Source organism: Lithobates pipiens, unplaced genomic scaffold (assembly GCF_037356315.1).
Source record: "Lithobates pipiens isolate NorthernLeopardFrog02 unplaced genomic scaffold, aLitPip1_a1.2 Scaffold_16, whole genome shotgun sequence".
Classification (NCBI taxonomy): Eukaryota; Metazoa; Chordata; class Amphibia; order Anura; family Ranidae; genus Lithobates; species Lithobates pipiens.
The window spans coordinates 348,804,888-348,876,976 of record NW_027507748.1 but is presented as its reverse complement, the minus strand read 5'-3'; positions in this window follow the sequence as shown (position 1 = coordinate 348,876,976).

Sequence of the window (72,089 nt, the reverse complement as noted above, 5' to 3'; positions counted from 1 at the left end):
AACTATCCTCTATTTTGTAAACGCTATAACTTTTGCGCAAACCAATCAATAAACGCTTATTGCGATTTTTTTTTTACCAAAAATATGTAGAAGAATACTTATTGGCCTAAATTGAGGAAAAATTTTTTTTTTGATATTTTTGGGGGATATTTATTATAGCAAAATGTAAAAAATAATGCTATTTTTTCAAAATTGTCCCTCTCTTTTTTTTATAGCGCAAAAAAGAAAAACCGCCGGGGTGCTCAAATACCATCAAAAGAAAGCTCTAGTTGTAGGGAAAAAAGGACATCAAGTTTGTTTGGGAGCCACGTCACATGTCCGTGCAATTGTCAGTTAACCACTTGCTTACTGGGCACTTAAACACCCTTCCTGCCCAGACCAATTTTCAGCTTTTGGTGCTCTCACACTTTGAATGATAATTACTCAGTCATGCAACACTGTACCCAAATGAATTTTTTGTCCTTTTTTTCCCACAAATAGAGCTTTCTTTTGGTGGTATTTGATCACTTCTGGGGTTTTTATTTTTTGCGCTATAAATGAAAAAAGACCGAAAATTTTGAAAAAAAACGCATATTGCTTTGTTTCTGTGACAGAATTATGCAAATTATTAATTTTTCTTCATAAATTTTGGCCACAATTTATACTGCTACATATCTTTGGTAAAAATAACCCAAATTAGTGGATATTATTTGGTCATTGTGAAAGTTAGAGAGTCCACAAGCTGTGGTGCGAATCGCACAAAATTGATCACATCTGATGTACTGGTGGCCTATCTCGCTTCTTGTTACCCGAACAAGTCAGGAAACTACAAATACCCCCCAAATGACCCCTTTTTGGAAAGTAGACATTCCAAGGTATTTAGTAAGAGGCATAGTGAGCTTTTTGATGTTGTCATTTTTTTCCCACAATTCTTTGCAAAATTAAGATTTTTCATTTTTTTTATTTTTCTCCACAAAATTGTCATTGTAATAGGTTATTTCTCTCACATGGCATGTGTATACCACAAATGACACCCCCAAAAAAATTCTGCTACTCCTCCTGAGTATTACAATACCACATGTGTGGGACTTTTTCACAGCCTGGCCACATAGAGAGGCCCAACATGCAGGGAGCGCCATCATGTGTTCTAGGAGCATAAATGACACATCTAACTTGTTGACTACCTATTACACTTTTGAAGGCCCGGGAGCACCAGGACAATGACATGTGACACGGATGACAGATGGCACTGATACGTGGCAATGATGACACGTGGCACTGATGACAGATGGCACTAATATGTGGCACTGATGACAGATGGCACTTATACGTGGCACTGATGACACGTGGCACTTATACGTGGCACTGATGACATGTGGCACTAATACGTGGCACTGAAGACACGTGGCACTAATACGTGGTACTGATGGCAGATGGCACTATTACGTGGCACTAATACGTGCCACTGATGACAGATGGCACTAATACATGGCACCGATGACGCGTGACACTGACAGGTGGCACTGATGACAAATGGCACTGATGACAGATGGCACTAATACATGGCACTAATGACAGATGGCACTATGTGGCACTGATGACAGATGGCACTGATGACAGATGGCACTTATACCTGGCACTGATGACAGATGGCACTGGGGACAAATGGCACTAACAACAGGTGGCACTGGGGGCAGGTGGCACTGGGGGCAGGTAGCACTGGGGTGAATGGCACTGGGGTGGATGGCACTGGGGCAGATGGCACTGGGGCAGATGGCACTTTTTTTAACTTTTTTTTAACTTTTTTTTTTTAAATCAAATCAAAGCAGAACGGCTGCCGCTGCAGCCGTTCATCTCTCCCCTCTCACACTCTGTCTGTGTGAGGAGGGAGAGCGGCGCTGAGAGATGATCTCATATGCTTACATATGAGATCATCTCCCATTGGACACGCCGATCGCGCTGTAAACGGCCGCTGTGATCGTGGGGAGGGGACACGGCAAACACAGAACTTCCCCGATGCGCGCCCGTGGTGGCGCGCATTGCGGAAGTAAACATTAGGACGTCCAGGGATGGCCACCCGGACGAAAGCGCCTGCTCTACGGCCATCATTCGGCTATAGGGCGGGCGCGAGGTGGTTAAATCAATGCAGTGCTGAATCGCAAAAAGTGCTCTGTTCAGGAAGGGGGAAAAATTCTTCCGGGGCTGAAGTGGTTAACCTGGCCGAATACAAGCTAAACCATGTAGTACTGAGCTGCTACATCCTGCACAATTATGTATGTAGGAATGCAAGCAGCTACCTTGCCTCACTTACAAGTGAGGTTGACTTTTCTGTGTCAGGCCCAGCTGATCCTGCTGTGATGACGGCTCTGGCCGTGCTGAGTTTCCCTTCCAAACTGCCCGAGATATCCAGCAACAACTGCCCGAGATATCCGCCAACAGTATATGGACTATTTTGTGGGTAGAGGGGCAATGGCTTTGCAGCAAAATATTGCTGATCCTAAATACATTTTTGATTTGATACTAAACTTCTATTTCATTTGAATTACTGTTTGTGTTTCTTATCTGTCTCCTAGGTTTTCCAATGGCCTTAATTTTGGCCAGTTTCTACAATAGTGCAAATGTAACTTATTTGCCCCAGGAGGTGACAATCTAATCTATAATGTTGTGCTGTGGGTCTGCTACACACACACAATGTTATTGTTGTTAATGTATGTAATGCATTAATGATAAAAATATTCAGCCTTTTCAACTATAATTAACTACTTTGAGGCCCAAAAATTGCCTGAGTTTGACACATTTTAGAGCACATTGTCACTGTAACTACATCAACTTAGCAAATACGCTAGTATTGAGCACTGACATAAGAAAACATTTTACTCCAAGCACATTAAAAGCATTTTAAAAGGTTTTTGAACAAACCGACATCTTGGTGTATAACATGTATGTTTGCCATTATTTTGCCTTTTTTTTGGGGCTAAACAGGCATGTTTAAAAACATAAGATACACATCCCCAACTCAGGAACTTACAAAGTTCTACTTTGCAAAAGTGAAGGCCATATGAGACATTAGTATCCCAAAACTGTGTTGATGTTGCCTTCCTTAGATGGTGTACTCTCACCCCTCTAAAAGCCAAAATTTGAAGCCACATACACATAGAGGCGTAACTGTTAATTGTCCCTTATGATCCCCTGCCTAAAATGTGTGTAGATACAAACAGTATTTCCTCAAGCCCCAAAACACACAGTGTGTCAACATGTGCTATCTCCCATCACGGGATATCAATGTACACATTTTGGGGGTGCAAACCCTTCCTCAAGTGCATTGCACTTGTGCATAGTGGATTGACCTTTTTCGGAAATAACCCCCAGTGTGTCAACATGTGCTAGCTCCCATCATGAGGGATCAATGGATGTGTTTCAGGGGTGTAACCCCTTCCTCTCACCTACTTTAGTTTTGAGGAAGGGGGTGTACCCCAAAACGCGTACTTTGATCTCCCGTGGTGGGAGATAGCACTGTGTGTTTTGGTGCTTTAGCAAACTAGATGTAGGAAAAGACACACATTTTAGGCATGGGATCATGAGGGAATTCCAAATGTTGTGTCCTAATTTGTGTGCGTCTTCAATTTTTGGCTTTGCGGTTCTTAAAAACATATAAAGATTACAATTAAAACATTTCTTAGGGCAGTGTTTCACAACTCTCCTTCTCCAGATGCATTTCTAGGTCATGTTTTCTATAATTTTTTGTTTTTGGCACAGGTGATGATGTCATTTTCGAGGTTAGTAATTCACACAGTCATTTTTAGCCTGCGGAAAATAAAGAAAACAGGACCTGGTGGTGCACCTAGAGAAGTGGAGTGGCTAAACACTGACCTCAGACGCTATAAAGCCTATGTTCACAATGGAATGTTTTGTCATGTGATTTGATCGATAAAATTACATAACAAGTCGCAGTCTATTTGAAGCAATGGCACTTTTCCAATCTGTGCAACACTGATTTAGCGGCACCACAACAATTTGCAAAAGTAGTTCCAGAACTACTTTTTCCAATTTCAGGTGCGACTTCAATAGACATCTGGGTATGAAGCCACACAAATGTCTCAAGTTCACAAATGAATCAAGTTGCACCTGAAATTGCACTGACCTTGCTACTTCCAAATAGTGCTACTTCAAGTGAAGTAGTGCGATTTCAAAGTAGCATCAATATGGGCTTTAAAGTAATAAAACCATGTGAAATCTTAAAAGTGCAAACAGGAGCCAACAAGTGGAGGAAAATTTCAGGCCAGATGAAGTTAAAATTTGGCAAGCATGTCAACATAATCACGTATTCTTCTCTGTAAAGCAGTGGCAGCCTCCTTTATTTTCTCTAGATCAATCAAAGCCTGTATCATATCTGCACTCATACGGCCAGTTGTGCATCTTGGAAGTGTCCTTGTAAAAAGAGAAAAAAGTATTAAAGGAACGATGGTCTAGTGGCTGAGGCCCTACATAGTGAATTATGGTCCTGCGTTGGGTCCCACAACAATGACAGGGCCCAGGGCAGCTGCCTCATACTTGCCAACTATCCCAGTTTAAACTCCCTTGTTCCTTGAGGTTTTAGTCCCGTGCTATGTCTTGATATCTCAGTGTGAAGTTCTGTTAGTAATGCTGCCCAGCTCTGCCCTATTGTTGTGTACAGATGACTCACCTGCAGACCCTGTGTTTATATGTAAATACTGACATTGATATGTAAATATTGACAGCATTCATATGTAAATAGAGGCAGACTGACAGGATTCATATGTAAATAGAGGCAGTATTCATATGTATATTATGCCCCCCTGGAGGTCATATCCACCATCACCTATACTGAATGCTGCCCATTGGGGAGGTAAAGGGGCATGCTTAAAAGTCCTGCCTACAACTGTGGTCATTAAGCCTATCATCAGCCTTTTCTGCAAAGGTAAGCAAATTAGTGGGGGGAGTGTAGTGTGGGGTGTGCAGAGGTAGGTAGCGAATGAATTACAGTTTGAGGTGCACAGATGAGCAAGGAGGGGGTGTACAGAGGTAGGTAAGGTGGGTGCAAAGATGAGCAGAGAAGGCAGGTAGAGTTAAAGGGGAGGAGGAATGGAGAGGATGGGGGAGGTTTGGGGTGCATGGGTTTAAGGAAGCAAAGGTGTACTGACAGGGTGGATAAAGATGTAGGTCATGTCTAGGGCAGCCCATTAATTTCAATGGGCTGCTCTATGCGCTACAAATGTGTAATAAACTCACAAACCCTTTTCCAAAATCAGTGAGCAGTATTGATGTACAGTAATCTCTAGCAACCAATCAACAAGCAGAAAGTATGTGCTGTAACCTCTAGAAACCAGTCAGTGAGTGGTAATGATACACTGTAACTCTGGTAACCAATCGCAATTGCTGTCTGATCTGATTCAGTAAACTGATTTTGAGTCTAGCTGCTTTTTATTGTATGTCTCAAAGCAGGTGGAGATGGGGGGGGGGGGGGGGCAAAAAAATGTTTGCCCAGGGTCCAATCAATATTAGAGACGGCCCTGAATTGGGGAAATACTTAGCTACCCAGTCTATTGTTGCTTGCAACCTTCTTGCTCTTCACACACCTACACTACTAGGAATGTACACAATGCAACTACTCTGTAATCTTGGCCCTGGTGCCTGGGTCTACAAAACTGGGGTACCTAGCAACACTGCCAGCTCCTTCCACCTCTTCCTTCTCCATGCTAATGTTTTATTTATTTTTTGTTTAAATTCTCCATGCTAATGTTAAGACCTGCATACTTTGCTAATGTGTGAAGTGAAGTGGGTGTTTGTTTTGAACATCTAAACATTTGACATGTATACACATTTGAAGACAGATTCAAAACATTCTTACATTTGCGCAAACAAGAAGCTCACAAATATTTTCTTCCAATTCTGGGTCTCTTTGGCCCTCTGTTTGACTTGCGTCACAATAGGAAGGTCTGTGCCCAGGTGTCATATCCCACGCCTCCAAACCAACATCTTGGTTCATCTGAACGTCCTCACTTTCCTCTAAAAATAAATAAGACAACATTCATTAATCCTCCCCAAGTCGCATATGTTTCTAGCATCCATTTTTCTGCATTAGTTGACTAGGGACAATGTTTGCGCTTGACTAGTGGACTACACCATGCTGCACTGTGTTTTTTCTCCTTAAAAATGCCTCAAAAAGGGAAGATGAAGTCAAGTTACAGAAGGGAAACACTGGGCAAGTGCCAACATTGAAAAACTCATGCAGTCACCCCCTCCCCGCTTTTCTCCTATGGGATAGGGGATATATGAGGCTCATTCCAGCATGTAAAACTCTGTGTGACTGTGATCCCCGGGCCTCTCCTCTACCCATGTCTATCCTGGCAAGGCTGCATTAATGGGCACTTATGAGCACTTATGAGCCAGGCAGCAACCATAAAGTGTTCTTTACCAGTTAAGTTCCGCCTTTGGCCCACCTAGAAACACATCTGTCAGTGGCTAAATGAGTGTGTTTGAAGTTGTCACCTATGATTTTGTGGGGAAGATGGCCTTGAAGTCTCCCCTGTTGGTGCCGGGCGAGGGAAGCCTCCCTTTGTGCCCTCTGGTGGCTTGTCTGCAGCCTCCTTTTTTTGTGCTTCCATATTAAAAGAAGATTAAAAAAATATTTTTAAAGCAAAAAAAGAAAATATTTACATTTTCATATCTGTTTTATGGATTTGGTCCCTCGTTCGTTTTACCAAAAATTAGACCTCCAAAATGGTGAGGACCCAAAATGAGGTCCTTTCGGCTGTTGGCCTTTAATAGTTGTGCAGCTTGCCATCGTAGTCTTGCTTCTCAAGGATACATACCATCTCCACCATCTCAGCCTTGCTCATAGGGGTGGCTTTGTGCCTCCTATAAGATCCACCACCGCGGGGATGCCTGAAATCCTCCAGAATCTTCCACCGCGTGTGTCGCATGCAGAAGAGAGATGGTCACACCCCAGGTTTATGACGCATGTGCAGTGTAAATAAAGCCATAACGCACGGTCGATGTAGCAACCATGCAAATGATCTGGGAGTGGAGGACAAAAGATCAACATCACAAATTTATTCCTCAGTTTATGCCAATATGCATTCTTCTACATATTTTGGTAAAAACTAACAAAAAAAATCGCAATAAGCGTATATTGATTGGTGCAAAATTTATAGCGTCTACAAAATAGCGAATAGATTTATGGTAATTTTATTATTTTTTTACTAGTAATGGTGACGATCTGCGATTTTTAGCAGGACTGTGACATTGCAGAGGACAGATCGGACACTTTTGACACTTTTTTGGGACCATTGACATTTATGCAGTGATCAGTGCTATAAAAATGCACTAATTACTGTGTAAATGTCACTGGCAGGGAAGGGATTAACACTAGGGGGTGAGCAAGGGGTTCAATGTGTTCCCTTATGTGTGTGTGTTTATAATTGTGGGGGGATGGGACTGACTAGAGGAGGAGACATATCACCGTTCCTAATTACTCTCCTCTTTGTGTGTTTACATAAAAAACTGTGAAAAAACGTAGATATAAATTTGCTGCTGCTATCACCTATGTGTTCCCACAAAAAAAGAGAATCAAGTAATAAAATGTGATAGCACTGTTAGTAAATCAAATAGATAAACTAAATCGACACATAAATAACAATAAAGTTCATGAAGTGCACAAAGTTCAATTGGAGTCCATTTGTGACATATATGTGAAAAATCTTCCTATAAGCCCAGGTTCACACTGAGCTGCGGGAATGAAGCTGTGTGAGTTCAGCTGAACCCGCACGATTTCCCTCCCGCATGTCAGTCCTGACTTCAGTGGCAATTTCACTGAAACCTGTGCGGGTTTCTGCACAGATGTCAATGGAAATCACACCCGAAAAAGTAGTATAGAAATTACTTTTTGAAATCGGTGAGGCGCTGCAAATGCTCTACTTTTTTACTCTGGAACTGTAACGGACTGGAACTGCAGGCACTGGTGTGACCTATGCCATTGAAAACCATATAACCTACTTTCCATGCGTTTTTGATGCAGAAAATAAAATGCACTGGGCTGCATTTGGTGTGAACTGGCCCTAAATCTCATTTGGCACATGAGAAGCAAAATGATACCCCAGCTCCACTGCCAATATGAGGATCTATCAACTGTGGACCGGTGCTCTAGGCAGGACGTTCAGGCCCCAAAAATGCAGTGCTTGAATCAGAAAAGGGCTGAGCACTGCAGCCCGAGCCCTCCCACTTGTGTGACAATAGCAAATTAATATTCGCTATTGTCTTCCTGATTCTCCTCCCAGCCAATCAGGAAGCAGGTCCTGAGATCCATCACACGATGGACCAAAAGGAGAGGCAATCCTATTGACCGGCGTCCCTGCTTCTTGGTCAGCCCAGCACTGCTTCCACCTCGCCAAGCAACACGGCCATCACCAATACTGAGGTAGCCACACTGTCAGAGAGCCCTCAGCGATCATCTCTAGCCTCCAGCATCTGAGCAGTCTGAAAGCTCCATCCGCAGCCACCCACACTCCCCGATCAACCCAATTCTCCACTCGGAGCCGCTATAACATTTATTCTGCCGCTACTATTATCCATCACAAGCCCACTCATCTTCTCTGCACCTGATGTCCCGAGCAGCTCAACACTCCATCTACAGCCGCTGACATCCACCCAAACAGTCGGACATCCAACTACTTTGACCTGTACAGCCAGACTTCCCATCTGCAGACACCATACCATCGCATCACAGGCATCTTCATCTCACTCATACCAGCCGCGCTCCGCAGAGCCGGAGCTGGACCCACAGCTTCCCAGACAATCCACACCCCCTTCCCAAAAGTGAGTTTTACTCATTATTTTATTCACCATGTATTCATAGTTTTGTTGTCTTACCATCGTATTTAACATCTTTTTTACTGTAACAAAGGAGCAAGTAAACAACTCCAGACCATTCAGAAGATAAGCATAGTTTTCGCCACCCTTTCCACATGCTCCTGTAACCAGTTTTTCATTCAGGTACATATACTATGGTGTCAACAGACCTAAATTTGTAAAATAAGCGTTTATGGGGTACTGTCCCAAATGCTTTGGTGAAACCCAGATACACCATGTCCACAGACCTTTCTCTATCCAGATTACAGCTCACTTTCACACAGAATGCTAACAGGTTAGTCTGGCAAGAACAAGCTTTCATAAATCCGTGTTAGTTACAACTAATGATACTAAGGGTCTGGTATGGCTTTTGGGAGGGACCCCACACAATTTTATTTTTTTATTTTGGCATGGAGTTTCTCACACCGGATCTGAAGGGCATGGTATTGATTGGGGAGGGGGGCCCACGCTGTTTTTTTTAAACTAGCATTTGTTTTGTTTACATTCTATTGTCAGGGAGGAATCCCGCTGTCAGCAAATGAGTCTTGGTTGTTAAGGACACCAACCGCCGCCCACTCCTTAACAACCAGTTATTTTGATTTCTGAATATACAAAAGGAATGCCGAAGATACAAAACAAATTTCGAAAATCTGGAAACAAATTGTTCCAATATTCAATATTGTGCCAAAAGACAAATTAATTTCTATTTTTAGCATTGTTTATTCAGAATAGTATTACATAAAAAAAAAAAAAAAAAAAACTGTGTGCCCCCCCCCAATCCTTAACAGTCCTTTCAGATCTGTTATGGATTTTAAGGGAAACCTCATGCCCATATTTAAAAAAAAATGGTGTGGGGTCCTCCCAAAATCCATTCCAGACCCTTATCTTGGCAGACAGCCTGGAGGGCCAGGAAAAGGGGTAGGGATGAGCGCGCACCCCCCCTGAACCATTCCAGGCCACATGCATATGGGGGGGTTGCTTTCGGGCAGGGGGGCTCCCAGATCCCTGCCCCCCATGTGAATGAGTATGGGGCCCATCCCCCTTGTGCCCGTCTTCCCAGAAAACGCCACCGCTGAAGAAATGCACAGCGACATGGCCATTCATGGCGTCCGTTCGCACTAGTCATTGTACTACAAGTGCTGTGTTTTGGAACTATCAGCCTGCTAATCTATCCTGCTGTGTATACAAGCTATGGACTTCATGATGGAGATATGTCTTTCTTTCTTGGTATTACCCTGATATTGATTGTGGAGTGACGACCATCCCCCCCCCCCCCGGTGATCATCCAGCCTTTGATGACATTGCATGTGGTTTTTGCCCATTATAACATTTGGCCCATCTGCTCTGGTAAGAGGCGTGGGGATTATTACTAACAGGTGGTGTATTTCTTTGTACTGGAGTCACAATGGACTTTATATTTGTTCTTTAATTTAATGTATGATGCATTGTCTATGTAGCGGCCGAACCAATGCAAATATCTGGCAGGTTCTGATGTGTAGAAAGAAAATGTTCCTCCCACCATCCCATAAATAAACTTGCAATGGAATGTGAAAATTTTGCTCCCATCGATGCTCCGCATGTTTTTATATAATAGTAGCCATCCAACATAAAAAAAAAAATGTCTGTTAAAAGATACTTAATACATTGGAGCAAATACTCCTGCAGCTCTGCAGTAGGACCTATACTGTTTTTGATAATATTTAACTGCTTGTAAAGCCGGATGGTAAGGAATACATAAAAATAGTGCCCTCACATCTAATGCAACCCATACAAAACTGGGAGTCCAATTAACTTTTTGAACCTGCCAGAGCACTGTGCCTTTATGTGTCCTGGTAGTCCAATGGTTGGAGGTGTATATACACCCATTCACTCAGTCTTTCCAGAAAAGGGCCAATGCCAGCCAGAATAGGGTGGCCCCGCATTGGCTTACCTGCTTTATACACTTTGGGCAGAAAATGAAAACTAGGCATAACAGTATCCTGGACCATAAGGTATTCTGCAATTTTAGAACAAATTAGTCCCATATTTTTACCCCTATCAATCAAGTCCTGTAGATTTGTACTAATAGACTTAGTAGGATCTGATTTGAGGGGCCGACATGTAGAGCGATTATTGAGCTGTCTAAGAGCTTCAGTAGAATATCGCTCCTTTGTTGATATCACCACGGCTCCACCTTCATTAGCTCCCCGAATAACCAGGTCCCTGGATTTTGTAAGACACTCTAATGCCTGTACTTCCTGTACAGAGATCTCTAAATCAATAAATTCTGCGCTATCCAAATGTGATTATAAGGCTGTCACATAAATTCCAAAATCTAGTACTGTAAAATGTTGCAATCCTATGTAGTAATACCATGCATGTATTACAATCTCATGCAGTTAACCTCTTGACATCTGCGCTATAGCCGAATGACAGCCGCAGCGTGGACCTGAATTCCCAGGAGGTCGTCATATGACGGCCTCCCCTGTGCACGCTCCCTACAGGGCATGCACGGAGTGCGCTGTGATCACCGAGTCAATGAGCCCCTTACCATGTGATCAGCTGTCAGCCAATGACAGGTGATCACATGATCAAAACAAAAGCTTCGTGATCGTTTTTTTTTCTCTTCATGCTGACAGCAGAGGAAAAAAAGCAGATCACCAGCTCCTCTGAAAGGGACATCGGTCCCGAAGAGGAAGAGGCAATTATGCCTCATCTTTGCCACCTGAGAGTGCCCACAGTGCCACCTATCAATGCCCACAAGTGGTGCCAATCAGTGCCACCTAGAAGTGCTGCCTATCAGTGTAACCAATCAGTGCCCATCACTGCCACCCATCAGTGCCGCCTCATCAGCATACGTCAATGACGAACAAAAATTACCTGTTTTAAAATTTTATAACAAAAATAAAATGTTTTTTTTTTAACTTCGGTCTTTTTAAAAAATTTTAACAAAAAATAAAAAATCGCAGAGGTGATTAAATACCACAAGAAGAAAGCTCTATTTGTGGGAAAAAAATGATAAAAGTTTCATTTGGGTACAGTGTAGCATGACCGCGCAATTGTCATTCAAAGTGCATCAGCGCTGAAAGTTGAAAATTGGTCTGGATAGGAGGGGGGTTTAAGTGCCCAGTAAGCAAGTGGTTAAACATTGCAATCTAATGCTATAATAACAATGATAATCCTATGTGATTAAAAATTGAAATCATATGCGATACTGCTGCAATCCCACGCAGTCAACACCATGCATGTATTGCGATCCTTTATAGTTGGAATTTACAATCTTATGCTGTATACCCGTGATAATCCGTGCGATTAACAATTGCGATCATTTGTAATCATAATAACCATATGTAATAATTCCAGTGAGGTCACATGCTTTAAGGTGAGAGCGCATACACCAAAGAGGAGCACAAGAGTGGACACGAGAACTTGTCATTTATCACTTTTATGAGAAGCAGAAAAAAGAATTAATCGCGAGTGGACTTTTATGTTGCGTTTTTAAATGGCACATCAAATGCATGATTCGTTTTGCATAAGAGCACTTTAAGCATGATACATGTGTCTTTTAGTAGTAATTAAATGTGGATGAACTTTATATTTAGAGCTGTATATAGGCACTTCAATTGTCACTGGAATTATTGCATATGGTTATTATGATCACAAATGATCGCAAATGATTGCAATTGTTAATCGCAACAGTTTTATCACGGATATACAGCATAAGATTGAAAATGCCAACTAAATTGGATTGTAATACATGCATAGGGGCTGATTTATAAGATGAATGTGCTGCGCCGGTTCATACCTTAATTTGTGCGCCAGATGAATTATTAAGTGAACGTATGAATGAGCGCACGCATAAGTGCAGCAGATGATAATATGCCGACACACACGATAATAATATGCCATTGATAATAGCACACGCCATATAACAGTCCATTCACACAGGGGCAACACTACTTGCAGCGCGACTTTGGGAGGCAACTTGGACACGACTTGAGTGTGAATCACAGTGCAACTTGGGGCGACTTACAACACGACTTTAAGTCGCCCCCAGGCCAGGCGACTTTAATTTAAAAATAAAAACAGCATGAGTTCCCTTTCAGGTCTGGTATGGATATTAAGGAGAACCCTGCGCCCAAAAAAAATGGCGTGGGGGTCCCCCTCAAAATCCATACCAGACCTTTCAGGTCTAGCATGGATTTTAAGGGGAACCCTGCGCCAAAAAAAAATATGGCGTGGGGGTCCCCCAATAAAATCCATACCAGATCCTTATCTGAGCACGCAACCTGGCAGGCTGCAGGAAAAGAGGGGGGGTACGCTAACATGACCTGTGTGCAAATAGCCTTAAAAAAAACATAGAAGTGAACCAGTGCAAAAAAAAATCAAGTTGAGAGGTGCGCCTCTTCAACTTATGCAAATGAATCTATGTGGCATGAGATTTACTAAGATTTTGCTGGCACAGTGAACCAAAGCACTTGAACATGCGCAAATGCTGCTTGTGCATACGCAGTGCAGAAATTGACCTTGCGAAGTTCCAATTGTATTTGCAGGCGCATCAAGCTTGCTCAGAGAAAGTTACTTTTCCGTTTGTTTTGGGCATATTTTTTACTTGGACTTGGAACTATACTTCCTCACATCACCCACATCACCCCCATAATATTGGCACTTCCAGCTTCTTTTAATTCTGAGTTGAATAATGTGTGCGCCATGTCTATAGTGGCACACCGAACGCCGTCTCCCGGGGGCGCCGGCAACATGATAGTAAATGGGGAATTGCGCTGTGTTACAGGCGCAAATGCTTTGTGAATACGAAAACGTCCGTTGTGCATCAGCGTGCGCCGCAACTCATGGTGCAAACCGTTTGTAAATCAGCCCCATAGTGTTGACTACATAGGACTGCAGCAGTATCGCATATGATTGCAATTTTTAATCGAATAGGATTATCATTGTTATTATAGCATTAGATTGCAATTTTTAACCGCATAGGATTGTAATACTTGCATGGTATTACTACATAGGATTGCATCATTTTACAGTACTAGATTTTTGAATTTATGTGACAGCCTTATTATCGCATTTGGATAGCGCAGCATTTATTGATTTAGAGATTAGGTTGGCACAAACATTTGGGATGTGATCAATGCTAGCAGCTGTCTTTTAATTAGTCAAATTGGATCTTTGCATGGTAGCTCGCAAGAATTTACTTTTTTTTTCCCGTATAGAGATGTTGGACAGGTTGGAATTGACTTTGTTCTCACTGTTGCAACATGTGCTTGGGCTTTAAGAGCAAAGGAACCATTCTAATAGGAGTGACTTGAATCGCTCTGACTTAGAAAAAGGTTCCTGCACTACTTTTGGTCCCACTTCAGAACGACTTGCATTGACTTCTTTTAAAGAAGTTGTATGCATGTTGTGCCAAAGTCGTGATTAGATGTTGTGTTCCAAGTCACAGCAGTGTGAACTGGGCCTTAAGCAGTGGTAATTCATTTTTCATTATTGACTGGAATACTTCTACTGTCGTACTTCTGGCATGGATGTGGTATGCAAGCTTATCTCTTGAAGGAAGATTACTACTATCCACCCCATATAAACTACAAGTAGATTCAAGCTGTAACTGCTCCAGATTTAATTTGTAGTGCACCCCCTAAGGATCTACAAGTAACTGGGATCCCCCACCCTGTACAGCCAGGCACACTGAATCTTCACATGCACGCTTGAGTCAGAGAACAGTCCGTGACTTTTTTTTTTGTTTTATTGAGGGTAATAACTTGGATAGGGATGGGAGGTTATGGGATGCCCATTTGACTTCAAAACAAACTTCAGAGACAACTCTTCCTATACACAGTCTCTATATATAGCTCTATGTACAGCTCCACTTCTTCTTCCAGCACTCACTTGCTTGCAGAACCCAGCTGGAACACTATGAATACCTGACAGTCACTCAGTCAGATTGAAGCAATAACCCATTACAGACAGGTTCAGGTTCCAGCAACCCGCCTTAATTGTGTAGCAGAAAGTCAGTGTCCAGCTTGCATCACTCCTGTGGCTACTGATCCCAGTGCCACATCTTCAGGTACTGCCAACTGACCTGGCTACAGCTGCCCCATTCACTAGCCCTCCAGGCTAAAACCTCCCTGCAGTCCTCCAGCCTGACACTCACTGGCTCACCCGGCTGACTCGCAGGAGATCTCCCAGATGTGCTGACCTGCTTTTGCTGTCCTCTCTCCTTCCTCCTGTGCCTCCAGGAAGAGCTTCCTCTGTGTGTTTTTGGCAGGATTCTTCCAGCACCCAAGCCCTGGCCCGAGGTTGTGCCCCCCAGACTGGAGGACACTCTCAAGGGCCACCGACAGCCTCCTCGGCACTCAAATCTTCATATTCCACCCAACTGCCACTGCTGGCATGGCTCATGTCTATTTATGAGATGAACCTGCCCCTTTCCAGACCCTTTTTGCTGGGGATTGGTTGGGACCCTCATAAATGTTCCAGGCAACCCCTTACTCTCCTTACTCCCACGTTCCATCTCTGTTTCTACAAACTTCCAGACCAGGGTGGAGTGCCAGAGAGAGCAGCCTGATGAGCCCTGACCTAAAGTAACCCTGACCCAGATTACACAGCTCAGGCTTAGCCCTGAGCTAACTATGTTTTGCTTACTCTAACAGCAAACCTATTTACTCCTAGCACACATACTAGAGGGTACTAGTAATATCCCACATAAATCAGAGAAAAAATGGAAATCTCACCTGAATACACGTCATGTCATCAAGCTCATGTGAGCTCTTCCCCTCCTCACCCAACCCATTTCCAAAATGCTTCCTAAGTAGGAGTTTTCTAACAAACCTATTAACATCAATCAACGTTGAAAGCAATCAAAGTGGTATGTGGGGGAGAAGGCAAGACCGGGGGACAACAATAGCAATTCATGACTAATGCCGCGTACACATGACCGGACATTCTGGCAGAATAGGTCAGACGGAATCATTCCTTTGGATAGTCTGATCGTGTGTGGGATAGTCCAATCGTTTTTCTTTTAAAAATTCAGACGGACCTAGAAATAGAACATGTTTCAAATCTGTCCGACGGACTCAATTCCTATCGGGAAAACCGTTTGTATGCTGGTCCGACGGACCAAATACGACGCAAGGGTAGCTATTGACTACTGGCTATTGAACTTCCTTTCCTAGTCTCGTCATACGTCATCACATTCAAAACTAACGGACTTTCAAAAAGACTTTGGTTGGGCCGCAGCTGCAGCATTGGAAATATGTTCATTGTTCAATGTTCCACCCTAAAAAAAAGGTGGAATACCTTAATCGCCCCCTAGTGTTAACTCCTTTCCTGCCAGTGACATTTATACAGTAATCAGTGGCTATTTTTAGCTCTGATCCCTGTATAAATGTCACGGGTCCCAAAAAAGCGTCAAAAGTGTCCACTGTGTCTGTCGCAATGTTGCAGTCCCGATAAAAATCAAAACAAATAACTGCTATTACTAGTAGTAATAAAAATGCCATAAATATATCCCTATTTTGTAGACGCTATAACTTTTGCGCAAACCAATCAATATACGCTTATTGCAATTTTTTTTTACCAAAAATATGTAGAAGAATACATATCGGCCTAAACTGATGACAATTTTTTATTTATTTATGTTTTTGGATATTTATTATAGCAAAAAGTACAAAATATTGTGTTTTTTTCCCAAAATTGTTGTTTTTGTTTATAGCACAAAAAATAAAAAGCACAGAAGTGATCAAATACCACCAAAAGAAGGCTCTATTTGTGGGGAAAAAAGGACATACATTTTGTTTGGGTACAACATCGTACCCAGAAACACTGGGTTTCTGGAGACTGAAAACCATCCCTTGATGACTGCTGCTGAGTGTTATCCTCTACATCAGGGATATGCAATTAGCGGACCTCCAGCTGTTGCAAAACTACAAGTCCCATCATGCCTCTGCCTCTGGGAGTCATGTTTGTATCTGTCAGAGTCTATGCCTCATGGGACTTGTAGTTCTACAACAGCTGGAGGTCCGCTAATTGCATATCCCTGCTCTACATCCATGCTGACATAATCCTCCTCCTCCTCTTCTTCCTGTGTTTTTGGTGGGCCCGCAGGAATGGTATCTGCATAAAGGGGGCCTTCAGAGGTAAGCAAGTCCTCCTCTTCCTCCTGCTGTTCTACCTGAAGTGCCCTGTCCATGATTCCACAAAGCGTGTGATCCAACAGGAAGACTAGAAGGACAGTGTCACTGATGCATGCATTGTTGCTGCTCACCATCCTTGTGGCCTCCTCAAATGTTGACAGGACAGTGCATGCATCCTTGATCAGTAGCCACTGGCGTGGCAAAAAGAAGACAAGCTCCCCTGACCCTGTTCTGGTGCCATACTCACACAGGTACTCATTGATGGCCCTCTGCTGCATATGGAGCTGCTGCAGCATTGCCAACGTTAAATTCCACCTGGTGGGCATGTCACAAATGAGGAGGTTGGTGGGCAGATTGCATTTCCTTTGAATGTCAGCCAGCCGAGCACTGGCATTGTATGACCGGTGGAAATGACCACAAACTTTTCTGGCCTGCCTCAGGAGATCCTGTAAGCCTGGGTACCTGCTCAAGAACTGCTGCACCAGCAAATTTGGGACATGTGCCAAACATGGAACATGGGTCAAGTGTCCCTGATGGAGGGAGATAGAAGGTTGGTGCCATTATCACATACAACCATTCCTGGCTGAAGCTGGCATGGCATCAACCACCTCTGAGCCTGCCCCTACGGAGCTGACAGAATCTATGCCTCAGTGTGGCTTCTGTCCCCTAGGCAGACCAACTCAAGCGCCGCATGGCATCTTTTTGGCCTGACTGCTTGCATAGCCCCTTGAACACTTACGGAGTACCGCTGGTTCAGAGGACAAATTTGCAGAATAGGCCATAGAGGAAAAAGAAGAGGAGGGGGTGGCGGAAAGAGCTGTTGCAGAATCACCACTAGCATTTTGGAGGCATGGTGGCAGAACAAGCTTCAACAACATTGAATCCTGTCCTGTATCCTTACCAGCTGCCAGCAGAGTTAACCAGTGCGCTGTGAAAGAAAGGTAACATCCCTGCCCATGCCTGCTGGACCATGAGTCAGCGGTAATATGAACCTTACTGCTGACCACCCTGTCCAACAAGGCCAAAACATTGCCTTCCACATGCCGGTAGAGAGCCAGAATGGCCTTCCGCAAAAAGAAATGGCATTTTGGAATTTTCCACTGAGGTACAGCACATTCCACAAATTCACGAAAGGGGGCAGAGTCTACCAGCTGAAAAGGAAGCAGTTGCAGTGCTAGCAATTTGGCCAAGCAAGCATTTAGACGCTGAGCATGTGGATGGCTGGGACCAAATTTCTTTTTACGGTTCAGCAACTGGGGTAGAGAAATTTGCCTGCTAAAATCAGATGGTGGTGTAGTGCTAGCAGATTGGCTGCAAGTACTTGGGACACCTATTGCTATACCTTCATTCCTCTCAGTGCAGGTTTCTAAGAGGACTGGAGGTAAAGTAGGGTTGGAGATCCCAGTTGCAAGGAGAAGTCCGCCTTTTTCTTTGATGTGGGTCTTTCAAGTGCTGTTGTCAATGAACTGCATGGCAGGTCGTCATATGTCTGTACCAAGCATGTGGTGCCCAAGCAGCTGCTGTTCTGCTTGGTTCGCTTTGGACATAGGTTGTAAACAGCAACGGTACGATTTTCTGCACATGTGTCGAAAAAGGTCCACACCAAGGAACTTTTAAAAGTCAGCAGGGAGTCAGCAGCACCCTGTACCTGCGGAGCTCTGCGGTGTGATGCAATAGGGTGGCTGCCCTTAATGTACCCCCTAGGGAACATCCTTCCTCGTTGGAGTTGTGCCTCCTCCTTCTCCTCTTTTCTTTCAGGCCCCCAAGTACAGTCAGTGACCTCATCATCCCCTCCATCCTTGTCACTGGAGCAAACTTAGTATGCAGTATGCTGCAGCTGGGGGAACATGACAGCCAGTTTCTTGTCCTTCTTGGGCACCCCCCCCCTCTCTAGGCTCACGTTACTCCCTTCCTCAACCTGGGAACCAACATCGGAGCCTTCAAATCGCTGCGCATCCTCCAGCAGCATGTAGCCACTGAATATTTCTGGGGACTCCTGCGTGCATGATGGTGGGGCTACAGAAGGAGTGACTGGACAAGGAGACGGAGAAATAGACTGCTTTGGCAGCTGCGTTGGAGGCAAACTACTCTGAGCCTGGGTGACAGAGGATGAGGATGATGAGGAGGATGAGGATGGCTTTGTTATCCACTTCACCAACTCTTCTGCATGTTCTGGCTCAGTAACACAGCCAGCAGCAGAAAAAAAGGACAAGCGTGCCCCACGGCCACCTGCAGAGGATCCACCATGTCCACGACCAGCACTGTTGACTGTAGACACAGAAGTTCCCTTTCCTCTTTTAGTGGCCTGTGAGCATCTGGCTCTCCTTGGTGGCCTTCCAGGCATGATGTATTTTTTGTACTGTAGACACTGTACTCACTGTATTAGATACTGTATACACTGCCCGAAGTGTATTAGAAAAAGTAGTTGATATAGGCTTTGCGGGATGCAGAGTATATATATATATATATATATATATATATATATACATACACACACAGCATCTCACAAAAGTGATTACACCCATCACATTTTTGCAAATATTTTATTACATCTTTTCATGTGACAACGCTGAACAAGCAAAAAAGAAGCTGCACTGATAGTGAATAAAATAGGCAAATAAATGTGATCTAGTGAGCAAGTAAACCCGTGGTTTGGTTGACAAATAAAATGAAAACCCTGCAATGTTGAAATAATGAAGAGTGTTTAAAAATACAGGAGCGATTAAATGCAATAAAACAAGTGAGTCCTGAGAAGTGACAAAAAAGAGTAACCTGTTGAGTGAAATAAAGGCAACCTATTCAGCGAGTAACTAAATGTCATAAATAGGGATGAGCTTCGAGTTCGAGTCAAACTCATGTTCGACTCGAACATTGCCTGTTCACCTGGTCGCCGAACAGCGAACAATTTGGGGTTTTATATCCTGTAATAGTCTATGGGAGAAATCTAAAGTGCTAATTTTAAATTATTATTATTATTTTTTAAATTATTATTATTATTATTATTATTATTATTATTATTAAAGGCTTATCTGCAAGTTATTGTCATAAAAAGTGTTTGGGGACTGGGTCCTGCCCCCCGGGCATGTATCAATGCAAAAAAAAAAGTTTTAAAAATGGCAGTTTTTTCGGGAGCACTGATTTTAATAATGCTTAAAGTGAAACAATAAAAGTGTAATATTCTTTTAAATGTCGTACCTGGGGATGTGTATTAGGGCCGATTTTCATAGTCGATTAATCGACCACTTACATAATGGGGTTCGAAAAAAACGAAAAGTAGCTCTTTATAGTACAAAAAGAGCAAATCGCTACTGTAAATATTACTTTCACTGTCCCATAGTAAAAAAATGAACCCCTTACAGTAGCTATTATTTGCTCTTTTTGCAGTAATTTTAGTTTTTTTTAACCCCATTATGTTACTAAACATCTCAGGCCTGGGTCATACCTCTTTGTTTGTTTTTTGGTGCTTTTTGCAGAAACGCACTACAGTTCATTTACATGGTTTCCTATGGGACAAGTTCACATCCATGATTTTTTCAGCTGCTGCGTATTTGGAAAAGACAAGGACTTTTTTTTAATGCAAAACGGTGCTATTTTGTTTTTTTGGTTCAATATACTTCAATGGAGAAGCTGCAGAAAAGCATGCAATAATGCGTTTTTGCAGCAATTTGTGTTTTTTTAATCTGCCCCACAAATTAATATGTAAAAATGCAGCAAAATTACCTTCTTTTTTTTTTTCTTCTTTTTTTAAGGTTATTAACCGATTAATCGAAACAATAATCGGCCAACTAATCGATTATGAAAATAATCGTTAGTTGCAGCCCTAGTGTGTATAATATGCCTGTAAAGGGACGCATGTTTCCAGTGCTTAGAACTGTGCCTGCACAAAGTGTAATTTCTGCAGGAAAAAAGTAATTTAAAAGCACTCGTGGCTATAATCAATTGTCGGCTCCCCGTAATACAGAGAACAGCCATTGGAAAAAAGAAAGGCAGAGTAGAAATGGTGCTGCCCTCTAGTAAGAAATGAAGAGTGTGCTGACCAAATTCCTCTATCTAGGTATACCGTCCTTAAATTGAAAAGAAAATATTGTCTGACATATTGTATGTGTGTGTGTGTTTGTGTATTCTCATCAAAATACATATTTGTTTATATTTGTAGCACTAAACCCCGAAGGAGCTGCTGCTTATTTTTGGGCTTACCGTTACCTTCTGCTTCTTCTTATGGCACGTCTAGGGGGGTGTCCAATGGTAGGTGACCCAGTAACTTGAGACTGACAATAGATCCAGTTGAATGGATTTTATTTGCAAACTTCAACCATTGAACAGTCTTTTAACTTGGGATCAGAGGGTTGGAAAGGAAAGTTCAGGTACTCTCAATCCCAATGTCAAAATCAAAAACGTTAAGGAACTTGCTTACTTTGACTGCATCCAGAGAATAGCCATTCACAGCTAGATGAACACTCAGGTTGGACAGTCCCTTTCTCACAAGGCCTAGCAGCCAACAAGGTGCTTACTCAGGAACAAAATCTTTATCACCGAAGTTTTTGCAGAACACATAGGAAACTAAGCTGTAGAACACTTGTAGGATACCTGGATCTTTCAACCAGCTTGGTGATATCCACAAGTCCGGATTCTCTCGGTTACTTCAGCCCTTCCAGGCTCTTGTTAAGAAAACCAAACTCACTCGTGGTAATCTTCTAAAGAGTCCTCCCCTGGAATGCTTGAAGTTCAATGGGTCTCTCCCAAATCGGAGACGGCACCCAACCACCTCAGAATCCTTCTTTAGTTTCCCTGCCTTGAGTTAGCCAGCCCCGAGGCATTAAAGTCAGGTGGATCCACACCCCAGGCCATAGCCTTCCTGGGGGCTGGTCAGGAGGACCAGGACCGAGTACTCAACACTTCATACTGGACCGGAACCCCGAACCACGTAACATCTGTCTCTTAAATACCCTCTCCCAGAGGGCACAGCCGGAGGGCCACTCCCACTGACCTGGCTCTGAAAGAAAGTAACCAAATGCCTGACTAGACCATAGTTCCACTCCTGCCTCCAGAGAGCAGCGCCCCCCTGTGGCCAGGCTGAACATTTCACAGCCCAGTCAGACTGACACAAAAGTCTAATTTAGACAATTAGGCCCAAACCAAACTGTAGTCAGGGTAAAGTTTTAACTTTGAAAAACATAGCGGATGCTCTTCAGGAGCCCGCTGCTACATATTGATATATAAATATCTTTTATAACTCTCAATTAAACTTTTTAAATTACATTCAGTATATCCCAAAATTACTTATGCCTTCTATTGCAGGATCTTTCCACGTGACCCCAGTGAGTGCCTCTGGCCACTCCCCTTCTATGGGGCTCAGAGAGGGCAGGGAATTTGCTCTTCGGGATAGATATACTATGCAGTTGTAAGACTCCTTTTGACAGTTGAGATATTGAAGCAGAAAGTCAGCAAGCACAGCCTTTTTTTATGGTTTCTTTGACATTCCATCATAACAATCTACCACATCACCACGTGTGTGTGTGTTTGTGTGTGTGTGTGTGTGTGTATATATATGTAGCGGCCATAACCCTTGGCAGGGCAGCCTTAACTTTTGGGCTTACCGGTTACCTCAGCTTGGCTTGTTCTTCCACATCTAGGGGTTCCCAGGGTTTGTACCCAACAACTTTGGACGCTGACACCAATAAAGTCCTTTTGAAAAGTTTTTAGTTGCAGGGGTAACATCCAACAAACACAGTCTTGTATGGGAACAGAGGGCAAGGGTGAGGAACTCAGGCACCTTGGACTGCGAATATAACAAAGTCTCTAATACCACCCAGAAAAAAAAACACTCGCAGCTGGGTGCTTCCAGGCTGAGCAAATCTCTAGCCAGAGATTATGGCAATCAGCACTTTGATTCAGAACTTGTGAAATCTCTGACCTTGAACAAGTTGTAACTGAAAGTGAACAGGAACCTTTTTCCTCAGTACCTGGAAAGTTCTCTGTCTCCTTGACAGTACTGGAAAAAAGCGTGGATTCGTCAATGTCCTTCACAACTCAGCAACCAGGCACTTCTCAGGATGCCAACTTGTTGGCCCTCCTCCGAAGAGTCCTCCCCGGTCACTTGCATGAGCTGCGGTGCCACTCCAAGCCGAGAGCACACCCGGACGCCTTGAATCCTCCCTCAGTTACTGCGCCTCGGACCAGCCGCTTCCGAGACTCAGGAACAGACGGATCCCTACCCCAGACCAGGTGGGTCCAGAATCAGGAACAGACCGCTAGGGCCTCACGAACAAACCTAGAACACATGACTTCAACATCTTAAGTACCCTTCCCTAGACTCCTCAGCGGGGCCCGGCACACCCACTGATTGGCTCCGGGGAAGCTGATACCCAAAACGTCCAACCAGGCCTGGTTCTGGCCTGTCATGTGCACCTCACATGGCCAGGCAGAACTCTAACACAGCCCAGCCAATCCGATGTCAAAGTTAACCTACACAATTAACCCTCAGAACCCCATTACTGTTCTGAGGCAAAAAAACTAAATTTGCACATGACAAACACTTTGTCCAAAGTGACTCATCGCTACACATATATATATATAGGGGGAGGTGGAGAGCACAGGGGGGCATTGAAGAGCATGTGGGGAGGTGGAGAGCACAGGGAGGGCATTGAAGAGCATGTGGGGAGGTGGAGAGCACAGGGAGGGCAGCGGAGAGCACAGGGGGGGTGGTGGAGAGCACGGGAGTGGCGGAGAGCACAGGGGGGGGTGGCGGAGAGCACGGGGGTGGTGGAGAGCACAGGGAGGGTGGCGGAGAGCACAGGGAGGGTGGCGGAGAGCATGGGGGAGGTGGCGCAGAGTATGGGGGAGGTGGCGGAGAGTATGGGGGAGGTGGGGGAGAGCATGGCGGTGGCAGAGAGCATTGGGGCAGCAGAGAGCATGGGGGGAGGTGGAGAGTATGGGGGGATGGCAGAGAGCATGGGGGAATGGAAGAGAGCATGAGGGGGTGGCAGAGAGCATGGGGGGATGGCAGAGAGCATGGGGGGAGGTTGAGAGCATGGGGGGGATGGCGGAGAGCATGGGGGGATGTCAGAGAGCATGGGGGGGTGGCGGAGAGCATGGGGGGATGTCAGAGAGCATGGGGGGGAGGTGGAGAGTATGGGGGGGTGGTGGAGAGCATGGGGAGAGGTGGAGAGCATGGGGGGAGGTGGAGAGCATTGGAAGAGGTGGAGAGTATGGGGGGAGGTGGAGAGCATGGGGGAGGTGGAGAGTATGTAGGATGGCAGAGAGCATGGGGGGAGGTGGAGAGCATGGGGGGAGGTGGAGAGCATTGGGGGAGGTGGAGAGTATGGGGGGAGGTGGAGAGCATGGGGGAGGTGGAGAGTATGTGGGATGGCAGAGAGCATGGGGGGAGGTGGAGAGTATGGGGGGAGGTGGAGAGTATGGGGGGATGGCGGAGAGCATGGGGGGAGGTGGAGAACATGGGGGGAGGTAGAGACTATGGGGGGATGGCAGAGAGCATTGGGGGGAGGTGAAGAGTATGTGGGCATGGCAGAGAGCATGAGGGGAGGTGGAGAGCATGGGGGAGGTGAAGAGTATGGGGGGAAGGCAGAGAGCATGGGGGGGGGTGGAGAGCATGGGGAGGAGGTGGAGAGTATGGGGGGATGGCAGAGAGCATGGGGTGAGGTGGAGAGCATGCGGGGAGGTGGAGAGTATGGGGGGAGGTGGAGAGTATGGGGGGATGGCAGAGAGCATGGGGGGGAGGTGGAGAGCATGGGGGGAGGTGGAGAGTATGGGGGGATGGCAGAGAGCATGGGGGGGTGGAGAGTATGGGGGGATGGCGGAGAGCATGGGGGGGATGTGGAGAGCATGGGGGAGGTGGAGAGTATGGGGGGATGGCAGAGAGCATGGGGGGGAGGTGGAGAGTATGGGGGGGTGGCAGAGAGCATGGGGGGAAGGTGGAGAGCATGGGGGGAGGTGGAGAGCATGGGGGGGTGGAGAGTATGGGGGGAGGCGGAGAGCATGGGGGGGAGGTGGAGAGTATGGGGGATGGCAGAGAGCATGGGGGGAAGGTGGAGAGCATGGGGGGAGGTGGAGAGCATGGGGGGGAGGTGGAGAGCATGGGGGGGAGGTGGAGAGCATGGGGGGATGGCAGAGAGCATGGGGGGAGATGGAGAGCATGGGGGGAGGTGGAGAGAATGGGGGGATGGCAGAGAGCATGGGGGGGAGGTGGAGAGCATGGGGGGAGGTGGAGAGTATGGGGGGATGGCAGAGAGCATGGGGGGAGATGGAGAGCATGGGGGGAGGTGGAGAGAATGAGGGGATGGCAGAGAGCATGGGGGGGAGGTGGAGAGCATGGGGGAGGTGGAGAGTATGGGGGGATGCAGAGAACATGGCCTATGGCCAATCCGAGCCTGTCTGTACTCCAAAATGTGTTTGGTGCAAGAGGATCATATCTGTTATGCTAGTAGATAGTGACAATTAGGGATGAGCTTCGTGTTCGACTCGAACATACGTTCGACTCGAACATCGGCTGTTCGCCCGTTTGGCAAATTCCGAACGTTATGGGCCGTTCGCGCCTAATTCGTGTGGCGCTCACGGCCCACAATGCACTGCGTCATCGCAGTGCATTGCTGGCTCATGATTGGCCAAGCATGCACTGTGACCACGCATGCTTGGCCAATCACAGCGCCAGCAGCGAGGAGAGCCATGATTGGCCACAGGCAGGAAGCCTGTGGCCAATCATAGCTCAGGCTGTGTAGTACACGCCCCACACTATATAAGGCCGCCAGCGCGGCGGCCTAGTGTAGTGTGTTGGCGTCTGAAGCAGTTAGTGGGTGTTCTGTGTACCTTCAACACAGTACACACCGATCGTTTTCGGCCGATTTTCGATCTTGCTGTTGTGTAGTGGTTGTTGTCTGTGTGCCCTGACCGCAGTATACACCGCTATATTCACCTCACCTATATAGCTAGTGATCTATCTTTTATAATAGAGCTTGCAGTCAGTAGTATTAGGAGCTTGTGCGTGCTGTCTGCGTGCTCTGTACCCAGTACACACCGCTATATCCACCTACATAGCTCTTTTCTATTTGAGCCCACTTGCCATCTGCAGGAGTTATTGGAAGTTGTGTGTGCCTCCAGCACAGCACAGTATACATCTGTATATACCCCTTTATCTCTGGTGTTCTATAATAAAGGCATCTGCAGGAGTTAGTGTGTTTTTTGGGCCTCCAGCACAGTATACACCTGTATCTACCCTTTATTGCTGTTCTCTAATAGAGGCATCTGCAGGGCTTAGTGGGTGTTGTGTGACTCAATTACAGTATACCCCTTTATCTCTGGTGTTCTATAATAAAGGCATCTGCAGGAGTTAGTGGGTGTTGTGTGACTCCAGCACAATATACACCTGTATCTACCGTTTATTGCTGTTCTCTAATAGAGCCATCTGCAGGGCTTAGTGGGTGTTGTGTGACTCCATTACACTGCTGTTTTACCCAACTCCCTTCAGGCCATTACCATGTCTGGAAGGCCAGCAAGGAGAGGCAGACAGGCGCGAGCCGATAAAAGAGGGCAAGCAGGCTCTGTGTCTAGAGACAACAGTGCTGGTCGTGGACGTGGTGCATTTTCATCAGCACGTGGCCATGGGACACGCTTGTCCTTCTTTTCGGCAGATGGACATGTTGAACCGCAACATGCCAACGACTTGGTAGAGTGGATGACCAAGCCCTCTTCATCCTCCTCATCCTCTCTCACCCAGTCTCAGGGTAGTAGCAAAGCAGCTGCCAACGCATCGTCTTCCCTCCTCTCAATGTCATCATCAGTGACTCCTTCCCTAGACCCACCACGTCCTCCTGAGGAGTCTCCTTAACTCTTTGAGCACAGTGTTGGGTACATGCTCCAGGAGGATGCCCAGTGTTTTGTGGGCTCTGATGATGAGACTCAGCTAGAGGAAGGCAGTAGCGTGAGCGCAGAGAGAGGGGATGCTCAAGAAGGACAGCAATCTGGCAGTCATGTTCCACAAGCAGCAGCATACTGCCAGGTTTGCTACAGCGATGAAGAGGGAGGGGATGATGAGGGCACTGACTCCACGTGGGTGCCTGGTAGGAGAGAGGAGGAGGAGGAGGCACATGTCCAACGAGGCAGGATGCCCTCCGGGGGCCAGCTTAGGGGCAGCACACCGACTGAATCACACCGCAGAGCTCCGCCTGTGCAGGGCGCTGCCTCTGCGCGTTATTCTAAAAGTTCTTTGGTGTGGGCCTTTTTTGAGACGAGTGCATCAGATCGCACCGCTGCTATTTGCAACATATGTCTCAAGCGTATCTCGCGTGGCCAAAACATCAGCCGCTTGGGCACCACATGCTTGACCAGACATATGTTGACCTGCCATGCAGCTCATTGGCAAGCGTACCTCAAAGACCCACACCAAAAAACAAAGCGGACCTCTCCTTGCTCCTCATCAGCTGGCATCTCCAACCCCACTAGACCTTCAGTCCTCTCTGAAACCTGCTCTGAGAGGAATGAAGGTGTAGAATTAGGTGTGTCACAGCCAAGTGCTTCCGGGAACTCTGCTAGCGGTACACCCACGTCCGATTATAGCAGGCAAATGTCCCTGCCCCAGCTGCTGGACCGGCGAAAGAAGTTCACTCCCAGCCATCCACATGCCCAGCGGTTGAATGCTAGCTTGGCTAAATTGCTAGCACTTCAACTGCTGCCTTTTCAGTTGGTAGACTCGGCCCCCTTTCCGTGAGTTTGTACAATGTGCGGTTCCTCAGTGGCAGGTCCCCAAACGCCACTTTTTCTCACGGAAGGTGATTCCGGCTCTCTACCGGCATGTGGAAGGCAATGTCCTTGCCTCGCTGGACAGGGCGGTCAGCGGTAAGGTGCATATTACCGCTGACTCATGGTCCAGCAGGCATGGACAGGGACGTTAGCTGTCTTTCACGGCCCATTGGGTCACTCTTCTGGCAGCTGGGAAGGATGCAGGACAAGGTGCAGTAGTGTTGGAAGTTGTTCCGCCACCACGCCTCCAAAATGCTACTATTGGTTGTGACACACCTCTCTCCTCCACCCCCTCCTCTTCTTCTTCCTCCATGGCCTCTTCCAGTGCTCTGTCCTCAGAACCAGCGGTGCTCCGTAGGCGTTCCAGGGGCTACGCAAGTACGCAGGCAAAACGATGCCATGCCATGCTTGCGCTGGTTTGTTTGGGGGACAGGAGCCACACTGGGGCGGATGTTTTGTCAGCTCTGCAGGGGCAGGCCGAGAGGTGGTTGACGCCACGCCAGCTTAAGCCAGGAATGGTGGTTTGTGACAATGGCACCAACCTCCTCTCCGCCCTCCGACAGGGACAACTGACCCATGTGCCCTGTGTAGCTCACGTCCTTAACCTGGTGGTGCATCGGTTCTTGGGCAGGTACCCCGGCTTACAGGATGTACTGAAGCAGGCCAGGAAAGTCTGTGTGCATTTCCGCCGATCATTTAATGCCTGTGCTCGGCTGGCTGAGCTCCAAAAGGAGTTGAACCTGCCCAAGAACCGCCTTATATGTGACATGCCCACCAGGTGGAACTCAACGTTGGCCATGCTGCAGCGGCTGCATACGCAGCAGAGGGCCATCAATGAGTACCTGTGCGACTACGGCACCAGGACAGGGTCAGGGAGCTCGGTTTTTTCTCACCACGCCAGTGGGGCATGATTAGGGATGCATGCACTGTCCTGTCACCGTTTGAGGAGGCCACAAGGATGGTGAGCAGTGACAGTGCATGCATCAGTGACACTGCACCTCTTGTCCACCTCTTGGAGCATACGCTGCGTGGAATAATGGACAGGGCACTTGAGGCAGAACAGAGGCAGGAAGAGGAGGACTTCCTTGCCTCTCAAGGCCCCCTTTATCCAGACAGTGTTCCTGCTGTGCCACCCATCACACAAGAAGAGGATGAGGAGGAGGAAGAGGAGGAGGAGGATGATTGTGTCAGCATGGAGGTGGAGGCTGGCACTCAGCAGCAGCAGCAGTCTTGTAGGGATGATTTACAGTCCCAAGAAACACGTGGACTTGTACGTGGCTGGGAGGAGGTAGCTGCGGATCATGTTGCCCTTAGTGACCCAGAGGACTCCGGACCGAATGCCTCAGCTAACCTACGCTGCATGGCCTCCCTGATCCTGCAAAGCCTGCGGAAGGATCCTCGTATTCTTCGGATCAAGGAGAGGGACCATTACTGGCTGGCCACTCTCCTTGATCCACGGTACAAGGGTAAGGTTGCCGACCTTATCTTGCCATCGCAGAGGGAGCAGAGGATGAGACATCTCCGGGAGGCCTTGCAGAAAGGTCTGTGCAACGCGTTCCCAGAGACTGGGAGGTTACAAACTCCTGGTCCTGGACAACGTGTTGCTGAGGCATCGGTCAGAAGGAGCGGTGGAGAAGGTGGCCTCTGACTGATGCTTTCAGACAATTTTTTATTCCGCAGCCCCAAGGTATGATCGGTTCCAGCAACCATCGCCAGCGTCTGATTTACATGGTGCAGGAATACCTAGGGGCAAGGTCAGACTTGGACACCTTTCCCACTGAAAATCCTCTGGCTTACTGGGTCTTGAGGATGGATCACTGGCCAGAGCTTGCACAGTATGCAATTGAGCTACTGGCCTGTCCTGCATCCAGCGTTCTTTTGGAACGCACCTTCAGTGCTGCTGGTGGCTTTGTTACCAATCACAGGGTGCGCCTGTCCACCGAATCAGTTGATCGACTGACCTTCATCAAGATGAATCAGTCTTGGATCACCCACAGCTACCAAGCACCTGAAGCTGATGTAACCGAATAATTTTTTTTGAAATATCACATCCCTTTAAGACTGCCTATGCTGATGCTGAGTGACTGTCCTGTTATGTTGATTGTCTATCCTCTTCCTCCTCCGCTGATATGTTGGAAGAACATTTCTGGTTCTGGGTGATGCCATTAGCCCAATTTTTCTGCCCCTGTTTAACAGGGGCGTTTAAGTACAATTTTTGATGCAATGCTTTGCAGCAGGGCTAATTCCTGCAATAAAACTAGAGTATATGGGAGAGGTTGTAGTGTCGTGGCACCAGCACCAGTGCCTAAGGCCCAATTTTTCTGCCCCTGTTTAACAGGGACATGTAATTACAATTCTTGATATAATATTTCACAGGAGGGCCCGTTCCTGTGCCCACCCAGAGTAACTGTGAGGACTTATAGTGTTGTGGCACCAGCACCACAACCACCAAAGGTCAATTTTTCTACCACTGTTCAACAATGGCATGTAATTACAATTCTTGATATAATCGTTCACAGCAGGGCGCTCCAGCGCCCAGCAAGAGTCACTTTGAGGGCTTACAATGTTGTGGCAAAACCAACACCTTGTTCCGCCATTTCTGCAGAGCATATAGGGCAGTCCCCTACTTTCAAACATCCAACTTACAAACATCTCCTACTTGCAAACGGAAGGAGACAACAGCAAGTGAGATGAAAAAAGATGGACGACAAAACCAATTTTACAGGGGTGATAACCCTTCCCTATGTTTTCCAAAAAGCTTAAAAATAGTTTTTTTGACTGGAGCTACACTTTAAAAATGTACCAGTTGAAAATTACAAACAGATTCAACTTAACACAACAAACCTACACAGTCCCTGTCTTGTATACTGCTGTTCTGAGTATATAGGGCCTGGGGGCCACACGCATTTCCTTTTTTTAATATGGGTACAGGGTTCCCCTTGATATGCGTACAAGACCCAAAGGGGCTGGTAATGGGCAGGGAGGGCTACCCATGCCATTTTTCTCAATGGTTTTCAACCATATTGCAGGAACCAGATATAACATTAAAACCGCAAGCAGTTTTCAATGATGTTATTTCTGTTTAATGTCATTTTGTGCAGGGACTGTTCTAAACACGGGAAACACGTGGCACTTCACAGGCATACTACAGACACCCCCCAGGCACCATATTTAAAGGAATATTTCACTTTTTTTTTCACTTTAATCATCATTAAAATCAGTGCCCATCCAAAAACGGCCATTTTTAAAAACATTGTCCCCATGTCCCCTGGGGCAGGAGCCAGGTCCCCAAACCCTTTTTAGGACAGTATCTTGCATATTAGCCGTTAAAATTAGCACTTTTAATTTCGAACGTTCGAGTCCCATAGACGTCAATGGGGTTCTAAAGTTTGTTCGAATTTGGGGTTCGTTCAAAAGTTCTGGTGCGAACCGAACCGGGGGGTGTTCGGCTCATCCCTAGTGACAATGTCATAGAGGTACAATACATTCCTTTTTTTTATGTATGTTTTACGTAATGTGTTTAACAAGTAATAAAAACCTTTTACTGAAATACTCTTAGATACCTCTACTTTAATTAGGTGTGCTTTTGAAAGTCCATCCTAGGGTTTTTTTTTTCGCTTTAAGTAAATATTTATGATCTTTACAGGGAGAGCTTCATTTGCATGTTCACATTGTAAAAAAAAAGGCCATGTCATCTTAACAAGTAACCGCACCTGTCATATATAACATTTGTACATGAATTTCCTCATGTATTATACATGCTCCAAACAGTTACATTGAGGACTGATTGAAACAATGCAATTATGAGCAGTGATCCAGACTGTACATTGTTTAATTAGCATTTTCAGGTTAGCAGTGGCCCCTTTAAAGTGGTAGTAAACCATGTTAATAAAATGAATGTAATTGTCCCCATCCATCCCCCCCCCCCCCCAGGTGACATGCCCTAATGTGCTAGTATGCTCTGCATACTAGCAAATTATGAAAAACTTGCCTTAAATGTGGAACCCTGCAGTAGCACCCTGGCTCTTTTAATGATGGGAGTCATGGCTGCAGCACAGCTTTCTATGGATGAAATGTGTTGCTGATGTCAGCTGCTACACATGTAATCATCTCCTAAATGGTTCACTATTAGATATTTATTACAGTGGTGTGAAAAAGTGTTTGCCCCCTTCCTCATTTCCTGTTCCTTTGCCTGTTTGTCACACTTAAGTGTTTCGGAACATCAAACCAATTTAAACAATAGTCAAGGACAACACAAGTAAACACAAAATGCAATTTGTAAATGAAGGTGTTTATTATTAAAGGTGAAAAAAAATCAAAACCATTATGGCCCTGTGTGAAAAAGTGATTGCCCCCCTTGTTAAAACATACTATAACTGTGGTAGCCACACCTGAGTTAAATTTTTCTAGCCACACCCAGGCCTGATTATTGCCACACCTGTTCACAATCAAGGCATCACTTAAATAGGAGCTGCTTGACACAGTAAGGTCCACCAGAAGATCCTTAAAAGCTACACATCATGCCGAGACCCAAAGAAATTCAGGAACAATTGAGAAAGAAAGTAATTGAGATCTATCAGTCTGGAAAGGGTTATAAAGCCATTTCCAAAGCTTTGGGAATCCAGCGAACCACAGTGAGAGCCATTATCCACAAATGGCGAAGACATGGAACAGTGGTGAACCTTCCCAGGAGTGGCCGGCCGCCCAAAATTACCCCAAGAGCGCAGCGACGACTCATCCAAGAGGTCACAAAAGACCCCACAACAACGTCCAAGGAACTGCAGGCCTCACTTGCCTCAGTTAAGGTCAGCGTTCATGCCTCCACCATCAGGAAAAGACTGGGCAAAAATGGCCTGCATGGCAGAGTTCCAAGGAGAAAACCACTGCTGAGCAAAAAGAACATCAAAGCTCGTCTCAATTTCTCCACAACACATCTTGATGATCCCCAAGACTTTTGGGACAACATTCTGTGGACCGATGAGACAAAAGTGGAACTCTTTGGAAGGTGTGTGTCCAAGTATATCTGGCATAGAAGGAACACTGCATTTCATAAAAAGAACATTATACCAACAGTAAAATATGGTGGTGGTAGTGTGATGGTCTGGGGCTGTTTTGCTGCTTCAGGACCTGGAAGACTTGCCGTGATAAAAGGAACTATGAATTCTGCTGTCTACCAAGAGATCCTGAAGGAGAATGTCCGACCATCTGTTCGTGTACTCAAGCTGAAACGAACTTGGGTTCTGCAGCAGGACAATGATCCTAAACACACCAGCAAGTCCACCATCAAATGGCTGAAGAAAAACAAAATGAAGACTTTGGAGTGGCCTAGCCAAAGTCCTGACCTGAATCCTATTGAGATGTTGTGGTATGACCTTAAAAAGGCCGTTCATGCTCGAAAACCCTCTAATGTAACTGAATTAGGACAATTCTGCAAAGATGAGTGGGCCAAAATTCCTCCAGGACGCTGTAAAAGCCTCATTGCACGTTATCGCAAACGGTTGGTTGCAGTTGTTGCTGCTAAGGGTGGCCCAACCAGTTATTAGGTTTAGGGGGCAATCACTTTTTCACACAGGGCCATGATGGTTTGGATTTTTTTTCACCTTTAATAATAAACACCTTCATTTACAAATTGCATTTTGTGTTTACTTGTGTTGTCCTTGACTATTGTTTAAATTGGTTTGATGTTCCGAAACACTTAAGTGTGACAAACATGCAAAGGAACAGGAAATGAGGAAGGGGGCAAACACTTTTTCACACCACTGTATACCTAATGGTAAGCCGCCTTCTAGACTTACCTGTAGATAGAAGATGGACATGGGAGTTTACTACCGCTTTTATTATGGTTTTTGTCATTTTAATTCTGGCTAGTGGTGAACAAGCTTTTAGATCCAATTATGCAATTGCATGCATATGGCTTTGTTATAAATGTATAAACGTCTGGACTTATAAATGGAGATTCACCAAAATTTCGGCAGTCAAAAAAAAAAAACTGCTGAAAATTGTGTTTTCTGCACATTGCTGAAAGGAAAAAAATTACAGATTAATGGCGCTGAAAACTGTGCATGCGCAGCAGTGGTGGCCACACTGCCGGGTGATGTCACTCGCTGTGTGGACGGCATGCACGCTCCTTGTGGTTAAGACGCTGGACTCGTGAGCACGTTCCCTGCTGTTGGGAGCACTTTCCCCAAGGATGAACGCTGGAGTTGAGAGCATGTTCCTCGTGGTTGAGACGCAGTTGGGACTGATCATAGAGGGCTGCTATTGACCCTCCTAGATGACTGCTATTACTACTATTCACCAGTGAGCATTGCTGGAGATTTTTCCTCTTAACTGATGACAATCCAACTAGTATTATAAAAAAAGAGATATTCATTTTATATTTTCACTTCAGTTGTATGTAACTACTAGTATTTAGTTAGTTCTACTACTAAACTATATAACAGGCTAGGTAATGCATAGTGTATGCCATTTCAGTATGTTTTTGTTATTAATACACTGACAAGTGTATCATTTTTTTAAAAGTAGTAGTAGTCGTCTCAATATTCTCAAACAAATAGCATGCATATATTCTTTGGTCCAAAATGTAGTGCAGGCATAACTACCTTGCATGGGAAGAGAACTGCACTGTTAAAGATTGGCAAGTTAGGCTTTTTTTTTTTTGCTTTTTTTTATATAGCTGCCTGGAGTTTAGTCTTAAAATGGATTTTAGCCCTCCACCCCTCATATTTTATTCCCACTATAGATCATTCTATGCTATTCTGCGTTACCAGCAAAAGGTGGACCAATTCTGCAGTGTGGAAATATTTTGAAGTTTTTTGATCAAGACCCCAAATTTGCAATCTGCAGTCTTTGTTCAGCAGAAATTTCAAGCGAGGATACAGTGCCAAGGCATTTTTCAACAACAGGTTTGATACACCACCTGAAAACACATCATCCAGTTCAGAATACAAGGAAACAGTAATGCTTCCAAAAAGTGCCTCGGGCTCAAGCACATTAAGTTCAACACCATCTTCACCGCAGTCTTCGTAAAGGTTAAAAAATTTACAACTGACAGTCCCAAAGTTCGTGCCATTACAGATAAAATGAAGGAATTTATTGCATTAGACGACCAGCCATTCTTTTTTGTGGAGGACATTGGATTCCGTAGGCTCATGCAACATATTGTGCCGCGTTACACACTACCAAGCAGACACTACTTTGCAGATAGCTGTCTACTTGAATTGTTTGGCAGTATTAGAAAACACGTTCCCGAACTCATGACTACCGACACCATAGCAATCGGTTTTACTACCGCCATTTGGAGTTCAGACGTCAGTCTAATGAGCATGCTTAACCTGACAGCGCAGTGGATAAATGCCAAATTTAAATTGCAAAACATCCTACTTAATGCACGTGAGTTTGTTGGATCACATACTGCAGCAGCAATATCTGGTGCCTTAAAAACCATGCTTGACACTTGGCACATTGAGAAGTCTAAAGTGCATCTGACTGTCCGAGATAATGTGCAGAACATAGGGGTCCTGAAATTAATTTCTGCATAGATGCATCACGATTCGGGTGTCCCCAATGCGGCATCGATACATATGACCAGAAAAATCGTTTGCCGGGTGACGTCATCCTGACTTGCCCCGCCTCTCCCGGGAGAGCTCTCCAAGCGTATTGTTAAAATAACTGTGTTTTAACTCATGTGACTATGCCAGTCACATGAGCAGCATGTACACACACTGAGAAATGTGGTATGAAGCTCCATATTTTTTAAAAAGCACATACAGTGGGGCACTTAATGGATTGTAGTTCGGGATTTATTAAAATAGTTATTTTAACAGCAGTAAGTAGAGTACAAACGTGTTTGTACTCTATCTACATCTCATACACGCTCCGTGCTGACAGTTCCCCGGCTTCCCCGTTTGCACATTCCACTGTGTTAACTTCTAGTGTGCTGGAAGGTGCAAACAGGAAAGACCGCAAACTGCCAGCCCTGTGAAGTTCCCTGTACTGTCTCTTTAATGTTTGCTAATGTATTGTATTTCTTTCATCATTCCCTAATTACCATGATTGTAATATGCTGTGAATGTCCTCTTTGTCCTCATGCATGCTTGAATTTTTTAAACTTCTTTTTTGTCCTTCGTGCAAATTTGCCTTCACTAACCTCCCCAACATGCTATCCTGGGCCCCTACACACCTAGCCTAGTCACTTAATGTATTTTGCCAGCTCCACAGTACTGCTTTACCCTAAACACCCCCTAAAATGTGCTTAAATGTTATTTGTGTGCTTAAATTCATGCAGAGTGCCAGAGGCTTTTTTTGGGTTCCCCAAAATCATTTGGAACCCTCCCCCCCAACCGCTAAGTCAATCAATACCAATCGTCTATCTGCTGACTTTTCCAAACCCATACCTACCTCTTTTGTGGTCATATTTATGGATGAATTCACCAAAGCATGTAGTGCAAGGGCCTGCCTGAATACTTTCAAATGGTACTGTTTAAAGTCTTGTTCTCCTATTATCTTGATAGGTAATTACAGAATGTCAAAATGTGCTTCAATTTGTACAGTGTGTATTCATATTTTTGTATTATATTTTTGTATTATGACACTTCTTACCTGTCCAGTGGGCTGCCAATAGTAAGTAAGGAGAAGCTGGCCAAAGAAACACACATTATTTATGCATTCAGCTTTCAATGAAGTGGAGAAGGTTGCCTGTCCAAAACATACCCCCCCCCCCAAATTTTAACAATGGGCCATCAGAGGGGGTGAAGAATCTGATAAGTGTACTTTATATATTCGTCTTAAATAGTCCTTCAAATAAATGTTATACTGATGTTGGCAAAGAATGTCTAATCTGCTTGCAATGATATGTGCAAAATGACTAATTCTTTTTTTCTTGTTTGACGCCACAGTTTCCTTCAACGCCACAGGAATGACAGACTGTGGCTTCCCAATTTGGCCAGCTTTGGGACTTTACCAACTGCGGAGGGGCAATAGATGGGAAACACATCCACATAGTCCCACCTCCCCAACTCGTGGTCATACTATTATAGTTACAAGTGGTTTAATAGTATAGTGATGTTGGCAGTGGTGTTGGCGACATATGATTTTCTCTATGTGGACGTGGGGAAAAAAGGCCGGATGCCGGATGGTGTCATCACCCAGACTGAGTTTTACTGACTGCTCCAGAATGGCAGCTTGGGCTTTCCACCTCCAGAAGACAATGTGGAAGGACTCCCGTTTTTCTTTGTCGCGGGTGAAGCATTTGCGCTGGTGAACCATCTTTTGTAGCCATTCCCTATGAGGACCCTCACCCTGGACCAAAGGGTTTTTAATTACCGGCGGGCCAGAGCCAGAAGAGTGGTGGAGAATGCTTTTGGGATAATGGCCAGCCGGTTACACCTATTTCTGACACCAATCCACATGGCAAATTATAAACTGAACCATATTGTGCTTGCCTTCTGCATTCTGCCCAATTTTCTTCGAAAAAATGCAACAAACTATGTGGTTTCAGTTGGGACTGAGGCCGGCTTTCCTGATACTTCAACCCTGACAGCACTTGAAGCTAGCCGTTCTGGCTTGCACCCGCAAAGTGAGGCAAAAATATCTGGAGTACTTTGCAGGTAGGGAAGACATTGATATGCTACACAATCAAGAAACATTTAAAAAATATTTTTTGGATAAACTGAAATAATATTTCCTTGTATTTACTGTTTGTGTTTCTTTTGTGATTTGGTAGTCACGAAAATGGTGTGATTGTGGCAAATTAAAAAGCACTGTGGGATTTATTTACTAAAGGAAAATCCACTTTACACTCCAAGTGCACTGCAAAAGTGCACTTGAAACTGCAACTAGAAAATGCATTTTCTGGAGATGGAGATCTGACGGAAAAATATATATATATTATTCATGAGATCACGAGAAATAATAAAGAAATCAGTTTGTCAGAACTCTGACAAACTCTTGTGCGTCGGAATTGTGTACACACGATTGGAATTTACGTGAATGTACTTTGTCGGTAAATTTGAGATCCAGATCTCAAATTTTGCACAACGGAAATTCCGCTGGAAAATGTCAGATGGAGCCTACACACGGTTGGAATTTCCGAAAAAAGCTCCCATTGAACATTTTCCATCAGAAAAAAAAAGACCGTTTGTGTGGGCATAAGAGGCCTTTCAACCATATGAGCTGCCATGTCTTCAGGGGTATATCCTCACCCAGCGCCTGCTCCCACTAGCGCATATAGGCATATCAAGGTCATGTTGGTGACAGGTTCATAGTTAGGAGCTGGTTGGCGAAGATGTTAGAGGAGAGTGTGTTTGGAGAGAGAGAGACACATGCTGTGTGAGGATCTATTGCTGGATTATGTACCTGCTGGGGAACATTTGGACAAAGCAATTTAACTACATCCACAGGATCCTCTGCAGTACCACTTTCTAGGCAGGTGGTGCTATGCTGTTTCTCAGCTATCCTGGATTGAGGGAAACGTTGCTGCTGCTCTTTTTGGAAATCCACCCACTGCAACTGTGAAAGAGACCTTGCACCATTTTCTTAAGATTTTTAAATGGGGTCACGTCTTTCTATTTTCATGGCTTATGCGTGAAACGCCAAGCGTCTACCTCCTATTTGAAGTCTGGGAAGTGTATGGTGCCAGTTATTGAAGGTTCAAGGATATAAATACATTCATCGGATTCATATAATTGATAAAGCTCTTTTGACTTGGGTGGCGTAAGCCCCGCCAGGTCCATATTATCTGGTAAGCCTCCTCCTTATCACAGTGGTGGTAGTGTTTTCCTTCCTTGAAAGAGCTACACTTGGGATTGAATTTCTACATCTATTCACGCATTTTATGAAGTCAACTGGATTTAAATAATATTGTGCTCTTTCAGAAATGTGCGTCAAAGGACTTTTTGGACTTTTCTGATAGACTAATCTTATAAACATTCACTTTGTTTCGGTGATTCACTTATTTTTGAATATTTAACACTGTTTTGTGTTTAGTTTTCTTTAACACGTTCATGTTCATATTGTGTCATTATATGGAATATTCATAGTGGTTCACATCCACATTGTGTCATTCTCATTGCAACATAGCGCTACACTTTTTTTCAATTTTTTTTCACAGGAGCTGGTAGGAGTGTGGGATCATATCTTTAGGGACAAGCCCTCTAGACAGATTTTTTTCAAATTCAGTTAAGGGGGAGAATTGGAGGTTCGGTACCAAGGAATGTGCATAATGACGTATTTGTAGGTAACTAAAAAAGTCTGTCTGGGCAAGTCAAAAGCATCTTGCAGATCCTGAAAGGATCGCAAGGTTCTGGTATCCACCAATTGACCATAGCAAAATAAGGCTCTGTCCATCCAAAAGTGTCTGGGACATTGGGTTTAAATAGAAATGAGGTGACCAGGGAGGCAGTAGTAATAGCGTATAGAACGATTTAGCGTTTGCAAGAGCACCGTTGGTCCCAGCAACTGAGCAGGGGCGTACCTAGAGCATTTGGCACCCGGGGCGGATCCTATATCTGGCACCCCCCCCCCCCCCATTTTAAATGAAAAAACACCCACGATTTTCCATTTTCTCAAGAATATTTATTGTATACAGCACACGCCTGGATTCTGCACCCTGTATACAGCACACGCCTGGATTCTGCACCCTGTATACAGCACATATCTGCATTCTGCACCCTGTATACAGCACATATCTGCATTCTGCACCCTGTATACAGCACATATCTGCATTCTGCACCCTGTATATAGCATGCGCCTATATTCTGCACCCTGTATATAGCACATATCTGCATTCTGCACCCTGTATATAGCATGCACCTGTATTCTGCACCCTGTATATAGCACATATCTGCATTCTGCACCCTGTATATAGCATGCACCTGTATTCTGCACCCTGTATATAGCACATATCTGCATTCTGCACCCTGTATATAGCTCCTATCTACATTCTGCACCCTGTATATAGCACATATCTGCATTCTGCACTCTGTATACAGCACATATCTGCATTCTGCACCCTGTATACAGCACATATCTGCATTCTGCACCCTGTATACAGCACATATCTGCATTCTGCACCCTGTATATAGCACATGTCTGCATTCTGCACCCTGTATATAGCACATATCTGCATTCTGAACCCCCCCATCAGGTCAGCTACACTATACACATGGCAGGGGGAGGGGGTGATGGACACAGCAGTCACCCTGACCCCCCCCCCTCAGACCAGCACGGGGTAGACACAATACTCCAGCCTCTTCTTACATCAAACCCCCCCCCCCCCAATCAGCTACACTATACACAGGCAGGGGTAGACACACTCCTCCAGCCCCTTCTTACATCAACCCCCCCAATCAGGTCAGACAGCTACACAATACACATGGCAGGGGGAGGGAGTGGTGGACATGGCAATCACAGTCACTGACCCCCCATTTTAGACCAGCACAGGGGTAGCCTCTTCTTACATCAACCCCCCCCCTCTCCGCTCACCACCTCAGGCTCTCAGTCAGCTAGGGAGGACTCTGTATTCACTGTGTGGAAGCAGCTGCCCCAGCGGAGAGAGATGAGATAGACATATACACAGGCAGCAGCAGTGGTGGGTGAAGGCGGAGCTAGCAGGAGGGAATACAGTCCCTCACTGAACAGTCTGGAGCAGTCCATTGTGGCCATGGCACGGGGGGGGGGGGGGTTTCTAAAAAAAATAAAGTGAAAATGAGCAACCAGAGACAGCAGGGATGCCCTTGATATGATCTGACGTGTCACCCTGACTTGGGTGCGGAATTCACCCCCATATCAAAGTCACTTGGCCACTGACACCCCCCAAAAGTGTTGCACCCGGGGCACCCCTGCAACTGAGACCCACCTATCGGTACACAGCACCGAATTTGGGTAGGTGGGGGCCACCCACAACTTCTCAATTTGAGTCCATCTAGTGTATGCTTGGAGGGTACACCAAGAGGCTACAGGGCATAACTGGGCTGATAGATAATACTTGGCTACGTTGGGGAATGCAGGAATGCAAGACTGCCTTGGCCATGGGGGGGTGTGTACAGGACTAGTCTAGCAATCCGGTGCTTCTTATACTTCCAGAGAAAATTTATCAAGTTGCTCTGAAGGTTCCTAAAGTACGAGTGGGATGGGGATGGGCAGTGTTTCAAAGAGGTAGAGAGGTTTAGGTAGAATCGACATCTTGATGGTCGCCAGGCGGCCAAAGAGAGATATCTTTAGGGGCTTGCACTAACCAGGGAGGCCCTAATGGAGGTATATAGTTGGGGGAAGATGGCCTTATAGAGGGTGTCGTAGGTGGGTGTGAGGTGGACACCGAGGTATTTTAAAGAACAAGTCTTACACGTGTAATTGATTGATTTGGAAAGGGCAGACAGTGTCTGGTGGGGTAAATTGAGGGGGAGGGTTTCCGTTTAGCATTACTAAGGTTTTGCCTGAACTTCCACTTTAAAACCAGGCTCTAACCATATATTTTTTGTTTAAAGGGCTGGAAAGGTTAAAAAATCTGACAGTTTTTGTTGGCTGAAGGTAATAACTAATATGTAAGAGTTGTGCAGTTCATTTGGTATCTAATTGTAGCTTTGTATAGTGCACATATATACAGAAATATGATAGTTCTATATTTTAGCCTTGGTTGAAAACAATATTCTGATAGCGATAGTGTCTCTTTTTGTATCATAGTATATTGTTCTATGGTGGGAATTAAAAATGTGATTTGTTAGGGAGTTATTAGTATATCAACAAATAAGAAAATACCAAGACCCTAAAAAAAATAAAAAAAAATACTTGCACTTCCCGAAGAACTAGAATAACCAGTATGAAGTCAGAAGCTCCTACATCATTCAATCAACACCTAAGAAGAAAAAAGAACTGGAGGGCTTCTGGTCCCTCATCAGCTCTACCTTCAGGAAATCTCTTGTTGACTGTCTGTCTCCAAAGTTCCCTAAGGGGTGGTTTGACATTAGTCACCTCTGCTAGAATTTGGCATTCCACTGAGAATCTGGAATGCAGCTTTATTGCAACTCAGTCATTTTTTAAAGTCTGAATGCATGACCCTGATCATTTACTGAAGCACCTGTATTATCTAGGTAATCCCTTGAAATTTCACAAGGTGTTTGCAAAAGCTGTAATTCCTATCAATAGCAGACCCGAAGAAGATGCCAGTAACTAAAACTAGGCTTGTGCAATTCGTTTCGTAACGAATCGAAATTCGGCCGAATTTTGCATCTTTCGGACATTCGGAAGCATCCGAATAAAAAAATAACGAATAACAACGAAAGAAATATAACGAATGAATTAGACATGATTCGATAATTCTTTAAAGATCTAATGAAACAAAAGGTCAGCTCAAAGTAAATCTTATAGTCCAATCAGCTAATTAATTTTGTGCCGGAGGTTGGATTACCACCAAAGTGCATTCCTGAGAACTGAGTGAGAAGGGTGTTGTATTGTATTTGAGCTGAGGAGAAGAGACGTTGTCATTGTGTGTGTTAAAAGATTCAAAAAACAAACGACTTTCCAAACTACGAATCATTATCACGAATGTCTATACATACATAAATAGCGAATTTCAATGAATACGAACAAATGAATTCGACAATCTACAAATAATAACGAATTATCCGAAAACGTATTAACGTAACATAACGAATATAACAGAACGAAATGATGTATTTTACGAATGACAACGAACCGAAACTAAACAAAATTTTCCGTTGTGCACAAGTCTAACTAAAACATGTCTTGTATACAGCCCAATATGTTCTGTTGTGTAAAGAACAACATTCATGGTTTTTGATTAGCAGACATGTCAACCAAGTAAGGTGCAAGGTTTCTGGCACCAGCCAGCCAGGATACGCCACCCACGCATGGGTTTGCAAATGAAGGTGCTTGAAATGTGAGCCTACAAAGTTGCTCATGTCTTTAGAATATCTAAAAGGTTCATTGTTTTAAAGAGAGTATCTTTAAAACAAATGGATTTGTCAAATGGATTTTTAGGGGGACCCCCACGTCAATTTTTTTTTTAATTTGATGCGGGGTTCCCCTTAATATCCATATCAGACCTGAAGGGTCTGGTTATGGATATTTAGGGGGACCCCCACGTCAATTTTTTTTTTTAATTTGACACGGGGTTCCCCTTAATATCCATGTCAGACCTGAAGGGCCCCCACGTATTTTTTTTTTTTTTTTATGAATTGTCGGCTAATGCAGAGAACACTCATTGAGTGTTCTCTGTATTACGGGACCCGACAATAGCCGCAAGTGATTTTAAAAGACTTTTTTTCCTGCACAAATGACACTTTGTGCAGGGACAGTTCTAAGCACCAGAAACATGTGCCCCTTCACAGGCATACTATAGATACCCCCCAGCTACGAAATTTAAAGGAATATTACACTTTTATTGTTTCACTTTAATCATTATTAAAATCACTTTTTAGGACAGTAACCTGCATATTACCCTTTAAAATGAGCACTTTAGATTGTGAACGTTCGAGTCCCATAGACTTTAATAGGGTTCTAAAGTTCACACAAAGTTTAGGTCTGTTCGCAGGTTCTGGTGCGAACCGAACAGGGAGGTGTTCGGCTCATCCCTAATCAGGAGAACTGTTTTCTGCAAAGTACAGCTTCAGGGGTTGTTCCAACTCCAGACTGAATGACTTTATGTACAAAGGCAGATATTTGCTTCCAGGAAAAACACCATCATGCAGATGTACACCTTGCCTAGCTCTAGCTTCCAGAAGCCTTATTAGCTGTCACCTCACCTGACAAGTCTACATGATTTTATATGAAGCTTTTGACTGTTGCCAAGTCCAGAGCCTTTACTTTTACCACACTTGGAAACCATGCAAAATAACAGTAAAGGAAACACTGAAGCATAGGTCTCCAGAAGAGGATCCCCTAGAAATGACTCAGAAAATATCACATTCTTTTTCTTCCATTTAAGAAGCCACACATTCTTCGAGCCTTCACCAGTAGGCACCAGTGCTTTCTTTGTGGGGAAGACAGATGGCAGTCTCAGACCCCATATAGATAGCTAAAAAAATAGCTAAAAAAACAAAAAAAAGTACAAACAATGCATTAGTTGAGCATGTTTTTAGCTTGAAAAAAATGAATACAGCCATGATATTTAAGAACTGGCAAACTGAAATATATTACATTTTTGTTCTTGGTTTTAGCTATCCTTTAAAATGCATCGCATAGTAGTCCATTATGTATCACTTACCTGACACAGGAGCCAGCGAAGTCACCGCTGTCCCCTGTAGTCTGGAGCATCCATCTTTTCGGTGGGTCTCGCTGTCATTCGATGAGGCCGCAATGACGTCACTCCCGCGCATGCACACGGGAGTCGCCACTCGCGGCATATCGCCGTTGACAGTGGAGCGCTCAGTGCGCCTGCGTGCCGCTGTCTATGGCGCATGCACCGTAGACAGCGGTGCCTGTCTTTTGCCAAATATCTCCTAAACCGTGTAGGTTTAGGAGATATTTCTTGGACCTACAGGTAAGCCTTAATCTAGGCTCACCTGTAGGTCAAAGTGGTTTGTAAGGGTTTACAACCACTTTAACTATTCTGCAGCCGATTCGGTCTGGTTTCCAGGGTGGAAGCTGTGGGCAGGAGACAGACGACAATGGCTGTGAAATGGCTGGGAAGTGACATAATCAATAGACTTACTATGGACTTCCGTTGTCAGCTGGCTATCTTGCATCCACCTCCACACTGAAGCCACCGCTGACAGCTGATGCTAGGACCGGACAGGATAGGCTGCAGAATAGGCAAGTATAGTGTTAGAATATTATTCCAAATTTATAATTCGGCACTTATAGGTGTTATAATATATTTATGGCAAGCTTGCAAAACATATTTGGTTTTATGATTAATCATAATAAATAGTATGTGTGAATGACCTTGATCAAGTGTTCAGTGAAACATATCCTCATCTAAAGATGAGTTAGTAATACGTTTCTGATGTAGCCAATTTGAGTATGACATATATGGTATCTTGGTACAGAATGTCATGAGAAGACAAAAATAGACATGTGTCTACGTAGCTAAAGCAATGATACATTATGGATTATATCTTGTTAAAATACATTTAGAGTAGTCTCAGTCATGTTAATACATATTAGTATATAGTTATTTAATGTAAAGTTGCTAATATGTGTTCGTATTATGTAAATGTATGGTTATATGATATTACATGAACAGCACATGATGTCAAGTATGGAGTGTTACATGTGAGCTTGTCAATCAAGCTCCATATGACTCTCTGAGTTAGTATCTACTTTTGGATCGCACATTGCAGAAGTTAGCAGAAATGAATGTGTGCCATACAAGGTTCTAAGTTTGTGAGGTTATGACGTTCACATGTAATATATAAATCAACGTTTCAAGATTGAAGGAGAGCACTCGCAGACACTCACACGGGCACTCACTCCCACTCAGACACCCACACACACACCCACTAAAGATATGATACTGACATATTCACACGGAGACTGATGAATTGGGACAGCTGAATTCTGCCAGAAGTCTAAGAACGTAATTTCCTGTTTCTTCTTGGAGGACACACGAGGTCAATATGGACAGAATGCAGCACCATTGAAACACACATGCTTTCATAAGCTTATTACAGCTTTATAACTATTCTATTTCATATATTTTTACCTACACTGAACTGAACTATTATACTTTTTACATTGTATTTATGATGCCAGCTGTGTGACAAATAAACTCACACTTTCTTTTTTTTTTTTTTTACTTCATTTTTATTGAAATTTTTATCAGAAGAACATATAAATGATGAGCAACATCAATTACAGAGTTACATAATAACATGTAATTACAGAGGTGTTGTTACAGGTGGATATAAGGATACAATCATATTCTAGATACTGGAGGTATTTCTTGTCATCGGGTCAAATGAGAGTGGACTGAAAGATAGTAGGGACTGTCCTGGGCAAGATCCGCGGATGTTTCTGTGTGGTCTGGTATCATGTCAAAGAGTTATCAGTTCAATTTTATGCTGCTGGGATGTGCTAGCCAAAGAGACCATTGCTTCCTGAATTTGTAAATTGTCAGCTTCATTTTTGAAAAGAGGTATTCCATATGACAATGCTCATTGAGCGTGTTAACGAGCGACCTGGTGGTTGGGGGGAGTGGACTCTTCCATTCTCGGGCAATTGCCAAACGTGCTGCAATTAGAATATGATGTATAAGTGACAGGCTAGTTGTAGGCCAGGGTTGGGAGTCCATCCCGAAGAGAGCCATCTGCGGGGTCAGATGCTGGGAGGAATGAGTGGCTTCCTTGATTAAAGCCGAGACCTGTCTCCAAAATGGAACAATGTATGTGCAGTCCCACCATATGTGGTACATATCTCCCAAGTTACCACAGTTTCTCCAGCATTTAGGAGAATGAGTTGGAAACATTTTTGCTAGTCGGACAGGTGTGTAGTACCATTTATGATATATCTTCATCAGGGTTTCCCAGTGGGTCACATTTTTGGAGATACTGGTCGGTATGCGTAGCGATCTGTGCCATTCCTCCATAGGGAATGAGGCCTTTAGCTGGGACTCCCAGTAGATCAAGTTCGTTGGTTTATGCGTTGAGGTTGGTTGAGATAAGAGAGTGTAAATGTGAGAGACGCCTTTAATTTTGCCAGTGTGAAGAACGAATAAAGAGAGCAGACCCCTGGAGATCGTTTCTGAGGTAGTAGGGATTTTTGAGAGGATATGTCGAATCCTAAGAAAGATGTAAAAGTCCTTGTTTGATATGCCGAACTCTGTGGAAAGTTGTTGGAAGCTTTTGAGGATCGATTGGAGGAATAAGTGACCAAGAGTCGTAAGACCAGCTTCATACCAAGGTTGGATGTTTAAGTTTGGAGAGAGGAGTGCCAGTGTCAGGAACAGAAGCTTTTTCAGGGTGTCACTATGTATTCCTTTGTGTGCTTGGCTGAGAGCCTTTAGTTGCGCCACACAAGAGTTTACTGTTAGGAGGTACGAACGCGGGGCATGGTGGCTCAACCAAATCGCTGAGATGAGAAGTTGGAGGTTGTTAGGAGATACTGATGCCTCTATTTGGCGCCACATGGTAGTGGTGCGCTGGGTCCACCACTGTTTTGCTTGGTCTAAGATTGTAGCTTTATAGTATCGTTTAACATATGGGGCACCCATACCTCCATCTGTGGTAGGGGTACATAATATAGCAGATTTCAGGCGTGGTTTACGGGCCACCCAGATAAAGGAATTAAGGGTGTGTTGTAATTTAGCCAGTTCATTGGGCAGAATTGGTAAAGGAAGGGTTCTGAAATAGTATAACACATGGGGAAGAAGAAACATTTTGGCCAGAGCTATCCTTCCAGCCCAAGAAGCCTTTATAGGGGACATTTCTAAGATGATAGTATTTAATTTCTGATGTAGGGAGGCTAAGTTGGTGCGGAGAAGCGTGGAAGAAGGAGTTACTAGTTGAATGCCTAAGTACTTCATAGAGGAACCAGGAGCCCAGGAGAAGGGGGTAATTTTTGAGATCTCTGACTTGAGTGTGGGTGACACATTAACGCCAATCATGGATGATTTAGAATGGTTTAATTTGTACAGGGAGACTTCATTAAACTTCTCTAATACTTGCGTTAGAGTGGGGAGGGAGTTTACGGGGTCAGTGAGCGCGATTATGACGTCATCCGCATAGAGGCCTATTTTGTGGTGTGTATCGCCTACTAAGATTCCAGAAATGAGGGGGTGTGCTCGGATGGTCTGTGCTAAAGGTTCCATCACCAAGGCAAAGATCAGGAGCGACAGTGGGCACCCCTGACGTGTGCCATTGGTGATTGTGAAGGAGTCAGAAAGTATGCCTGATACATGTACTTTAGCGCTGGGTGATGAATAAAGGCTTAGAATGGCCTGTAGAAAGTTACCCTCTATGCCGAATTTCTTCAGTACTCCCTCGAGGTACCTCCAATGGACTCTGTCAAACGCCTTCTCTGCGTCTAAGGAGATCAGCAGAGAAGGCGTCTGATGATGTTCTGCCCATTGTATAAGATCTATAAATCTACGTGTGCCATCCGATGCCTGACAATGGGGGATAAATCCCACTTGATCAGGGTGTACGAGGTGGGTCATGTATTGTGATAGGCGCGAAGCAAGCAATTTGGCACATATTTTTAGATCTGTGTTGAGAAGTGAGATAGGGCGATAGTTAGCTGGGTCATGTGGGGTCTTTCCTGGCTTATGGATAGTACAATTGGTGGCTTCTAAGAATTCTATAGGGATTTCTCCGGTGGTGAGGAATCTGTTAAATGAGTTACACAGGTGTGGGAGTAATTGGTCGCAATACGTTTTATAGTATTCATTTCCAAAGCCGTCTGGCCCCAGGGCTTTGTGTAACGGGAGCGCTGTAATTGCGGCACGGACTTCCTGAATAGTGAAGGGTTGGGGCGAGTGCAGCGGCTTGTGCCGGGGTTAGGGAAGGGAGGTTCACCTCGGAAAGAAATTTCTCGATGTTTGTATCAGTGGGTCGTGTCTCATGAGGGGAGTCTTTTAGATTGTATAAAGTGCAGTAGAATGAGCTAAAACAGTCTGCCATATCTTTAGGGTTAGTTATTCTGCGACCGTTAGCGTCTTCAAGGTATGGGATTGCGGCTTGTGCTTCTCTACGCTTATATTGCTGCGCTAGGGTCTTCCCAGCTTTATTACCTTGGGAGTACCAGGTAAGTTTCAATTTTCTTGCGTAGAACTCATATCCATTCTGAAGGTAGGTACTCAGCTCGGACCTGAGTCTACTAAGTGCCTCATGGTTGGCTTCCGAAGGTGATTGCATATTTTTTTGTTCTTGGGTCTTTATATCGGTGAGGAGAGTGTTTAGGGTTGCATTGCGTTTTTTTTTCTCCTGGGCTGCTAGTTTTAGTAGGATACCCCTAACTACAGATTTGTGAGCATTCCACAGTGTGGTAGTATTAGAGACAGTGTTCATTCAAGGCAAAATATTCAGTTATCTGGGATCCGACCATCTCCCTGACATCCTTAGCACCTAGTAAGGAGGCGTTTAGTCACCAAGGCTTATGTGGTGTGTTGGCAGGTGACAACTTGAGGGTGATAGATATAGGGGCATGGTCAGACCATGATATTACCCCAATTTCGGAAGAGGAGATCAATTGGAGCAGTACTTTGGATGTCAAGAACAGGTCGATCCTGGAGTAAGTTTTTTGGGCAGTAGAGTAGAAAGTGAAATCTCTCTCAGTACCATGTTGACACCTTCAGGGGTCGTATAGATCTTCTAGTCTGGTCATGGAAGATAAGGCAGTGGATGGTTTCCGTCGCGGTGTGGACGAATCTAGTGAATGATCAAGTATGTCCTTGAAGTCACCACATAGGATAATTTGATCACGTGGGTAATGTTGTAATTTGCGCATGATAGTTTTATAAAAGAATTTCTGGTGAGTGTTTGGAGCGTACAAGTTGACAATTACTAAGGGACTATTGTTAAAATTTGCTGAAAGAATTAAATATCTCCCGGCGGGGTCTTGTTCTATACTGGAGACCGAGAGCGATACAGTAGATCGTACCGCTATGAGTACCCCTCTTACTTTTTTGTTCGCTTGGGAGTGAAAGATGTGCGGGAACATTTTGTGAGTGCACAATGGTGGGTTAATGGAGGACAGGTGCGTTTCTTGGACGCATAAAACATCTGCGTGTTGCGAAATCGCCTCCCTCCACATCATGGATCGTTTGAATGCACTATTCAAGCCCTTGACGTTGAGGGATGCGATTTTGAGCGACATGAGGGATGAGTAGCAGGTGTCAAGATGGTACTGGGGTCGATGGTATCCTTAAGTCAAAGAGAAAGCAGTAATAAATCAGAACTCTATAGAACTTTACAAATTCTTTAACCGGTAGTTGCTACGTACAAGATCAGAGATCAAACTTCTATATCACAATCAAAGTGGTAATAGAGGCTCAAAATACTTAGGTAGATAAATCCGTTACAAACAGAGGATAATCAATGCTGCTGTCAATCCTATTGGAAATACAATAACTTTTACATACAGCAGAACCAACAAAATGAACAGAAAAGTAAAAACCTAGACAGGGGGGAGAAAACACAAAAAGAGTAAGGAGAATAAAAAATAAAAAATAAATAAAATAAATAAAAATGAAAAAAATTTGTTTGCTGTGTGCGTTGCACACAATATAAACATGGCGTGGGAGAATCAAAAAGAAAGAAAAACAGGAGATGCTCATCCACAATATTATGGCAGTCATAGACCAGCGTGTTGTATTGTTAGGGCATCCGGACGGGTTGCCCATATGTATATAGGAAGTTAGGTTTTATCCTTTGTTACCCACTTGTTGGGGATTCTGGAGGCTCTCTTGCTCATGATGGGTGCTGAAGGCAGGTTTGGGGCGATGCCCCAAATGTGTAGTTGTTTAATTCCATCCTTAGGGGTCAGGAATGCGACCTGCTGGTGTTGGTAAGTGACAATCAGTTTGGTGGGAAATCCCCATTTGTATGGGATTTTGCGATCCATAAGAATCAATGTCACTTGTGCAAAAGCTTTGCGTGCTTGTGACGTGGCTGCTGAAATGTCATTATACAGCTGTATTTTATAGAACGGTTCAGGAAGATTGCGCAGGGACCTGGCAGCTCTCATGATTTGCTCTTTGGAGTGCAAATAGTGGATCCTTGCTAGGATATCTCTAGGTAGCGATTCGGGCAGATGCTGCGGTTTATGGATCCTATGAGCCCTGTCTATGAGGAGGTCTTGTGGTGTCAACGTCGGTATGATTTTACGGAACAGTTGGTGGAGGTATGGGGTTATTTCAGAAGGTGTGTTATGATATTATGCCGCCTAGAGCGGTCTTCGAGGTCAGCGATTTTAAGACGCAGCTGGTGTATGGCCTCAGAGTGCTCGTCTTGTATATCAACCATGGTGTTATGGGCGATAGTAGCTGCAGATAGATGTTGTTCAATATGTTCCACACGTTCTTCCATATGATCTACTCTGTCCAGTAAATGGTTAATTTAAGATCTGTATTCTCTCTGCATATCAGCTTGCAGGGAGAGTAGCATGGCCTTCAATGTGTGTTCTGAGGCAGGGTTGTCTGTGGTATTATATGCAGCTAGGGAGGCAGAAGAATCACTAGCTGCTGTGGCACCACAAGGCTCAGCGCCATGCTGCCTTTTCACTGGGGGAGGCTTTGTAGGGGAGTGTGCAGGGGAAACAGCAGACCTCTTACCTTTATCCACTGGAGAGGGAGTTGACTGCTGCTGGTGAGTCCTCCATAGGTGCTACAGTTTCCTCACTCCGATCCGGAATTGTCTGAGAGGCCTGTGGCGCGGGATCTCCGTCCCGGTTGGCGCCATCTTGTGCAGGGGACCTTGCGGGCTGCATATAAAAGTTTATAAGCTTCCGTGCTCGGTGTGTTCCCGCTCTGCCGCGGGTCATGTCCCCAAGAGTGTGGGGGGTCAGCGGGTGCAATTAGCGGCGGGGAGAGCAGGTTTTGGGCGCTGGATACTGCGGGTTGCTGTGTGGATGAGTGGAGCTCCTCACTCAGGCGGCCATCTCCCGTGCGGCCAGGCCACGCCCCCCTCACACTTTCTTTTAAGTCAGTTTGACTATCAATGCTATTGATTCGGAAACGCCTCTGAGATATAAGAATATAGATATTTTTAATATTCTTCAGTGGCGAGCCAGACAGTGCCGTCATTTCTCAGTTTTTATGGAAATCTCGATCCTTGCTGAGGGGGGAGAGATTAGCGCAGTCTTGCGAATATTCAAGTCTCGAGAAAAAAGACGGTTCAGAACCTATCAACCAAGAGGCGTTTGTGTTGCATCAGATGTGGTCAACAGTCCAGTATCAGACGGTTGAAGATGAGAAATTCTTCTAAATATGGTGAGTAAAAGTTATGGAATTTATTGATGATATAGCGAGAGAAAGCAAACTAGAGTTTAACCACTTAAGGACCTCCGCATGCCAATGTACGTCATTGCAATGGCATGTACAGGCACAAGCACGTACATGTACGTGCTTGGCTTCCAGCGGGTGGGGAGTCCGATCGGACCCCCTTCCGCTGGATGCGGTGGTCCGGTTCTCTTCAGGAGCGATCCGGGATGAGGGGATGACCGTTGGTTTCTGGCCATCCCCTCTCGATCGCTCCTGGCCAATCAGAAGCTTCCTCCCCTGTGTAAGTGTAAACACAGGAAGGAGGAAGTGATGTCACACTCCTCGTGACGGTCTTTTTGACCGGACGGCGAGGAGTGAAGACATCCAAGTAAGTGCACCAACACTACACTGATACATAGGTACACATAGGCACACAAATCACCCCAGTCACCCCCCGATCACCCCCCCGATCGGCCCCCCCCCCCCCCAGTCACAGTGTCACTGATTGCAGTGGTCATTTATTTACTGATCACTGCATTTAGTGTCAGTTGTGACTGTAAAAAGTGTCAGGGCAGCTAGTGCTAGGCCCCTTTAGGTCCAGGGTAGCCCCCTACCCCCCCTAATAAAGGTTTAACCCCTTGATTGCCCTCCCAGTTAACCCTTTCACCCCTTTTACCAGTGTCACTAAGCAATCGTTTTTCTGATCGCTGCACTAGTGTCACAGGAAGCTAGTTTTTTTTAGGTTCAACGCCAGGTTTTTATAGCGTTAGGTACCCCGATATATAACCTAATAAAGGTTTTAACCCCTTGATTGCCCCTAGAGTTAAACCTTTCACCAGCGATCGCTGTATAAGTGTCACTGCTTACACTGGTTAGCCAGTTAGTTATTTAGTTATTTAGGTTCCCCGTCAGGTTTTTATATAGCGTCAGGTACCCCCATATAAATACCCAATAAAGGTTTTAACCCCCTGATTGCCCTTAGTTAACCCTTTCACCAGTGATCACCATATAAGTGTTACGGGTGACGCTGGTTAGGTAGTTCACTTTTTATAGCATCAGGGCACCCGCCATTTATTACCTAATAAAGGTTTAACCCCCTGATCACCCGGCGGGTGATATCAATTCGGTTTTAGGGTCAGATAGGGTCTGCGTCGCCCCAGGCAGCCCTAGGTTAGTGCCAGTACCGCTAACACCCACGCGCAAAGCATACACCTCCCTTAGCCCTTGTACACACGGTCGGAGAATCTGTCGAAATGAGTCTTATCGGACCGCGTCATCAGATAATCCGACTGTGTGTGGTATGCATCGGACTGATTCCGTCCGAATCTCCATCCGACCCAATTTTCCAACATGTTGGAAATATTTCCCGACCAACTGGGCTGGACGGACCTAATCCAATCATGTGTAGAGCATTTTCATCGGACCAAGTGCCACGCATGCTCAGATCAAATTCCTACATCAAAGCTATTGGCTACTAGCCTGAATGTAGTCCCATCGTAACTAAATTACGTCATCACGTTCTGAAAGATTGGATTTTTCGCCAACTTGGCCCGACCGTGTGTATGCAACAGTTTCGGACACAATCCGTCGGACTAAATCCGACGGGCAAAATCTGACGGATTTGGTTGGCAAAATCTCCGACCGTGTGTACGTGGGCTAAGTGGTATAGAATCTGAACAGATCAATATCTGATCTGATCAGATCTATACTAGCGTGCCCAGCAGTTTAGGGTTCTAAAAAAAACGCATTGTTAGCAGGATCAATCCAGATACCTGCTAGCACCTGCGTTTTGCCCCTCCGCCCAGCCTAACCCACCCAAGTGCAGTATCGATCGATCACTGTCACTTACAAAACACAACACACATAACTGCAGCATTCGCAGAGTCAGGCTTGATCCCTGCGATCGCTAACAGTTTTTTTGTAGCGTTTTGATACAGTCGCTGACAGGCTAGGTGCTTTTTTCCTGTGAGTCTCACTAGTGTACCCCTAAATTTAGAGCCCAAAATGGCAAAGCGAAGGTACACTAGTGAAGAGGCCTACACGTTTCTGAGCATGACAGATAGTGAAGAGGAAGACACTGATCTGTCAGATTCAGGCTCAGAATACGAACCTGTAGAGGACAGCGGCTCCATGACAGATAGCTCTGACGACGAAGATGAGGTCCCTGCTAACGTCAGGCGTACCCGACCCCGATCTTCTGATGTTGTTGAGGTGCAGGAACCGCAAGTCCCTCGTATGGAGTATAGAGCCAGTACATGGAGTATAGAGCCGCTCATCCTTTTGGTGAACTGGCAAGCACAAGTGGCCTAGTACACCCTGGACGTACATCCAGCACTGCAGTATCACGTGGTGACGTGGCGAGTCCCATAAGTGCAGTTCAAGCTGGCGAGGTGGCAAGCACAAGTAGTGTCCCGCTGCCACCAAGAAGAAGACGAAGGCAGGCCCGTTGTTCTCATAGTGCCCTTCCTGCAGAATTCACCAATCCTGATTGGGTGCCCACCACTTCTGCAGAGCCCGTACTTCCCCCATTCACTGCCCAACCCGATATTCACGTGGATACAGATGATTTTACGCCACTTGATTTTTATTCTCTGTATTTCACGGAAGATCTCTATAGATCTATTGTGGACCAAACCAATTTATGCTGGCCAACACATCGCCGCTAATCCCCAGTTGCCTTCCCTTGCCAGCGATTGGAAACCAGTTACGGTTTACGAATTTAAGACCTTTCTGGGCCTTTCCCTCAACATGGGCACACATAAATTCATGACATTGCGGGCTTATTGGTCCACGCATCCGACTGACCACATGCCCGTGTTGTCTAACTCCATGTCCAGGGAACGATACGAGCAGATCTTGCGGTTCATGCACTTCAGTGACAATGAACTTTGTCGTCATTGTGGAGACCCTGAATACGATCGGCTCTACAAAATTCGGCCCCTCATAAACCACTTCAACCAACATTTTGCAGACTTGTTTACTCCCCATCAAGTTGTCTGCGTTGATGAGTCCCTGATTAAGTTTACTGGTCGCTTGTCATTCAAACAGTACATTCCCAAAAAGCGTACCAGATACGGGGTCAAGCTCTATAAGTGCTGTGACGGGGCCACAGGCTATGCATGGAGCTTTATGGTTTATGAGGGTAAAGATAGTTACGTAGAGCCGGAGAACTGCCCTGACTACATAGGAAGCGCTGGCAAGATAGTGTGGAACTTGGTGTCACCCTTATTCGGAAAGGGGTACCACTTGTACGTGGACAATTATTACACCAGCGTGCCACTGTTTAGTCACTTGTTTGATCATCAGATTGGAGCATGTGGCACCGTGCGACCTAATCGCCGGGGCTTTCCCCAGTGGCTTGTAGATTCCCGTCTTATGCTGGGGGAGAAAGCCTGCTATCGGTGTAATAATTTGCTCGCTATGAAGTGGAGGGATAATAAGAATGTTTTCGTTCTTACCTCCCTTCATGCAGACACGACGGTCCAAATTTCTACGGTGACTGGTATTGTGGAGAAACCCCTCTGTGTCCACGAATATAACAAAAATATGGGAGGGGTGGACCTCAATGACCAGTTGTTGGCGCCGTATCTAGTTTCCCGTAAGGCCAGACGCTGGTACAAAAAAGTGTCTGCTTACTTATTTCGATTGGCTTTGCTGAATGCTTTTGTGCTATACAAAGCTTCAGGCGGGACTTTAACCTTTCTTTTCTTCCACAGAGAGGTTGTCACAGAGCTTCTGTATCCAGACGGTTCTGCACCTCACCATTCCCAACCAAATGCAGTAAGCCGACTGCATGAGAGGCATTATTCTTATGCCATCCCGAGTACCCCTACCCAACGAGCCCCCCAAAAAAGATGTCGTGTCTGTACCAAACGCGGATATAGGCGTGACACCCGTTGTTATTCTCCATGCTGTCCTGGCAATCCTGGTCTTTGCCTTGGTGAGTGTTTTGAACGCTACCATGAACTAGTGAAGTATTAGCGTAGGGTACAGCATTTCACAGGCTAGGCACACTAACACAGGGTCTCCCAAGATGCCATTGCATTTTGAGAGACCCGAAATGTTACAGTTGTTACAGTTTACAGTTAAAAAAAAAGTGTATAAAAAAAAAAGTAAAATAAAAAAACCAAAAAAATATAAAATATAAAAACCAAAAATAGTTGTCGTTCTATTGTTCTCTCTCTCTCTCTCTCTCTCTCTCTCTCTTCTCTCTAATTTTTTATACTTTACTGCTTACTGTGTTTTATTGTTAACCATTTTTCTTGTTTTCAGGTACGCCATTCAGCTGCAGCGCGGATTTATTCATCTTGACAGCAACAGCGTTTGCTCCCACGATACATAAAGTTGTGACTCCAGTGCTGTAGGAGGTGATTTCACCACCACAGTTAAAAAAGAGTATATATGCCGAAGCATGGGGGCATAAGGGGTGGAGGAGCGATTTTGCTCCTAATGCCGCGTACATACGGTCAAAATTCCGACGAAGGGCTTGCCCGTGGAAAAGTTTGACCGTATGTACGCGGCATAACTTTTTTGCGGGAGGATGCCCCCATGCTTCGGCATATATATATTTTAGGCACAGGTTGTGTTAAAAAATGTTTTATTTTTTACAGTTTTTTTTGGCATTTGCTTTGCAGGTATGGTATGGTAAGGTTTTACTGTTATACTGTAATGTTACTTTGTTTTAACGTTAACCATAATTTGCTTAGCAGGTACGCCATTCAGTTGCAGCGTGGATTTATTTATCTTGACAGCAACAGCGTTTGCTCCCACGATACATAAAGCCACGACTCCAACGCTGTAGGAGGTGATTTCACCACTACAGTTAAAAAAAAAGAGCATATATGCCCGAAGCATGGGAGCATAAGGGGTGGAGGAGCGATTTTGCTCCTAATGCCGTGTACATACGGTCGAAATTCCGACAGAGGGCTTGCCCGTGGAAAAGTTTGACCGTGTGTACGCAGCATAACTTTTTTGCGGGAGGATGCCCCCATGCTTCGGCATATATAAATGGTGCATGTATGTCCATCATTAGAAGTAGGTGGATGAAGGGAGGTATTCTAATGGTGGGCATACTCACCGATCAATTTTTTTTTTTTTCGTTCAGCCAACATGACTCTCAGCAAATAGCTCGGGGTGTCTACTTTCCAAAATGGGGTCATTTGGGGGGGGGGGGGGTTTGTGCTATTTTGGCCTTTTATGGCCTTCAAAACTGTAATAGGTAGTGAGGAGTGAAATCAAAAATTTGCGCCCTTAGAAATCCAGAAGGTGGCGATTGGTTTTTGGGTCCCCGTACGCAGCTAGGCTCCCAGAAAGTCCCACACATGTGGTATCCCCGTACTCAGAAGCAGAAAAATGTATTTTGGGATGCAATTCCACATATAACCATGGCATGTGTGAGCAATATATAATTTAGTGACAACTTTTTGTAAAAAAAAAAATTTTTTTTTGTCATTATTCAATCCCTTGGGACCAAAAAAAAAATATTCAATGGTCTCAACATGGCCCTCAGAAAATAGCTTGGGGTGTCTACTTTCCAAAATGGGGTCATTTGGGGGGGTTTTGTGCCATCTTGGCATTTTATGGCCTTCAAAACTGTGATAGGTAGTGAGGAGTGAAATAAAAAATTAATGCCCTTAGAAATCCTGAAGGCGGTGCTTGGATTTCGGGGTCCCGTACACGGCTAGGCTCCCAAAAAGTCCCACACATGTGGTATCCCTGTACTCAGGAGAAGCAGCAGAATGTATTTTGGAGTGTCATTTCACATATGCCCATAGCACGTGTGTGCAATATATCATTTAGTGACAACTTTGAGCAAAAAAAAAAAAGTTTGTACTATTCCCGCAACTTGTGGCAAAATATAAAATATTCCATGGACTCAACATGCCTCTCAGTAAATAGCTTGGGGTGTCTACCTTCCAAAATGGGGTCATTTGGGGGGGGGGGGGGGTTTTGTGCTATTTTGGCATTTTATGGCCTTCGAAACTGTGATAGGTAGCGAGGAGTGAAATCAAAAATTTTCACCCTTAGAAATCCTGAAGGCGGTGATTGGTTTTTGGGGCCCCGTACGCAGCTAGGCTCCCAAAAAGTCCCACACATGTGGTATCCCCGTACTCGGGAGAAGCAGCAAAATGTATTTTGGGGTGTAATTTCACATATAACCATGGCATGTGTGAGCAATATATAATTTAGTGACAACTTTTTGTAAAAACAAAATTATTTTTATTTTTTGTCATTATTCAATCCCTTGGGACAAAAAAAAAATATTCAATGGTCTCAACATGGCCCTCAGAAAATAGCTTGGGGTGTCTACTTTCCAAAATGGGGTCATTTGGGGGGGGTTTTGTGCCATCTTGGCATTTTATGGCCTTCAAAACTGTGATAGGTAGTGATAGGTAGTGAGGAGTAAAATAAAAAATGTATGCTCTTAGAAATCCTGAAGGCGGTGCTTGGATTTCGGGGTCCCGTACGCGGCTAGGCTCCCAAAAAGTCCCACACATGTGGTATCCCTGTACTCAGGAGAAGCAGCAGAATGTATTTTGGGGTGTAATTTCACATATGCCTATAGCATGTGTGAGAATTATATCATTTAGTAACAACTTTGTGCAAAAAAAAAAGTTTGTAATATTCCCGCAACTTGTGGCAAAATATAAAATATTCCATGGACTCAACATGCCTCTCAGTAAATAGCTTGGGGTGTCTACTTTCCAAAATGGGGTCATTTTTGGGGGTTTTGTGCTATTTTGGCATTTTATGGCCTTCGAAACTGTGATAGGTAGTGAGGAGTGAAATCAAAAATTTGCACCCTTAGAAATCCTGAAGGTGGTGATTGGTTTTCGGGGGGGGGGCCGTGCGCGACTAGGCTCCCAAAAAGTCCCACACATGTGGTATCCCCATACTCGGGAGAAGTAGCGGAATATATTTTGGGGTGCAATTCCACATATACTATGACATGTGTGAGTAATATATCATTTAGTGACAACTTTTTGTAAAAATTTAAAAGTTTGTAATATTCCTGCAACTTGTGGCAAAATATAAAATATTCCATGGACTCAACATGCCTCTCAGTAAATAGCTTGGGGTGTCTACTTTCCAAAATAGGGGCATTTTGGGGGGTTTTGTGCTATTTTGGCATTTTATGGCCTTCGAAACTGTAATAGGTAGTGAGGAGTGAAATCAAAAATTTGCACTCTTAGAAATCCTGAAGGTGGTGATTGGTTTTCGGGGGGGCCGTGTGCGACTAGGCTCCCAAAAAGTCCCACACACGTGGTATCCCCATACTCAGGAGAAGTAGCGGAATATATTTTGGGGTGCAATTCCACATATAACTATAGCATGTGTGAGCAATATATCATTTAGTGACAACTTTTTGTAAAAAAATGTATTTATTTTTTGTCATTATTCAATCCCTTAGGACAAAAAAAATAAATATTCATTGGGCTCAACATACCCCTCAGCAATTTCCTTGGGGTGTCTACTTTCCAAAATGGGGTCATTTGGGGGGGTTTGTACTGCCCTGCCATTTTAGCACCTCAAGAAATGAGATAGGCAGTCATAAATTAAAAGCTGTGTAAATTCCAGAAAATGTACTCTAGTTTGTAGACGCTATAACTTTTGCGCAAACCAATAGATATACGCTTATTGACATTTTTTTTACTAAAGACATGTGGCTGAATACATTTTGCCCTCAATGTATGACTAAAATTTAGTTTATTCGATTTTTCTTATAACAAAAAGAAGAAAATATTTTTTTTTTTCAAAATTTTCGCTTTTTTCCATTTATATCGCAAAAAATAAAAATCGCAGAGGTAATCAAATACCATCAAAAGAAAGCTCTATTTGTGGGAAGAAAAGAACGCAAATTTTGTTTTGGGTGCAATATTGCATGACTGCGCAATTACCAGTTAAAGCAGCGCAGTGCGAAATTGTAAAAAGACCTCTGGTCCTTAGGCTGTTTATTGGTCCGGGGCTGAAGTGATTAAAGATGTGTCTTTTTATCCAAATGACAATGACTTATGGGCATATATGTACAATGAATGTTTACAAGCCAATTTGCAGATAGGGAAAAATTAATTTACTGTTATGAAAGAGCGTAAAAAGATATCGAACATTTTAAACCTAGTGAGAATGTTTAATAAGATGATTATTAATATTTTACCTGTCAAAAATGTGTGTACACTAAAGCAGACAGAAACTAACAATGTACAGAACACAGCAATACATGAAAATGTGTCCCAAGATTCTCTTAGTTGTGCAAACTGTGAGATTTTTTGTAATTACATAGAGAATCTTGAAGAACAATTAGAATCTAAAAAAATTAATTTGCCAGAGTTACAAAATGACAGTAGACAGGTTGCTGTAATAACTACAGATGACAAAAAGACTGTATCCAAGTCTAAGCTACCTTCTTATATTCCGGAAAATTTGGATATGGAGAATGTTGATGCTACTAATGAAGCAGAAATGAAACATAAAAACTTATTATGTAGAGCTGCAAAACTAAAGTTGCAAATACATGACCAACTTATGAAAGTTTTAAAAGATTTTCCAATTTATGACATTGAAGCAACTGTATTTTCTAATTGGGATTTATTTGAAATGTTTGCGGATCGTTTTAATCTGTCAAATGATCAGCGCAATTTCATATTTCAGTTGTGGGTTCCTGTTAATTTTGCTAAACGAATTAATTCAACTGTTATTGATGACGAAGGTCAGGAAAAACAAAATGACGCGACAGACTACGACAATTATTGCTGTGTATAACTGGTGAGCAAATACCGACCATAGAAATGTTAGCTCTATTACAGACTTCTGTAGAAGAAGATCCATTTGGGTTTAAAATAAAATTTTGCAAGGTTTATGAAATTATTTTTGGAGTAGATAATGACAATGACCTAGGTTTAAAAATAGCTTTCATAAAAAAATTTTTATACCTTGACCCAACTTCAGTAGCCATAGCACAGGAACATCAAAATTTAAATGATGTAGTAAGTTTCATTGACAAAATTGGGAGGCAATTGAATCAAAGCAATCTCACACACGAGGTAGCTATAATTCAATGTGACAAAAATAGTCAGGCTGCAGACATGTCAGAAACGACAGGTCTTAGCAGGAATGACAAGGACAGGTGCAGACAAATGAGGCAAGGAGAGCCTATCACGTGTCTTTACTGTCATAGATCTGACCATATGAGAAAACATTGCTGTAAATTTAAGAGAGATTCACAAATAAAAACTAAAGATATGGAGAATGAAAAATCAGCTTTTGTACAACCTGTTTTTTCATGTCAAGATAAAATTTTGACTGAATTGCCTTATGCCACAGAAGTCAAACAGATCAGTAATTTGACTGTTAACAGCAGTTCAGACAATACTGTCACTGAACGAAAGGGTTTATTGCCATTGCCAAGAATAGAATCACATCGGGTTTCAATTTCTCTACCATTACAATATGTAGCACCAATTATATCGGACGAGAATGGTAGACCATATATACAATGTTTGCTGAATGGTAAAAATATAAATTGTCTCATTGACAGTGGATCTGAGATTAGCCTTACCAGAGAAAACATACCTGTGAAACCTAATTCTCCTAAGTGCAATATAGCGGGGTTTAATAATACAGGTAACTAATTCCACTGCTAGACAGGTATCTAATGTAACATTTGAGGTACCTGGATTAGTGAAAACTAAAATTAACATTTGGGTTTGTCACAAAGCAGAGAATATGCTCGGCATTGATGTAATCAATGAACAAAAGTGGGTGATTGATTTGGCAAATAAAAGTATTTGGAAAGGTCCATCTAGGCCCAAATCAGTGCTTATTGATCCCTCTGTATACAGTAATGTTGGTTCCATTACCAATATGTCTACAGAACAAAAGTGGCCTGATGATGATGGTAATTGTGCTTTAAAGGAAGTGGTACAAAGTTTTCCAAGTTTGTGGTCAAAGTTTAAAAATGATATTGGAACTTTGAAAAATACCGAATTGAATATTGAGGGAAAAGATCCAGAACCCCTTAGTCAGTATGAGTTATCACTAGAATCAATTGGTCCACTTTCTGTCATTATTCAAGAGTTTGTACAACTTGGAATTGTAAAGAAAGCTAAATCAGTGGTAAATAACTGTGTTTGGCCTATCAAAAATACTGATAATTCATATTCTTTATCAGTTGACTTGCGGACATTGAATAAACACATCATAAATAACCCAGTTCTTCCTGCTAAATCTAATATAAAGTTAAATTTGAATGCTGAGGACGAAGTGTTCTCTGTACTAGAAATCGCTAATAGTCATTTTTCCATTCCTATAATGAATAGTTGTCAGTACAAACTTTCATTCACATTCAGAAAAGAGATTTATACGTTCACTCGATTAATACCTGGTCTAGGTATTGGTGATGGTATAGTTCATGAAACTATAGCAAAAATACTTTCAAAATTTTCTACGCCAGACTGCATTTGTCAGCATGTGGATACGATTTTACTGAGTACTCAGAATATCGATGAACATATTGCTCTTTTGTCTGACTTGTTTATAATGTTACAAGCTGAAGGTTTAAAATTAAACACAATGAAAGTTCAGCTGATGAAAAGTCAAGTGAAATTCCTTCACATGCAAATTAGTCAAGGAAAGAGACAATTGTTGCAAGAAACAGTTAGAGATATCACTGCAATTTCAACTCCAACAACTCATAAGGCATTGCATCAATTTTTGCATAAAATGAATCTTTGCAAAGAGTTTGTACACTGTTTTGCAGAAAAAGTTAATCCACTCTATATTCTTTTGAGAAATAAAGGTAATATAGTTGACCAATGGGGTCCAAAGGAGAAAAATGCCTTTGAACTGTTGAAAAAAGATTTGCAGAATGCTCCTGCATTAAATACAGTAGAGGTTTGTTCTGAAATATCTTTTGTTTTGAAAACTCATGTATCTGAGAATGCCATCTCAGTAACATTGTCTCGATTACTAAAAGGTAAGGAGAAAATAATTGCCTATTTCTCCAGAGTTTTACCAGTTTTGGAAAAGACTTTTGAGTCAGGTTTAAAGCAACTGCTAAGTGTTTACTATGCAATTAAAGCTACAGAGAGCATAGTAAAATCAAACAAAATCATTGTACAGACACCTGACTGCTCACTAAAAGATATTTTTGAGGAAGATAGTTTTAAAGAATGTCGTAAAACATATCCTCTATTGTTCAAAGCTTTATCAGACAAACACATTCAGATAGATGTAAAAGGAAGACATCTTCAGAAATGTACACCAGCACATGTTTATACAGCTGTATCTGAGAAGTCTTCATCTCAGGTTTCCAGCATAAGAACAGAGAAGGACATAGAATCAGTACTTGTTACTGCAGAACATTATAACACTAGAATAAAAGCTTCAACACAGAATACAGTTACACATAATTTTAATCTTTTAGAGATGAGAACAAAGGCATAGTCCATTGTTATCTCTGGGTGATATAAAACCTTTGTTTGTGAAAATATGGATTTGTATCATGACTAAAGAGAAATGTTGCATTCTGTCATACCTAAACTTCACAGTCATATGTTTTATAGTTGAGGCCATTTTAGACAGGATAAGGACAGTACATTGTCATACAGAAGTTCTCTTTGAAGGAAATACAAGATAGTATTATTTTACATATTGTTTAACAAATTCACAAAGTTAATTGTCCTACAATGTTTTAACATTTGTTGAAAAAATAAAGAAAAAGTTATAAGAATTGAATGTAAATATTTTATGCCTAATTAATGATACTGCATCTCTTTTACAGATATGGCAGATAACAAGCTCCTATGAAGAGCAAAGAGAATATCAAGAAATTCAAAGTTAAAGAAGAGATCCTCTTGGAAAGAATATTGGACAAAAGATTTATACTTCATATTTATGAATGTTTTATCTTATTCAACAAGGTTTTTCTAACCTAACAGAATTTGAAGAAGACATTTTAAAGACATTTCATGAAGAAAAAAATGAATCAGAAGAAACTTTATCTATCTACATAGATAAACAATTTAGGACTGAAACATTTATCCACATATACATTTTTTTGATAATCCAATTATTCAGATATTAATGTTCATATTAAGTTAGGACTATCATTATTATTTTTAATTTATTTTTCCTTATTCATATATTGAACATTTTTAGGTTACAGCTGCACAAATATTCTAGTTAGTAGAACATCTTTTGTTTCTAATTTAGCAAACATATCGCTCTTAATAGAACTATGGAAAGTTATGACAAGTTTTAGAGTGTAAAGTATATTTCCAAAGAGCTAAAATATTATTTGAGCACAAATATGGAAATATATTATTGCATCATTTATTTTAATAATAATAATAATTATTATTATTATTATTATTAATAATAATAATAATAATAATAATAATAATTGATATGAGTCATAATTATGTTATACTTTAAAAAAAAAGACCATTATTTTAAAATTTTGAATAGATAGATCTAAGAGGAGTTAAAAGTAAAGAGAATAGCATTTAGATGAGAGTTATTTCTAGCTGCTTCAGTTCTGAGGAATATTGTGTCCGATCATTTGATACAAGGATGAGTGAATGTGACATAAATGATGTTATGAATGTATTAAATCAATTTGGTATGATTAATTATAATTGAGGGGGGATTGTTAGAATATTATTCCAAATTCATAATTCGGCACTTATAGGTGTTATAATATATTTATGGCAAGCTTGCAAAACATATTTAGTTTTATGATTAATCATAATAAATAGTATGTGTGAATGACCTTGATCAAGTGTTCAGTGAAACATATCCTCATCTAAAGCTGAGTTAGTAATACGTTTCTGATGTAGCCAATTTGAGTATGACATATATGGTATCTTGGTACAGAATGTCATGAGAAGACAAAAATAGACATGTGTCTACGTAGCTAAAGCAATGATACATTATGGATTATATCTTGTTAAAATAAGTTTAGAGTAGTCTCAGTCATGTTAATACATATTAGTATATAGTTATTTAATGTAAAGTTGCTAATATGTGTTCATATTATGTAAATGTATGGTTATATGATATTACATGAACAGCACATGATGTCAAGTATGGAGTGTTACATGTGAGCTTGTCAATCAAGCTCCATATGACTCTATGAGTTAGTATCTAATTTGGATCGCACATTGCGGAAGTTAGCAGAAATTAATGTGTGCCATACAAGGTTCTAAGTTTGTGAGGTTATGACATTCACATGTAATATATAAATCAACGTTTCAAGATTGAAGGAGAGCACTCGCAGACACTCACACGGGCACTCACTCACACTCAGACACCCACACACACACCCACTAAAGATATGATACTGACATATTCACACAGAGACTGATGAATTGGGACAGCTGAATTCTGCCAGAAGTCTAAGAACGTAATTTCCTGTTTCTTCTTGGAGGACACACGAGGTCAATATGGACAGAATGCAGCACCATTGAAACACACATGCTTTCATAAGCTTATTACAGCTTTATAACTATTCTATTTCATATATTTTTACCTACACTGAACTGAACTATTATACTTTTTACATTGTATTTATGATGCCAACTGTGTGACAAATAAACTCACACTTTCTTTTAAGTCAGTTTGACTATCAATGCTATTGATTCGGAAACGCCTCTGAGATATAAGAATATAGATATTTTTAATATTCTTCATATAGCAATTTTTGCTTTACAGGGTTAGATAGATTAAGTTTAGAATGTGGCAGAGAGCAGGTTTAGCATTACTAAGGTTTTGCCTGAACTTCCACTTGAAAACCAGGCTCTAACCATATATTTTTTGTTTAAAGGGCTGGAAAGGTTAAAAGATCTGACAGTTTTTGTTGGCTGAAGGTAATAACTAATATGTAAGTGTTGTGCAGTTCATTTGGTATCTAATTCTAGCTTTGTACAGTGCACATATATACAGAAATATGATAGTTCTATATTTTAGCCTTGGTTGAAAACAATATTCTGCTAGCTATAGTGTCTCTTTTTGTATCATAGTATACTGTTCTATGATTGGAATTAAAAATGTGATTTGTTAGGGATGAACCAGTTCTTAGTATATCAACAAATAAGAAAATACCAAGACCCTAAAAAAAAAAAAAATACTTGCACACCCGGAAGAACTAGAATAACCAGTATGAAGTCAGAAGCTCCTACATCATTCAATCAACACCTAAGAAGAAAAAAGAACTGGAGGGGTTCTGGTCCCTCATCAGCTCTACCTTCAGGAAATCTCTTGTTGACTGTCTGTCTCCTAAGTGCCCTAAGGGGGTGGTTTGACATTAGTCACCTCTACTAGAATTTGACATTTTTATTGTTCCACTGAGAATCTGGAATGCAGCTTTATTGCAACTCAGTCATTTTTTAAAGTCTGAATGCATGACCCTGATCATTTACTGAAGCACCTGTATTATCTAGGTACTCCCTTGAAATTTCACAAGGTGTTTGCAAAAGCTGTAATTCCTATCAATAGCAGACCTGAAGAAGACGCCAGTAACTAAAACATGTCTTGTATACAGCCCAATATGTTCTGTTGTGTAAAGAACAACATTCATGGTTTTTGATTAGCAGACATGTCATCCAAGTAAGGTGCAAGGTTTCTGGCACCAGCCAGCCAGGATATGCCACCCACACATGGGTTTGTAAATGAAGGTGCTTGGAATGTGAGCCTACAAAGTTGCTCATGTCTCAGTCCCTTAGTGGTTTAGAATATCTAAAAGGTTCATTGTTTTAAAGAGAGCATCTTTATTTAATGAAATGAGTGCAGTATCAAATATTTTTTTATCAAACAACTATAAAAAATGCATATGCCTATCTAATCAGTCCAAAAAATAATATTTTATGGTGGGACTTTAAATGAAGCATAGCTGCACAGTAGGTATGCAAGGACATGTCTGAAATTGATTGGTTGAGTTACAGAATTCAGAAAGTATAAAGTAATGAAATCATAAACAATAGTATCAATAAGTTATATTTCATATAAGTATATATACAAGCGCATATTGCAACATGATTTACAGTAGTAATCAACATCTTAGTAAAATCCATGATTGTAAAAAAAGAAAAAATAGTCTTCAATTGATTGAAGCATGCGGCATTGTAGGTAAAGTAGGGGGGGGGATTTCAGACATATGCTTGCAGATGGTAGCATAAAAGCACTCTACGCGTTTCGTGGAGTTCATCCACTCATCAGGAGCAATTCCAGGGGTTAAAAAGATAATTTTAACCCCTGGAATTGCTCCTGATGACTGGATGAACTCCACGAAACGCGTAGAGCGCTTTTATGCTACCATCTGCAAGCATATGTCTGAAATCCCCCCCCCCCCCCCCCACTTTACCTACAATGCTGCATGCTTCAATCAATTGAAGACTATTTTTTCTTTTTTTTACAATCATGGATTTTACTAAGATGTTGATTACTACTGTAAATTATGTTGCAATATGCGCTTGTATATATACTTATATGAAATATAACTTATTGATACTATTGTTTATGATTTCATGACTTTATACTTTCTGAATTCTGTAACTCAACCAATCAATTTCGGACATGTCCTTGCATACCTACTGTGCAGCTATGCTTCATTTAAAGTCCCACCATAAAATATTCTTTTTATATTGAACCAGGGATGGAGGCAGATGAATTGATACATTCAATGCCTCATTTAAAGTCCCAACTTTCTCCCTCTCCCTCTCTTTTTAGCTAATCAGTCCAGTTCCACTGATGAACCTAATTACATGGGGACATGTAAAAAAAATACTGAATCATAAAAACCCTTGTATGATACATTTTGCTTGATCTGAAATGTATCCAAACCCAAAAACAAATTAAATAAATACAATTAAATATATTGCAGCTTACCATTCCTTATATGCAATGGCATTTTGTCATGGTTATGCAATAGAGTTGGTCTGCTTACCTGTTTCCATGTATTCATCTCTAGAGACCAGCCGACCCTCACCTGACTGCTTTTGTAATCCATCCTCTGGCATGACTCCACCCTAGCTCCTATCAGAGAACTCTATATTACCCTGTGCACTGCAGGCCAACCCTGCTGATCAACCTTTGTGTGTTAGCTTCCTGTTACCTGCCTTGTGCTCTTCTGTTGTTTTCCGTTACTGACTTTGGCGTGTCCTTTACTATCCCTGTTTGCCTGTGATCCTGACCTTTTGGCGTGTCCCTGACTATTCCTGTCTGCTTGTGGCCCCGACCTTGGCTTTGTCCCTCACTATCCCTATCCTCCTGTTGCCTACTGTGGGTGTGAGCTGGGGGACCCTGGGGGTCGTGACCTGGAGCCAGTTGCAGCCAAGTCCATCCTCACCCCTAGAGGCGCTGGTGAACACCTACTGGCTCTTAGACTCCACGCCCCAGGGAATCTTACGCTCTAACCCCAGTGGGATCTGTCTCCCGTCTGCAGCAGTCAGCCGTAGGGTCCACAACCTTGCGGTGCACTCCTGATCCCTACGGGGTGCATCTGCCACCTCGCCTCAAGGTGACCTGACACATTTGTTTTCTTTTTTTCAGTCTTCTTTTCTTTATTTTCACCTTGTAATCATGTGAATAACATACTTCCCATCCCAGGATGGATATTCTCAATGACTATACTGTATCTATTAAGGGAGCCAGGGCTGTCTCCTAGGACAGCACTACAGACACATCTCCCTCTTCTTATGTTCATTACATACCAGGTCCACTTTAAACCCTGGGTCCATCTATAAAACCTACAAAAAATTATTTTTTCATTTCAAACACTAGCAGAAATTTATCACAAAAATTGTCCTGACTGGATAAGTCTGACATCTAATGTCATGATGTTTTATATTCTAAAAACATGAAGGGATAGATTTATTAAAACTGGTGCATACAGAATATGGTGCAGCTGTGCATATTAACCAATGAGCTTATAACTTCAGCTTGTTCAATTAAGCTCTAACAATTGGCCCACGCTCACATTGGGCCAATTTTGCATGAGATTTGACATGTCAAATCACATGCCAAATCAGCGGCTATTCCCGACAGTGACACCGTCCGAATCGGTTCCCAAAAGTAGTTTCTGTACTACTTTTGGTGACTTCAAGGGCGATTTGAATAGACATCTGTGCATGAACCCGCACAGATGTCTGTCAAATTGGCTCCGAAACCAGTTTGAAATCGTGCGAGTTCAGCTGATTTCTAACCCGCATCAGTGTGATCCTGGGCTAAAACCTAGAAGCTGATTGGTTATTATGCACAACTGTGCCTGATTCTTTGTACGCCAGTATTAGTAAGGCCCCTTTCACATAGACGTTCCGATTGGGTACGCCAGTCTAGACCCAATTGGAACTTCCATTGCTCTCTATGGAGCGACGGATGTCAGCGGACATGTGTCTGCTGACACTCACCAACATCCAATCCACCAAAAACAGATGGGGATCCATTCTAGCGGATCAGATGACAGTCAGATGGAAAAGGACAGGTGGTCTGTTTCCATCCAGCCGCCCCATAGAGAATAGCGGGCTGTGTCCACATCCGCTCTGCACAGCTCTCCTGCTGAACTGGCCAAATTTAGATCAGTGTATAGCCAGCTTTAGAGTCAAATTTAAATTAAAGTCTATGAGGGGCAAATCTTGTTAAATATGAACTTCAGGATAAGCAAATATTACCTAAATCCTGTCATATGTATTCTAACTTGCATCTTTGTGTGCTTTGTGTATTTCTTCCAGATCTGTGCAGTAATCCCAGGTGAAACTTTGCCTCTGTGAAGAAACTTCCTGTAATGTAGACCAGTCACTGCTGCTTTCTCACCTTATGCAGGGAGGCCGGTCTTGTCTCTGCCTCTCCTGTAGTTTTCTATAGGCAACCTGTAGTGGGGAAAGCCTACTGGGCCTCTCCCACAACTCTGCACAGTCTATGTACAGCACAGAGATGATGTCGCTGCTTTAATTTACTAGGAAATAAATGCCTGGGATTGCAAAAGGGTTTGGTGTACACAAAGCGGGTTTATATCCTATGTGGTCATTGAGGAATATATATATATATATATATATATATATATATATATATATATATATATATATATATATATATAAATTCAAGCTTTTGTGCCTTTTTGTGCTTTAAATTCTGTCAATTTTTTAAGGCAAACTCCTGTAAAAAGTTATGGGAAGCTGGACACTGTCATGGGGGACATGTACTAATACAAAAAAGTGACCGTTTCAGAGGGAATCTGGCCTTTCAATACAGCTTAACCTCCCTAGCGGTAATCCCGAGTCTGGCTCAGGCTGCAATTTCAGTACCCCCGAGCCAGACTCGGGATCGCATCGCTGGATACAGTGAGACTTACTTACCTTGTCCCCTGGATCCAGCGATGTCCTCCCCGCTGTGTGTGCGAGCTGTCCTCCGTTCGATTCACACAGTGCCCGAGTGCCACCAAGCTCTGTTACGACGTACGGGAGCGGAGATCGGCGCCAAATTCAAAAAAGTAAAAATACACAAAACACATACAGTACTGTAATCTTACAGATTACAGTACTGTATAAAAAAAATACACACCCCTTTGGCCCTAGTGGTCTGTCCAGTGCCCTGCATGCACTTTTATATTATAAATACTGTTTTTTTTCTGCCTGGAATTTGGAGATTGTCCATAGCAACCAAAAAGTGTCCCTTTATGTCAAAAGTGATTTTACACCAAATAGAAAACAGCGATAATAAATTAGAATCACTTGCAGAATTGATTGATAGAGATTTGTGGGGAAATTCGTCATCAAACACTAAATCTAATGACAGTGAAAATTCTGCAAATGAGCAAATTTCAGTGTTTTTGGATTTGATTACATTATTGAATAATTTTTATTATTATTTATTAGCATTATTTATTATATTATGAATTTTATCATACCCAGAATGTCTACTAGACTCTTGTTTGAACAGATTTAAGAGAGTTATTCCTAAGAATTACAGGCCTACAATATAAAATGCCAAATTTTCATGCAAAATAATTGTACTGCTTTCAGCACCTAAAATCTGAAATAATCATACTGCCAGGGAGGTTAAAGGGCAAAATTAAAATTGCAAATTAACTTTAAATAAGATGCTTGGGGGCTGCCTTAAAGGAGTTGTAAACCCTCGTGGTTTTTCACCTTAATGCATTCCATGCATTAAGGTATAAAATCTGTAGTGCAGCAGCCCCCCAGAGCCCCCCTTTTACTTACCTGAACCCGATTGTCTCAGCGACGGGGATGAGCACAGCAGCTCCAGCTGCTGTCTTGGGTCCTGATTGGATAGATTGATAGCAGCAGCAGCCATTGGCTCCTGCTGCTGTCAATCAAATCCAGTGACATGGGAATGGAGGGGGGGTCAAGTCCCGCTGTCTGTGTGAATGGACACAGCAGCAGGACTCTCCGCGGGGGCACTCGATAAGGAGGAGGAGTCAGGAGCGCAGCTGGGGGACCACGAAAAGGAGGATCGGGGGCCGTTCTGTGCAAAACCCTTGCAGAGGATGTAAATATAACATGTTTACAATCACTTTAAAACTGTAAGTGGGATAAAGCAACAATCACAGAGACAGCATTGTTAGAACATATTTGCTCTTTTTTACAACTACTGTAGCTTGGCTTATATACAGCAGCAGCACCCCAATCTGATTAATTTCAGTAAAAAAATATAACTTTTTTTTTCTAGCAGTGATGCCTGATTTTCCATCAAACGATATTAGGCTCACTTGGACTGGCAGACAGAAATTGGCCAGTAGATTGCTGTGGCTGTCCCTGCTCTCAATGATGCTAACCTGTCCTGCCACTGGCCAATTTTTATCAAGCTCATTAAGAATGCATTTACACCTGGGCAGAGCAATTTTCAGGCATTTACTTTTTTTTTCTTTTTTTTTGAGGGTATACAAGCATTTTAGAAGCATATTACAAGCATTTTACATGTGTATTCTAGCTTCAGACCTTTTTGTTTTAGCCAATGGAAAGCACTAGGGGAGGAGACTAGTTATTACAGGCTAAAGAACACCTGAAATACCCTTGAAAAAATGCTCAAAACTACTCAATTTGATTTCAGGCATTCCCATTGAAGTCTGTATGTCCAAATGCCCCAAAATTAGCTAATATAGCTTTTGGAGCTTAAGGCAGTAAACTGCAGGCATCTAAGTTGATATACGTGAACAGAAACCAATGAAATACATGGGATGTAGGCCAAAAGCACATGGGGCATCTGTAAAAGCCCCTCTGAACAGCAGAAAATGTGTTAATGTATTCTGTGGGCAAAAATATACATTTATTCTGGGCATTGGAATTCAGTAATGTCAAAGCGCTAGATAGATACGTCCTGTGTTTATGTGTGTTGGGATGCGCTTAAGCTTGTTAAGTGTTTCCTCTCCTCTCCTGAATGGGCCTTTTGGTGGGGTTTTTTCAGCCTCTAAATACTCCTCTTCTAGTATGCCTTTAAACATTTTTGTGTGCATAGACACATAGAGGCTGATTTACTAAAAC